At 39.7% G+C, this 60,948-nt stretch overlaps 1 protein-coding gene across 3 annotated transcripts; it reads right to left on the reverse strand.

Moving 5' to 3' along the window:
- Positions 1–22,989: 22,989 nt before the first annotated feature.
- Positions 22,990–58,167, reverse strand: LOC124271148 (gelsolin-like protein 2). 3 transcript variants are annotated; one of them, XM_046706214.1, is made up of 15 exons: positions 57,938–58,167; positions 39,210–39,263; positions 36,099–36,179; positions 34,496–34,569; positions 34,022–34,096; positions 33,486–33,557; positions 32,313–32,440; positions 32,073–32,181; positions 31,540–31,650; positions 31,198–31,287; positions 30,447–30,461; positions 28,274–28,362; positions 27,362–27,440; positions 26,124–26,219; positions 22,990–25,418 (listed from the first exon to the last, which is right to left on the reverse strand). In XM_046706214.1, exons 2-15 carry the CDS (start codon positions 39,214–39,216, stop codon positions 25,323–25,325), a joined length of 1,122 nt encoding a protein of 373 aa, XP_046562170.1. In that variant the 5' UTR covers positions 39,217–39,263; positions 57,938–58,167; the 3' UTR covers positions 22,990–25,322. The 3 variants fall into 3 exon arrangements, with proteins under 3 accessions (XP_046562170.1, XP_046562172.1, XP_046562173.1); XM_046706216.1 differs by lacking the exon at positions 57,938–58,167 and adding an exon at positions 39,440–39,509; XM_046706217.1 differs by lacking the exon at positions 30,447–30,461 and having other exon boundaries at positions 57,938–58,164.
- Between the last annotated feature and the right edge of the window lie 2,781 nt (positions 58,168–60,948).

The following is a 60,948-nucleotide window of genomic DNA, read 5'->3' on the forward strand; positions in this document are numbered from 1 at the left end:
CCCACTGTCCCCATTGACTTTGTTTGCTGGCGATCTAAAACCCTGAGTTACATTGTGTGGCTGATTAATGACTAAGTATTTTATAATGATCTCAAACTGGTTTCAAATATCATCTGTGATAATCTAATTGTTATACTCTCCATCGATGGCAGCTGTTTATAGCGTATGAATATATTTATTCTTAGTGTATGACTTTCTGCCATATTGCTGAAATATTGCCAATGTAACGTACAAAATGAACTCAATCACTTTGGCATTTGAAAATGCACTTATAGCCTTTTGTTGATGCCACAGAAGACGATCCCCCAGCTGACGTGAATTCCACTCGTTCGGACAATGGTACAGCTAAATTGAATGGTAGTGTGACGGTTAAGGCAAAAGGCAGTGTTACAGAAGTAATAAGAGACAGTACTACAGTAAACCCAAACAACAGTGTTACAGCAAAACCAAGCGACAGTGTTACAGTGAAAGGAAAAGACAATGCTACAGTAAAACCCAACGACAGTGTAACAGCAAAACCCAACGACAGTGTTACAGCAAAACCAAGCGACAGTGTTACAGTGAAAGGAAAAGACAATACTACAGTAAAAGGAAAAGACAGTGTTACAGTAAAACCCAACGACAGTGTAACAGTAAAACCCAACGACAGTGTTACAGCAAAACCAAAACAGATTGTTACAACAAAATCAAACGACAATGTAGCAACAAAACCAAAACTGAGTGTTACAACAAAACCAAAAGACAGTGTTACAGTGAAAGGGAAAAAACGTGTTACAGTAAAACCAAAAGACAGTGTTACAGCAAAACCAAAAGACAGTGTGAAAGCAAAACGAAAAGGCAATCGAACAGCGAAACGGAAAGGCAATCAAACAGCGAAAAGAAAAGGCAATCGAACAACAAAACGAAAAGACAGTGTGAAACCAAAAAGAAAAGACAGTGTGAAAGTAAAACGAAAAGACAGTGTGAAAACAAAACGAAAAGGCAGTGTAACAGCGAAAAAAAGTTATACAAGAAGAAAAGGCAGTGTTGTAAACTGTCAGAGAGGGCAGTTTCTGTGCGGCTCTGAATCAATCCCACATTGTGGCCACTTCTGGAAATGGAGCAAAAGTGGAAAAACGTGTATCAAGACGACTTGGAAAATAACAGTAATACTGCTTCATTTTTCTTTCTAAATGTTGACAAAGATTTATTTAATGGACGAGGCATGATAAAGGTCTTGTTAACCTGCACGAAATGGCTAATTCGACAGCTTAAAAACACAAAGAACAAACAAATCCATCGTTGAAATTTACACTATACCTTTTATATATTCATATTAGTTTAGGCATAAGCCTTGAACAGGTCCAAGTATGCACCCATTTATTTACCAGTTTAAGTAGATGAATGCATCAAGGAGGGTTCGGGTGATGCTGGCACAGCGAGGCTGGCTAAGCTCGTCATCAGCTCAGGGCCCTTGCTTCTTCTACACGCACCCCAGACAGCTAATGGGAACTCTCTCAGGAAGCGCTGCCTAGTCAAGACATACTTTGATACCAGTCGTTTTGACGTATGTTTAAAAACAACTCAAATTGTACGTTGTTATTGACATAAAACATACAGTTGTAAATAAATAATGACAATAATTGTCGGTTGCACTAAATGATAACGAAATCGTTATGAATTATTTTGTAATTGTTTTGTGAATGTTTATGACATAGCATTCAGGAAATACATTTCATTACTTGCAACGTTATTATCTAAAATAACTGGAAAGGTATCTTGCCACACATTGTTTTCAATAAGTGTTATATTTAGAGACCTGTATGTTCAAACAGGAAGGGATCTTCTCATCTATATCTATAACAAAACATATACCACTCACACTATGCTAAGGATCAGAAAATTTCACAACTTTACTTAAACATAGATTAATAATTTGAAATTGTATCCATTTAAAACTGGATAAATAATAATATGGTAACCCCCCCTTTAGGCAAACAGCCACTTTACTCTAACCTTATGCACTTGATACATGAGTAATCATAAAAATGGTTTTCATGGCACCAATCAACCATTTTGCAAATCATGGAACGAGTCACTGACAAATAAACAACACCTGTCAATAGCAGGTATGGGATCCACAAGATGCAATGACATACTGAAACTTAGGATCCATGCTTACACTAAGCTTAGATGTTTAAAGCAAATTTGACCCCAAATAATAGATATCTGTTGAATCCATGATTGATCCTTAGCAAAGTATGAATAGTATATGTTGTGCAACGCATTTGAGTTATTCAAAGGCAAGGCAAAATCTTTCGTTCTCTGGGGAAAATGGATAGCTTAGAAATATCCAAGTTTAACCGAACATGAGCCTTATCAATGTTTAATTGCAGTGACAATATTATTACAAATTTTCTGTCCCTTTTAACAGTCATGTGATTGACAAGATTCAGCAAAAACATGGCAAATATGCGGACCTCGTTTACTAGATGTCACTCTAACCCCCATTGTGGACTGTTTAAGGCGCCAAGCTAGTGATCCAGCAAGCTTAAGGTGCCTGGATCGAGTCCACCTATGACCGGATGTAAAAAAAGTCAACTTTGTGTGCAGACTCCTTCAGTGTTGTTACAACCCCTAGTGTGCAGTACACAACCCTGTGCATTTAAAAGAACCCACGAATCCGTTGGTAAATGCGGAGATGGTGGCCACATGAATACGTGCGAACAACAAGGCACAGCAAAGTGCTGGACAAAGTACTGTGACTATGTGTCCCAGTCCACCCAGCTGTGAATGTGTCCTCGTACGGATGGGAAAGCCACATTAACTTGATCAGGATCAGGAGAGTACCCGGAGCACAATCGTTATGACACTCTGGGTAATGCAGACGGCTGTAGTGTTTGGGAGCCTTCATATTCGCTGCCTGAGCTACGAGTAGAAGGAGCTAGTGCTGGAGACGAGCTTAGCCACCCCACTGTGCCAGAATCACCCGAACTACTCCTTGTTGCATTCATCTACTTAAATCTGTAAAACATGATAAATGATTACATTCAATCACATTCTTCAGGAATAACAATTGGCAAGTTTTATTAATGCCCTCTCCATATTTATAATTTGATAGATTTTGTATATCCTCACTGTGTTAACATTGATTCATGTATTTCATTTTGCCGATAGGATGAGGACATTAATCAACAACAATATGGAAACGATGAAGAATTCCGAGTATCCGTCACCGCTACGTATGTTGGGAATAGGGGCAGGTATAGTATGACCAGATATTATTGAGCCCTTTAGGAATATGTTTAATTGGATTTCTAGTATAAACAACCTTGACAAGCTATGAAGTGCTTGGTTTCATTCAAGAGAGACAATCCGTTAATCCTTTTCATTAGTTTGTGAAGAGTTATCCCCCTTTGTTTACTTGCTAGCAGACGACGTTTTCAGTCATCCTCAGTATGGATGATTTAGAGAAGAGGAAGTTGGTTTTAGAGTATTATAACAAGGACATCAGATCAGCTAAAGTGATTTCAAGTAGAACAGGCATCCTTTTGTCCACTGTCTATCATGTTTTGAAACATATTGCAAATGGATATGACATTGAGCACCAGGGAGGCGCAGGTAGGCCCAGAAAATTGACTGTCGGTTACAGGATGCGGCTTGGTATTCTTGTTTCTAAAAAAACCCGAAGGAGTTTAGAGACCTTAAGGCTGAATATGATTGATAGAGGAACTGTGGCTGTCTGTAAGGAGACAATTAGAACCTAGCTGCATGCAATGGGTTGGCAGAAAATTCGAGGAATTCCATCACCGATCATGAAACCTGAATAAAAGGAGCGAAGGTTGAACTGGTGCTTACAGCATAGAAATTTTAACTGGGACAATGTGATTTTCTCAGATGAAAGTTCTGTGTGGCTGTTTCCTAATACACTGAAATTCTTGACCAAACAAACTGAAAAACCTTTGTATCAGCGCCCAAAGTACAGTCCGAAATTTAACGTGTGGGGTGGCATATCTGTGTTAGGGACAACGCCCCTCTGTGTATTTGAAGGGAATATGAACAGTGAGCGGTACACAGATACTCTCGAGGGATATTTACTTCCATCTGCTCATGTGTTCTATGGAAATGTTTGGATTTTCCAGCAGGACAACGACCCAAAACATCGTTCAAAGCATTCACAGGCCTGGTTTCGGGCCAAAATATGACATTATTAGATTGGCCAAGCTATAGCCCTGACCTAAATCCAATAGAAAATGTTTGGGGAAAGTGTCAATAAGAAAAATCTGACAAATATTGCTGAAATGAAAGAAGAGGTGGTCCGATATTGGGACAGCATGGACAACGACTTTCTAACTTCTTTGATCAGTAGTATGCCCCGCCGCATTGAAGCCTAAATTGCTGCCCATGGTGACTTGACAAAATACTAAATGTTCTTTGAGTCTGGAGTTATGTTCTGCTAATATTCACATTAATACGTGAGTAATGAGTGAAAAAAAATATAAAAATTACAATCTTTAAATTCTCAATAATTTCTGGTTGAACTGTAAATTCTGTGATGATCTCGGGTACATCTTACGCATTACATTCCTCCATTACGCGTTAAGACATGGGTCGATGCATGGTGCAGTACAGGTTCCAACCAACGAATTAGGTCTTTCTCTGCGTCAAGCGAAGCCGGTGCTGCGAGCTACGTATCATCGAGTAAACGAGAGGGAAACATAGACACCGTCCTTTCGACTATCTCGTTCCTTTAAAGATCACATATTCTCTAGGGGGGGTACAAATACATAAATCATTTATTGACATCGTTATAAATGAATCCCAGTCATTAAAACTACTCATATCGACACATAATTAACTTAAATCGACCTTTTTGACAACAGTGCACAATTCTCCTGCGAACGAAATTTCAACCAATCAGAGGGGAGCATCTCCGTGACGTAATGTGAGGTATGCCTGTGAGGGGCGCTGTAGAATTTATGTACATTTCCGGGGGGTAAATTATCTTGTTTACGGGTTTGTCTCATCCTGAAATCGTGACAATTGTTGTGAAAAATGAAAGCTTTATGTTTTCACAATCTACATTGTCATTTCATCTTGTCACCTGCTTTGCCAGGCTTCCGAGTTACAATTTGTTTTCATAGAAGATTCTCTCAAAATCGCTTGTTGTCATAACCGTTACTTGTTGGCTAGGTCTGGCTTTTGTTACCCAATTTACTCAGGTGTTAAACCATTTATGTCAAGTGATTTATATATGGTTAATTCAGTAGTAATTCAAACAGTGACAATCTTTCCATTTCCGTGGATTGCCAGTCCGCAAGCAGTGACTGTTTCTCGGATACCAATAAAGAAACAATCGCTAATAGCCCACACTATCTTATACAGCTCAAAATAAAATAAACAAAGAACCCCATTTACCAATGCTTTAAAACAGTACCTCAACAATGCTAATTCTTCTATCTCAAGCACATTCGAACAAACCTTAAATTAATTAAACCACTCACTAAATATCTCATTCATACAAAATTCTACCAAACAAATTAGCAACAATAACACAATAATTCCATTCCTTTTTACCATTTTAAAAATTGTTATAAATATGAATATATGTTCTTTTAACTTTTTAAATTAGTTGTCTCTTTTTATCAACTTCATTTTCTTAACCTTTTATATGTTCATCATTATTCACTTAATAAATATGTTTTTAAACATGGGTTGGTTGTAGGCATATTTTATACTATATCTATCATAAATTCCAAATCTCTATTACTCTTTACCTATTTCAATTTTTTAACTTTCTAATTCGGCCTCCCATTTAAAATTCCCTTAATACACAGTTGTTTTGGTTTTTGGGTAGTAACACCACTCTTTCAAAATTTCCATTTTTCTTCCCCCTCATTTCTCAATAAGTTTACTACCCCGTCGCCGAAATACCTTAGTTGTCCGTGCGACGCTAAATAAAGCAAATAACTCACTAACCTTATTTGTTCGAGCCAGACGCTAGTGATAGTGAAAACGATGATCAACCTCGCTTATCACGTTTACAGGAAGATCTACTAGCATCTAAATACTGGTGAGTGGACGTTAACCACGTGAATGTAGCAAGGAATTTATCGCGCAATATTGTCACTTCGACCCCCACCTCGCTTCTGTGGAAGAAATCGTTATGTTACAAGTGGTGTCATGCAAAATCCTTTTGGTCATGAGTCAAATACATATTTATCTACAAATAGAAAGTAGTTTTGATTTTCTAACTTGATGAAAACAAACCATAATCTCATTGATTCTCGAACTTACTTTAGCCCGTGACGTCACGATTTATTTAAATGGCGACGCCCTGTCGCGATCATTGGCCAGTCTGAGAATAAATGCTATTAAGGTTTGTTTTCACCAAGTTACAAAATCAAAACTACTTTCTACTGGTAGAAAAATATGAAGTTGATTGATGGTCAATAGGATTTTGCATGACGTAGCTTATAACATAACAATTTCTCTCTTGGAAGCGAGGTGGATGTCAATATAATACTACTTGCAATATTATTAACCACGTGACGTTAACCACGTGAATGTAGCAAGAAATTTATCGCGCAATATTGTCACTTCGACCCCCACCTCGCTTCTGTGGAAGAAATCGTTATGTTACAAGTTGTGTCATGCAAAATTCTTTTAGTCATCAATCATTTACTACAACTAGTAAGTAGTTTTGATTTTGTAACTGGCTGAAAACAAATCTAAATAGCATTTTCTATCTTGGAAGCTTGGGTCGAGCCATCCTATTTATTCCACAAAGCTCGCTTCGCACTCACAAACATAACCCATTAAGCACGTACTGCGGGGTCCGGTGGAAATCTGTGCATGGTAACACCATCACCCGATCCCTGGGAGTAACTGACGACAACGCAACGACTCGGCATGTCTTCTGTCGTCGAGAAATCAGCAAAATGACGAGATTGTTACCACAGGGGCGTGTCATGCTTAGAAACAGCGTCAGAAATACATATAGGTATATAGACCCTACCCTAGTACTATATAAAAGGAAAGGGCTATAATGAGCTATAAATGATCACAATCGGATCATTATTTCTAAAGTTATACGCCACGACTCACCGAAAACAGCTACCTCCACAATTCCAAGCCAAAATCATGGATCACCCAAGACAGCGAAAACTCACCTTTTAAATTCGTTTATTAATTCCAGCTACGTTGACAGCACCTACGTAGGGCTAGATTCGATCGGCGGCGCCATTCCATGGGTCTAAAAACTTATTGCAACATCTACAAAGCATTTCCTCGACAGTAAGCAGACATTTTCTCCACAACCATCGGCAACCATACTCACTTGTCGGCCATAGATGCTTGGAATTGCGGAGGTAGCTGTTTTCGGTGAGTCGTGGCGTATAACTTTAGAAATAATGATCCGATTGTGACCATTTATAGCTCATTTTGTAGGGAAATCATCTCGCTTTTGATCCGTAGGCCTCGACGGGGCCTTAAAAATAGTTTACGTGGTGAAATCTAACTTAGATTGAGGAGGGGGTGGTTACGTCGTTACATCCCTTTCCTTTTATATAGTACTAGGGTAGGGTCTATATACCTATATGTCTTTCCAACGCTGTTTCTAAGCGTGACACGCCCCTGTGATTGTTACACACTTTATATCCACCCAACTGAAAATCCTTCCTCACATGACGTCACTTCCGGTTCAATGCAGTTCTCTAGCGACAGAGTTACGTAACATGTCGTTTCGTTGGCGGGCGAGAGTGAAGCAGGCAACTTTTTGGCAACTTTTAATCACTCGGTATTAATTAACCACAAGTTTTTAAAATATGAATTTGGTGTTCCTCTTAAGAGTAACCACAAGTCTGAGCTTCGGCCATTATGCATATTCCGCTGGAACTCACGAGACCTTCCCGCTCGTGACGTCATATGTTACTAGAGTCCGCCATATTGCCAAAGAACAAGCGCTACAAATCGTATTGTTTCTCTCGTTTTTGTATAAGAACGATGGTGTATTCCGGTGCGTGGGGATACATGGAATCATCGAACAATGGAAACAGCCAAAATTTCTTAAAGAGACGGATTAGGCAGGAGAAATGTTCCGATCATTCCGAATTGGGCGCATATGAAAGAGACATGCACACATGGGGTATGAAAATCCAAAAGCTAGGCTGAAGAAGAAAGAAGTATCCACGAGGTTCATTTAGACTCCTTCAGTGCCTGTTACAACGTACTGTCAGTGGCTATATTTAACAGAAATTTAATCAAGTCCGATTGCCAGTCGAATTGCCCCAGCTACAAAATGCCACAGCAAATATGGTCAAATGGCCACAGGGGGTAGTAAAAATGCCCCAATTTATTTAAGATAATTAAATATAAGCCATAAATGCATAGTTTTTTTGTCAATTTTGATATTATGTCTTCATATAAAAGTATATACATAGTTATGGGTTTACTAATGGAACATTTATCAGAAATATTACTTCTAATAACTTTTATATGAAGAACATAATATCAAAGTTGACAAAAACTATGCATTTACGGCATATATTTAATCAGCAAAAGATTTTATATGAGCTTGAAAATGTTTCGCTATAACGTTCTTTTCGGTTTGGAGCCCTAAATGCTGCAGTCTACCCGAAACATTGCCGAATACAACGGCAAATCATGAAGTACTTGTTGCTTTCATTGTTTTCCATTTTGTCCAAGTACGCACGTCGGCATCAGACTCGCTATTTGTCATGAAGTGTGTGCCGTGTAAGTTGTTCTGTATTCTCTTTGGCTGACAAGATGTAATTCTAAGGCTATGACCGAGTACCATAACTATTTACATTAGCAAAAACTGGGGAAATATGCATTGTCCTGCCTAGTATTTTATAATTCACCAGTTGTCGGGGAATAACTTATCTGCGTCGCGTATATTATCTCTGCTCGACCAGGCTGGGATCTTGGATGGAGACTTGCTATGTTTTTTTGTGAGAACTAGGATCCTAATTGTTTTCAACAAAATAATTCCAGTGTAATTTTTGTAGCAGATAATTTCTTTATCCCCCGTCTGAAGCATAAATGTTGTTGTTTTTTAAAATCCCAGACACCCTACAGTCACCCATTTGACACAAAAGCAACTGCAATCACATTTCAAAAAAATATTTTCTTAGGAACTGGTCATTTATCTATAGGGATGGGCTTGCTGGCTGGAACTGTATCGCATTTTACTGACAAATAGTAGTCTTGTTAAATGAGGCACCCGAGAAGAGCCACCTCCTCATTGTGGGTGCTGGGTAACGCTAAGAGCTCTTCAACCCAATGTGTGGATCCGGGGGCATATTTGGCCCACCACCCTGTTTGCCGTGGCTTGCGTCCCTCTGTCGGTGGAGGACGGGAGTCTGGTGGTTGAGGGCACTGGAGCTTGGACCAAGTGTTCCTGTCCAACACACCACTTCGCCCCTTACTTCACCTAGACGGGTGGTGGAATTGGCCCGATTCTATCAATTGGCTGGTCACGCCATGCCCTGTGCATAGAAATTATTTTTGCTCACTTACATTATTGGGTTTGGTCATTTTGAGATCTAGTTTACAAACTGTTGATCAATTGGGCCAATCTGGTTCCGTGTTCTTTAGAAAAGTGTCATGGGCCGAACCAGCCTGGCACCTATTCTTTGAGATATCATGACTTTTCAAGTCTGTATTTTCTGGAGTATACCATCCCTGTAACCCTGGTGTTGCAGTCTGGTTTCCACTGGAATACCGTCTTTGTTGACTCGATGGCGGGTGGGGAGCAGGGTTGTTGAATTATGTTATTACACTATGGCTAACAACGCTCAATCTGGTTCATCTAAAACGAGCAAACGTCGTCATATGTCCTTTTCATCCGATGAAGAGATATCTCCTTTTATGAATGAGTCCTGGCCAAGGTTTTTGGTCATTGAAAGTGCTGATTGGAATCCTTTAAAGTTCAATCCTTTTGCCGTCTCCAAGGGTATCCAAGGTATCTGCGGAGAGGTAAAAAATGTCACTTGTCTCCGGAACGGTTCTCTTCTATTTGAATGCTTACGAAGGCGACAGTCTGTTAATCTGGGACTACAGCAGTTTGTAAGCAACAAGGTTGTTGTTTCAGTTCACAAGACTCTCAACACATGTAGAGGTATCATTAGATACAGGGCCCGCTGTTCCTCAGATATGACAGAAGAAGACATTGTAGCAGAGTTGAAAAACCAGGGAGTTACTTCAGTTAAACGTTTTAGCAGGAAACAAGAGTCAACTTTTATCAAAACAAATACTTACCTTTTCACTTTTAGATTGACAACTCTTCCCAAATTCATAAAAGCTGGATACTGTAATATCGGAGTGAAGGTATATGTACCAAATCCACTCCGGTGTTACATATGCCAGAAGTTTGGACATGGTTCAAGGTCTTGTACTGGCAAGTCAGTGTGCTCACGCTGCAGTGGAACTCATGAAAGCGCTGAATCTACTACTGACATAAAGTGTGCCAACTGCAGTGGTAGGCATATTGCATCATCGAAAGCCTGTCCAAAATTTGAGTATGAGAGCAAAATCCTGAAATTGAAATGTACTAATAATATATCATACTTTGAAGCAAAGAAAATGGTTCTGGCTCAATCAAGACCAACTACAGGTCTTACATATTCTGCTACAGTTTCTTCTCCTGCTCCTTCTCTTTTTAATAAAGCTCCAACCGTTTCAACTTCTTGTCAGACAGTAATATCTTGGGTAAATGATGCCCAGGTAACCCTTGATGACACGACTTAATCGTCACAAGATTTTCAGCGCTCATCAGCCTCCCAGACTGAGGAGACCCAACCAGCACAAACTTCAGATATTGCTACCAGTCCAGATACTCAGAGTGCTGCTAAGAAAGGAAAAAAGTTGAGAAGAAAGACAAGAGCTCTTCAACAGTTAGAATAGACTTCTCCTATAACACCTCCTGTGGCGGTTCAGAACCTTTTTGACCCGCTTGACATGGAGATCACTCCTTCACAAACAGGGTGTAGGAGTAGCGCTGCTACGCGCTCACGATCTCCAGTTGAAGCTCCCTACGCAGTTTTATGAAATTAATACAATGGAATTGCAGATGCCTCAGGAACAATTGTAATGATCTACAATTATTATCACAAGAGTTAACACCATCGGCTTTTAGTTTACAGGGCATATCTGAAAAGTACTGATTAATTGTAAATTGCGCCAGTACAATTCATTCCATTCATTCTCACCTCCAGGTGATAGATCCACTGGCGATTCTTCTATTCTCGTGAGGCAGGGTGTAATTCATAGCCCGGTTCCTCTTAAAAGCAATCCGTCTTACTTTACAGTTAACCTTTACGCTTTGAACCGCCTCGGTGGTGTAGTGGTTAGAGTGTCCGCCCGGAGAGCGGAAGGTCGTGGGTTCGATCCCCGACCGCATCATACCAAAAGACGTTAACATATGGTACTTGTTGGTCCCTGCCTGGCGGCGGCATTAATAGACACAACAAGGACTGGTCGGCTCTGAGTCAGTATAATGTGTCTGAGTGGGGTATTCATGCTTCACTGCGGCATGGTAACTCAGTGGGCTAGCACTATAAAAACCAGCTTAAATCTGGGCTAATACAAGCAGCCGCACATACACACGCATGCACGTCGTCATATAAGCGAAATATTCTCAAGCACGACGTTAAACCCAATTTCACCTTACCTTTACGCTTTGTTCTTTGTATATCTCTCCTTCTTCAGTTATTCAGCAGTCCGATCTTCAGGATCTATTCGATCAGCTTCCTAAACCATGTATAATCGTGGGTGATCTCAAGGGCCATAATCCTTTGTGGGGAAGTGCCGATACCAACAATAAAGGAAAAATTAAGACTTCTTTAAGACTTCATTGCAAACAATAATTTATGCATATTTAATTATGGATCTGTGACATACTTACACCCTGGTTTTGGAACCTATTCTGCACTTGATCCAAATATATATAACGAATTCGAATGGTCAGTCCACGACAACCTGTGTGGAAGTGACCACTTTCCCACAATACTTACAGCTGTAAACCCAAATGATGATCCACCTGCAACAAGATGGAATTTTAATAAGGCTAACTGGTCATCATTTCAGTCACTGTCAGCTTGAAATCGGACCTTTTTGTCAATGTTCCAGATCCGATTCAGTTGTTCTCTGATAAACTGAAGAATATTGCCGATGAAACTATTCCTAAGGCTTCTGCTAAACCACATATTCGTAAACCATGGTTTACTGCCAATTGTAAACAAGCTAGTAAGTGTAGGAGGAAGGCAGAGAAATTCTTTCGTCGCCACCACCCAATAGTTCAAAACTTAAAAATAATTTAAAATAAACAATACCAAGGCTCGACGTACATTTAAACAAAGTAAACATCAGTCTTTGAAGAACTTTGCATCAAAGATTAATTCCCGTACACCAATGACGAAGGTGTGGAATATGATACAGAGAATCAAGGGCAAAGGTAGAAATTCTACTGTTCATCAATCTTCTAACTGATAAAATTGACATTGCAAACAAGTTGGGTGAAACTTTAGCTACACATTCTTCTTCATCAAACTATAATCCGAAGTTTCAGAAATATAAAGATCATCAAGAAAAACTTAGAATTAAATTTCATTCTGATAATTGTGAAGTTTATAACGAAATATTTTCACTACATGAGCTGAATACTGCCTTAGCGCAACAGGTACTGACAATATTCACTATCAGCTCCTGAAACATTTACCCAATGCATGTCTTAAAACACTTCTGAACATTTTTGATAATATTTGGAAAACAGGGCATTTTCCTCCTTCGTGGCGTCATGCCACTGTTGTACTAATACCTAAGCCCGGCCGGGGTCATACATATCCCTCAAACTAGAGACCTGTTTCACTCACTAGCTGCGTTTGCAAGACCATGGAACGCATGGTCAATAATAGATTAGTATGGTTTCTAGAATCCAATAATCTTATAACTAACATTCAATGTGGTTTTCACAAAAAATAGAAGCACTATTGATCATTTGTTTCTACTAGAATCATTCGTTAAAAAATCCATTGTAAATAACCAGCATGCTGTATCAATATTTTTCGACCTGGACAAAAGCGTACGATACAACATGGAAACATGGTATTTTAAGAGGTTTACATGACTTTGGTTTTATGTCTTAGTGTTTAGCAGACAGACAATTTCAAGTACGTGTTGGATCAACCCTGTCTGACCATTATAATCAGGATCAGGGGGGTCCACAAGGCAGTATTTTATCTGTTACTTTGTTTAGCATAAAAATCAATAGTCTCTCAAAAGTATTAAATGACTCAATAGATGGGTCATTGTTTGTGGGTGATTTTAACGTTTCATGTCGTGGTAAAAATATGGATACCATCGAGAGACAATTACAGATGTGTTTAACTAAAATTCATAAATGGTCACTTGAGAATGGCTTTAAATTTTCACAGATAAAGACCAGATCTTTACATTTCTGTCGGAAGTAAAAGCCTCATAAAGATCCCGACCTGTTTTTAGATGGTTCTCCAATTAATGTTGTGAAGGAAGCCAAGTTTCTGGGGCTGATTTTCGACCAACATTTGACCTTTTTACCACATATTAAGTATTTGAAGACCAAATGCTTGTAGGCATCAGATCTTTTAAAAGCTGTGTCAAATTCAAAATGGGTGAAGATCAAACAACCCTCCTTCATTTATACAGATCACTCATCCGATCAAAACTTGATTACGGTTCCATCGTATATGATGGGTTTGTAAAAGCAACCAAAAACAACTTGATTCTATCCAACACCAAGTGCTAAGACTTTGTCTTAGATCTTTCCGAACTTCTCCTATTGACAGTATTTACGTTGAAGCTGACGAGCCTTCTCTAAACCAACGCCGTATCAAATTATCTTTGCAGTATATTACTAAACTATATTCGAATTAGGCCAACCCTGCATATAACTGTGACTTTATTCCCCACAATGAGGATCAGTACAACAAAACGTCTTCTCTTGTTCCGCCTCTGGGATAAGAATAAAACCTTTCCGTTCTGCTGCTGGCATTGAGCTACAAAATATTTCTCCTTCCCGTCTTCTTTCTTCTCCTCCTTGGCAATTGGTAAGGCCACACGTCGAACTAACATTAACCACCTTTAAAAATTCTAACACTAATGAATTACAATATAAACAAGAATTTAATCAATTAAAAAGTAAATATAATACATACAAATCCTTATTTACGGATGGATCCAAGGATAGTGGCGCGGCGGCTTGTGCCACTGTCACTGGATCCAGAACAATATCTTCTCGATTACCGGATGACAGCTCTATTTTCACAGCAGAAGCTAACACCATATGAACAGTCTTAAAATATATCAGTAAACACCGTAAATATAAAGTATACATCATCTTTTCCGATTCTCTTTCTTGCCTTCAGGCCATTAAATATCTTTCTTGTAAACATCCACTTTTTATAGAAATTATTGAGTTATATAATGATCTTGCTACTGGTCAATGCGACATTGTCCTCTGTTGGTTACCCAGCCACTTCTTATTTCTGGGAACTCAATGGCCGATCATGCTGCTAAGGCAGCACTCAATAAATCTGTGACACCACTTCTGATCCCATATTCTGATTACAAAGTCGTCATTAGATCTTATATCCGTGATCTGATGCAGAAGAAGTGGGACACTCAAGTAGGTATTAATAAATTACATGAAATAAAACCCTATATTGGTTACACCTACTTGGGTTGTCAGTCCAGATTTGAAGAGGTCATTATGCGACGATGTCGTATTGCCCATACTAGATATACTCATGAATACCTGTTAAAAGGTGAGGATCCTCCGTTTTGTATCCCTTTTGATGAAAGTTAACGGTCAAGCATGTCCTGCTTGACTGTGTTGAATATTCCATCACAAGGGATAACTACTTCAAATCACGAACTATGGAGGATCTTTTTAATAATATAAGTTCTCATTTAGTTATTGCATTTTTAAAAGAATTAGATTTGTTGAATGATTTGTAAATAGATGAATATCAAATGATTGGAAGATTAAATTAGTAACTCAGATTGTTAGTGGCTGTATCCTCAAAGGGGGTTAAAGTAATGTAAAATTATTGTCCTCCTGAGAGGGTACATTCGAAGTAAATTTAAACGTTCCACTTTTTTAATCGTAGAATACGTCTTCTTTTAATGTATGGCTAGATTATCTAAATTGCTAACAGCTGAAGGGATTGTGTAAATCCAGCTTAGGTCCATGCCGGAAGCAAATGTACTGTAAGTCCCCATGGTCCCAAGTATGGTGATCTACCTTCAGTCGTTGGCGATCTATAGCCCGTTTTATAGTGTGTTGTCCTCTATAGTTAAAATGTTATAGATTTAATTACTAGCTTTACATTTATATATTTGATATTCTAGTTGTTTTACTGTCCTTCTTTGACAGAATTTTATAACTCACTTTAAATTGTTAATATATTAATAAATTTATATTTCACGATATGGCTGAAATACTGCCGACGTGACTTAAAATTTTAACTCACTCACTCTTGTTTAATGATATGGTCTATTTTTAAAATTACTTTGACAGTAAGCGGTGCCTCCGTTTCGCTTTATACTTCTCATCTTCACTGGGAGATTGTCTTGCAAGATGTAATCTCGGATCGTACTGATACGGTCTAACATCCATATCAGAAATGACATCAGAAACATCTTTTACTGCTTCAGAATCCATGAATACTGTTAAGTTGTGAGGTAAAATCAAAGAGGAAGCCATCAGCAACAGGCACATATGGCGTCATGTTACGTGATACCCCTCTGCTCATTAACTGTCGGGTGTTTCCGTAATAGGCGGAAATACAAGTGGGTTTTTTTGCGATTTTACGAACTTCTTGTTCAGTTTTAATCACGGAAGATCACTTTTAGAATGCCTTTACCCCTATCAAAAGTTTTGTTTTCGTTCGTATTCTCCATTAATGTCAATGGGGCGTTACACATGATCAGTTCATTAGAGCGATGAGCTTCACAGCAGCGCAAAGAGGACAAATCTTTAAAGAATGATAGTAAATCTACTACATTCACAAACATTCTACAAGTTGATGGCTTGCAGAGCACGCTTTTATTTTCAGACAGTCGATTGATCTAGACTTCATAAACGAACCATGTTTACACTTTGGTGTCGACATGAGAAGCGGATACATGGCGGTGGCTTTGAGGACTTTCAACGACTACGGACGACCACTACAAACAACAATATTGACACAAAGAAGGTGTTCGTTTAGGATGAACGAGGAGTATACCATTGATATCGTTGAACAGGATGGTTTATACAAGGTATGTAATTGTGTATTGACAACGTTGACTTGGGATTCACGTTCAACGCTACTATTTGTTTTGGTTATGTTTAACACTTTGAAGTACCATGAAATCGTGATTATCTTCATGCAATGGATGAGAGAATAAAAACTGGACCTCGTAGCTAAATGCTCGAAAGAAGGTCAAAGCCCCGTTCGCTGTCTGGGCTGGGCTGGGTGTAGACTGCCTACCAGTCTGACGTTCGCTTTCTGGGCTGGGCTGGGTGTAGACTGCCTACCAGTCTGACGTTCGCTGTCTGGGCTGGGCTGGGTGTAGACTGCCTACCAGTCTGACGTTCGCTGTCTGGGCTGGGCTGGGTGTAGACTGCCTACCAGTCTGACGTTCGCTGTCTGGGCTGGGCTGGGTGTAGACTGATTACCAGTCTGACCTCCAGATCTTTCTGCTGCATTATATTTTAATGTTTAATACATTATAATAATGTGTAATGAATTAACCAAGTGCAGAATACTTTGCCAGTGGACGCCCAGTTTTGCACAAATACAGTATGGCGAGGCCCATTGCTTTTAATCTCGTCGATCATGCTGGAGAACCGTGCAGGAAACAGGAGTATTGAAAGTCCCCACGGCCCCCCATTATGGTGGTTTAACCTTAGTAGCTGGCGGTCCTTTAGGCCCTTTTTATAGTGACTTTTTTTTGACTGGTAATTTATGTGTTTAAATGATCTAGTTTTAATTATAATCTATGATAGTCTAGACCTTATAGTTATATTTTTTTTATTTATTCTCAGTATAAACCCGTGAAGATCCGGGTTAGAATTGATCTTCAGTAACCACTGCTTGTCGTATGAGGCGACTAACGGGATCGGGTGGTCAAGGCTCGCTGATTTGGTTGACACATGTCATCCTATCCCAAATGCGTAGATCGATGCTCATTCTGTTGATCACTGGTTTAGCTTGAATAATGCTGAGTGCGGCGTAAAACTAAATTCACTCACTATTCTCAGTATATGACTTTTTGTCATCACGATATGACTGAAGTATTGCCGATGTGACGTAAAATTGTAACTATTAATCTATTCGCCATGTTTGTGGTTTTGAAAGGCGTATCCAAGCCGCAACGCCTGATCTTGTTTTAGACAGAACCAATTAAATTATTTCAAGAAATTATTTTTTCTGTTACTTTTGACACTAATATGACTGCCACGGGTACCGGTTAGAATTACGAGAATATTCGAAAAATACCAAATTTAACACCCCTGTTCATAAAATAGACTTGACTTGAGATCTTATTGTATTCAAAGAGTCCTCTTTATTAACTAGTGAAAATAATTGAAAGCTTTTGAATTTCATTAGTATCCATAAAGACACTGTAAGCAATGTTGCTAACTCTTAAGAGAAATAGACAACTCCCCATCTTTGTATATTTCTGAAATAAACATAATGTGGATGAAGTACGTACAATGACACTGAACAGTTTGATGTTTCTAGCTCAATCAAAACTGACTTCCATACAGAAATATATACGTAAGAGAGACCGGTAGATCTGAAGAAAACCCAGTCAGTTTTATGAGTGGTAGATTTCGAGGGACTTTCCAATCTACATGAAAGTCGTTTATTAAATCAAATGTCTTAAATCATGCTGACATAATCTAAAACGAAAGCATATCTCGAACTAAAACTGTTAACTCAACATTAAGACTGTATTATCTCCAGGCTACTAATAAACTGTATTTCCAATGTGTTTTTTCAGGTTTTCGTTAATGGGGAGATATCCTTATCGGTCAGAGACACATTTCCAAGGTCTGGTCCACTCAGGCTCCGCGTTGACACAATGAACGTTAATCTGATTCCTTGGGAAATAACGATGAGAAAACGTGCTCCAAAGCCCATTTTCACTAACAAATTGTGGTCATAGTTCGACATATACGGCGTTTGACTGTATATAGTTTTGGTATATGGGAAGCCAACGCAATATAACATCTAACGTGATTACGTTGTAATGTGACCTGTTTTGCCGGAAAGCAAACTTCGACACACTGTGTGTTGTCTCTGTAAGATCAGTGTGTAGTAGGAAATGTGCCAGGCTGTAATATTGCTTGAACTGTAGTTCTATGTTCAAGTTAATAAAAGTTTTATGTTTTTGCTTCAAGTGAATGTGTTGATATTTCTAATGTGAGATTAATGTTGATTGTGTGCCGCTGCATTACGTTCTCGACACTACCGACATGGATCGAAACTTGATTCAATATTAAGTTAGTTATTCAACATCAAAAACCGCTGGAAGGTTGTCAAAAGTGTCCTAAAACAATGATAATTATCACTTCTAACCTGGTTATACCCCAGAAGATCCGGGTTAGAATTGGTCTTCAGCAACCCATGCTTGTCGTAAGAGGCGACTAACGGGTGGTCAGGCTCGCTGTCTTGGTAGGCACAATTTCTGCCTATTGCAATGTGAATTAAGTGCTAACATGAGTGCATCAGCTCATTTTGTGTCATCGTATAGTAACGGCAAGGATATTGTCATCACTATTTTGTCCAGCCCAGAATCAATTATTTGCAGTCGACCGTAAATTCAAATCGTCAACGCCAGCGATTAATCTTTAGCGGACATTTGCGGAAACAGATACCAGAAGTATAAAAAACAAAAAACAAACAAAAACAAAGTAAAAAATGTATGAAAGGATCACTAAATGTCAGTGATGACGTCATAAGTTTGCCATATTGTTCTTTACTTGTCACTTCAAGAACATTCATTTCGGCATAAGTGCCCATTGAAAGGGATGGTTGTAGTATAGGATAGAACTGCGCATTGTACTGACAAACAGCTTGCAATTTTAAACAAATTCCCCAGAATGTCTACTGTGACATAAACAGAGACCGGTAAATCTGAAAGACGACGAAACCTTGACTGAAGAGGCACGTTTCAGCACAATATATCTTTCCTTGAAATTTCAATAAAATGTACATAACTCTAAGTACGAGCATTCCCTAAATGAGAGATCTGCTAATATCCGGGTTGATCTTCAGCCACTGATGCTTGTCGTAAAGGGTAATGTGATCCGTTTCTTTTGCTAGGCTGCAAAGAATATATATCAACATGGGTCCTCAAATGCCAACATGTACTTATTGCAAGCACATCGTTTCTTAAGACATTGAGTTCAGATTCCATCAAAGAAAATAATCAGCTCCAACTGATTAATTATTAAATATAATTTGTTTTTACTGAACATGATATGATAACAATTAGTTTTCCTCTCAGACTTTTTCCATCGTATTGTTCAGTTTCAAGTACCTTTTCGTACTCAATAATATAATTTTCACCCAAAAAATCATGGCATCATGTTTTAAGCACACTGAATAAAACATCGCACATCCAGAAAATGATTTAGTATTGAGTTCGATATTGAAAACTGCGATCATATCATTAATGGCGAGTCATTAAGGGGTGAATGATGACGTTAAGATGGGACTGTACTTGTAAATGAATATTATTTCAAATAGAGATAAATTCGTTTAAGTACCAGGAAAAAACATGGACCTCGCCTTTGAAATATCTCGCTTGCATTGCAAGAACACTGTTGTCCTTTGTTTAGTATCTCCTGGTCGCTTGACGCAGATCAGGAGAGTGACCTGGTTCTCTAGCCGTTCCGAAACTCTGGGTAATGCAGCAGGCTGCAGCGTTGGGGAGTTTCCATATTCTCCTGGACGATCTGGTGGGTTCGACTAAGCAGCGCTTCCTTGGAGAATCCCATTCGTTGCCTATACTAATTCAAATGTTGTTAAAATATGATTATTGAAAGGGAAATGCTATTAAACATTGCATGCAAAATGAGGTAACTTGTGGATCTGAGTTTTAGGAAAGAATGCAACACAATTGCGCTCCCCTTCTTGCTAATCTGTATATTTAAGTATAGGAGTCAAACGATTTGTTGAGATTGGCAAGATCCAAACAAGGGGAACTGGCAAACAAGTTTGAGGTATTTGGCTAATTTGATATTGTTCAGACTCCAATTTCTCGAAGCAATCTTAATGTTTTAGTCAGATTTTAAACTGAGTGTTCAATTGATTTGAAACTGTCGAGTGTCTCACCCAGACCAAAACCAGCCTGTCCACCTCCCCAAAACAAAATGAAAAAGAATCAACAAAACAACCTAAGTAACCTATCTCAAATTTGTTTATTATGTTTAAAAAATGTTTAGTGTGTTTTGAAATATCGGGGGACAGTGATGGTAAAATAACTATTTCCCTTGAGCAGATTGAGGCACCAGACCTAGAGACTTGAGACTCACTTCATTGGAAATACTTGTGAGGGGTGATTCCTTTTCATGGCAATGACTTATTTAGGGCTGTTACAACATAATCTTGGTGACCAACGTGAAGAGTTTGGTCAGGAAGCGTGAAACACAACAGCCACGAGCAGCTGGCATATTAATGCAAACACACAGGCTTTGCTAAACAGTATCAAAAACACGATCAAATTTCAAGTGCCCTGACTCAGAAATCAGCAACGTGAGTTGCCATCGATAGACCTAGTCCTGGACACTCGGTATCCTCCCACTTGTCAGACATCCCAATAGGCAGACAGGTTAAAACAGCAAACCATCTGTCTGAGTGCACAGCTAATCCCCTGCCTGTTACCTCAGTATGAAATAGGAATGGCCCATAAAGCAAATAACAGATATCTCAGAAATCAGGGAAGACGTTTTAATAATAATAATAAACTTGGAGAAAATAACTGTCGACAAAGGACAGTAAACTAACAAGATTATCACAGTTAGAGAATTAAAACCGGCAAGTAACTATTAAAGTTAGACTAACCAATGGGAGTGAATCTGTCAATCTGTTGCATCAGTTGCACAAGCCGTGTGCTGCCATTCGTCAGACAATTACCGTGTGCTGCAGACAGGCTCCGTTTAAGACAACACACACACACACACACACACACACACACACACACACACACACACACGCACACACACGCACACACACACGCACACACACACACACACGCACGCGCACACACAAACACCGGGGTGACCCGTAGAAATCAGGTCATGTCATGAAGGTCCGGGCTAGAATATTGATCTTTAGTAACCCATGCTTGTCGTAAGAGGCGACTAACGGGATCGGGTGGTCAGGCTCGCTGACTTGGTAAACACATGTCATCGGTTCCAAATTGCGTCGATCGATGCTCATGCTGTTGATCACTGGATTGCCTGGTCCAGACTCGATTATTTATATATGGCTCGAATATTGTTGAGTGCGGCGTAAAACTAAACTCACTCACTCACTCCGCAACAGTTTTGAGACTGCAACTTCCACCAGCAGACAGTTGTTCAGAAGTAGAATGTCAACACAGACCATCGTGAATCGACTGCGTACCGAGCTCAACGTTCACGTGTTCAACGTATACGGTGGATCCACAGACATGTCAGATTCAACCCGAAGCAGCGCCGAGGTTGACTGATTTGGATGGGCCAGTGGAATGATTTTGGATCATTTGTGCCAACGGTCGATCTCTATTGATTGGCGTCCAGAGGAATCTTATCAGGACCCCAGTCTTTCTGCCAGTCAACTAAATGGTCCTGGACTGAGTTAAAATTAGTTGGGGTTTACGTCACATCGGCATTATTCCAGACATTTCAACATGACAACACTACTCTCCATACTGCAGTTCTCACGTGAAGCGTTTGACGTAACCCCGGCGTTGATGTCATCGACTGTTGCCCGTCCCCTGGAGGAACCCGATAGAACCAAGTTCTTATGAGCTGGGAAGATTAGTGCGACACAGATACATGAACGTCAGACCTTCCAAGAACTTGGACAAGTACTCGTTGACTAATGAGGACGACTTTCGGTTAGGGTGTTCTAACATGTTCCCCAGTCCATGCGTTGCCCCCAGGTGAACATACTCGTTTCTCATTTCTTCTGATCCAACAGTTTTGTCAGTGTTATGTTCGAGTTGGCGGTCGTGCTACGTCACGACATATGTTTACATCCATCCATCCATCCATCCATCCATTCATTCATAATGTTACATATATTTTTATAGCATTTCACATACCACATCCATTGAGAGATTCAGTTGGATAAGTGATTTGAGTACATAAGAGTAAGTAGATCGATGTACAAATATAGAGTGGGAGTGACAATAAAGTATCCACACAACTGTATGACAGGCCAGATTACTTATATTTTCCGACAGTCAGCTATTCAAGCCTTTGGTGTCAATTCTGTGCAATCAAGCACGATCAACGAACAATGGCTTCCAAAAGCGCTTACTAGCAATGGCTTCCAAAAGCGCTTACTAGCAATGGCTTCCAAAAGCGCTTACGACTCTTGTACAAACGGTTTTTACTCAGGTTTACATCTTTCAAGGCTTAAGTAAAGTTACGATCAGTGCGACAATCAGTATTACGATCAGTGCGACAATCAGTATTACGATCAGGGTAACAATCAGAATGACAATCAGTCAGAGCCCTGTTGTTACACTTGCCGAACCAATCCTTTCAGGGTGAGGTAGCCTCGTGGTTAAAGCGTTCGATCGTCATGCCGAAGACCCGGGTTCGATACCCCACATGGGTACAACGTGTGAAGCCCATTCTTGGTGTCCGCCGCCGTGATATTGCTGGAATATTTCTAAAAGCGACGTAAACTTCACTGACTCACCTTTCATGGTTATATCCTCAAAACACACAAAAAGGTGCACTTGACTTCGACGCTTTATTTTCCAAATTCTGATTAAAGGTTATTTTTTACATACACATCTTTGAGATAACTGAACTGAACGAAACATATAATACATAATTATAGTATATGTGAATTAAAAACTTAGGTGTATTAATCAATCGACAAGTTGTCTAGTCTTTTGAGACTTACAGTTTGTATGGATGAGGAGAAAACATACCAACCGATGTCTCAACAGATGACAGGGTACTAATAAGCCAGGGAGTTAAAAGAAAAATATGTAATGTTTTCACCACTGGATTAACTTAAATGTATCGCCATAAGGAATACTTCTTAATAGAATAGTGGCATGTACGTCTTTGTTTGTAGCAAACAATGAAATTGTGACTGTCTTTGATGGTATTACGTGTTTTATCAATTTGGAGACGAGAAGATAAAACACAGGCAGATGTGAGTCATTTGCTGTTTCGATAATACATATGGCAGCCATGGTTACGGTTTATCTCTCTCGTTAAACCAGTGTCATTACACGTTCATTCTGATGTGCATATTGGGTCTTCTTGTAATCGATTTAACCGGAGATAAATCGTGGCAAATCAATATAATGTATCAACATTTTGACACAAGACCATTAAAACTTAATAATTTGTCAAAAAAGGATAAGCCCGGTTTTTATAACAACATTATCGATTTTGCAGCTTCTAACTTTTTGACTTTTAGCTTTTAACCAACCACAAAATTATTCATAAAAGTAGTATCACATAGTACACCACATAGCGTTGGTAAACTAAACACTTTTAATTTCAAAACGTTAATTTGCTCAGGAACGGATGATTCCAAAAGAACTTAAGTTACTTACATAAATACATGTAAAACATGCATTTTCACCTTTTGTAATTGGCCAAACCTTGTGTTTTAAGAAGGGGTACAAGAAAATATTGAAAATAAACCCAGTGTTTTGCAGACTGTTCAATCCTGATTACATGTAAAGGGAAGACTACAGTTGGAATGAATCTGTGTTGATGGGAAGCAAATGATGCGTCTGATGCTCGAAGCTACATTGTGAAGTTACATCCATATTAAATATTAGATTTTGTATTATTCAGTATATTGTGTATGGATCCGATATGATATGACTAAACTGTCAGATCTGTTACTTGAAATAGACGTTTAATAAAACCGTTAATAAAATCTTATCGGAGACAGTATCCACAAAATAACCACGGGTATACTCGCAATTTGTAATAGTGTACATGGGTATATCGTTTGACATCTTCGGAAATATACCTATCAATCGTTCTTACTATTGCCTATTTCATGATGTGATGCTGCGCCATATTAACGTTCCTCAAGTAGTACACAAACTGATATATACATGTACATCAATTCGGTATGAATACATTGAGAATTGTGGTGTATGTATTTGAAAGGCAATCGACTATGATAGCTATCATAACAATTCGCATTCAAAACTATTTCTACAAACACTTTTAGTACTAATCACAAACAGTTTTAACAACTTTACACAACTTATAGAAAATGATAAAATGTTGATGCTGTATGCATGTATGAAAAAATGAAAGATGAACAATAAAAATTATCTATTAAACTACCAAAGGTTTAAAACTTAACAACGACGAACATTAGAGGTCCATCTAATTATGTCGGAAACGAAACAACACATTGCAATCATGTTCACTTTGGTCCATCATTTTACATGAATTTGATTTACAAGAGAACTTTCGAAAAATTCGTGACTATTTGCAATACGTACAATATAGAGTAGAAAGCACGACCGAGGAGACGTATAGGGGAATTTGTGGACGTACACAAAATAAAATTGCAATCCAATCCGCTATTCCAGAAGAAATCATCCAAACAATTGCAGTAAGTGATGCAAGGTTTATACGTGAAATTTGCAGTATGTGAGTTCAATCTCCACAGGAATCAGTATGGAAATGACTTCGTGAATAATGACAATTTGATTTCTTGTTGTTTGATATCGTCTATTACACAGGTATACTGTCTGCTATTCTATTCATGCACATAGATGAATTGTAACACGTTATATTTGTGAAGCCGTGGTTTCTGAGTGGGTTAGGCGGCTGACCCTGTGTGCTGGCGATTAGGTGCCTGACTCTGAGGGTGTGGGTTCGAATTTCGGATGGGACTCAACCCAAGAAAATACTAGAATCTGTACTTTACTGAGAAAGTGGAATCCTTAATCTAACATGTGTTACATTTGACCGCTTTCGATATGACATTGTGTATCCATAGATGAAATGGTTTATATATCACTGTTCGATTGACAAGATGAAATAAACATTTGAAGTAAGATGTAATATACACTCTGGCTTATGCAGCAATGGCCGATCTGAAGCCTTTGGTCGGTTTGTCCTCCTTGAAACAGCTGACGGGGATGAGGGGGTGGTCGCTGCGCATCAGGTACGTCTGGAAGATGATGATGATGATGATTATAATTGTGATGTTTCAACTGGTCATAATCAGTTCCCTATCCGCACATCACTCTACAGAGGAATGACACAATATCATACATACTTACCTTTACATACGAATGTGAAGTACAACATGTCAAGAGATGATATTCGTTATTGGTTTATTCGCCTTAATCTCGAAATGTGTAAATTCAACACTATATTGACATGCAAAAGAGGTCAATGCCCCACAATCGACTGTGAGCTACGTCTCTGACGTAGGTTACGAAACTTTGGTCGTAGATTCGAAACCCAGAACTGATGCTGCAGTTTCAGCACAAGAAGTCTGTTATTGGGCCACACGATAAATATACACACAAGTATACTGCATCACGGGCGTCAAACCAGGTGAAGTAACACTATCAACTTGGCTAAAGTTGACCTATCATACTGACACCCTTAGCACTGAATATTAGCATTTTAGCAAATTATTGAAACATAACTAATAAGCATATCTGAATGATATAATAATTTCTATATGAATCTATGTATGATTCTATGCACATGCATGCAAACATGCATATATACACATACATAACACACATAAATACATCCATACGTGTATGTGTCTATGTCTGTGAGCGAGTACGTATGCGAGTGCATCTGTGTCATACACATCTTATGAAATAAAAAGATTGGAATGCTTTTAGTTTAAACCTACGTGAGCATATGTCATGGCGTTCTTCTTCTCCGCTGTTGTAGTGTTTCTCCCAATCCACACAAACAGTTCTGCCTTCGTGTCCAGAATAAACACATCCTGAAATGCGATGAATTTACAATGAAATGACACCTGTACAAACAAACCACTGCATCAAAACTAACTTACAGCTTGTGTCGGAGAGGGGTCATTCCGTGGTTCGATGCCATTGTCGCCTCGTACCAAAATACATCAAATAATGGTGCTTGATGTTACGATTACACAATGCCATTTAGAAAGTGGTGAATGTAACATATGTTATATTTGGGATTACACCTTCTTAGTAAAGTACAAATTCTATTACCTTTTGAGTAGAGACCAATCCGGGATTCGAACTCACACCCTCAGCACTTTCTAAATGGCATTGTGTAATCATAGCTTTCGGCCGTGGGAGCCGTGCCAATTAACACTCATCAGAGGGGTACACAAAGTCCGCAGTCTAGACTACCAGTTGTCCGACTTCCATTTTTGTGGAAGTCGCGGTAGCTGAGCCGGTTAGGCGGCTTACTTTGTGTGCTGGCGATTTGGTACTCTGAGGGTGTGAGTTCGAATCCCGGATGGGGCTCTACTCACAAAGTACTAGTATTTGTACTTTACTAAGAAAGTGTAATCCCAAATATAACATATGTTATGCTTGATGTTACCCTGCCTGCCTAAGTTAAAGAGTATTAAACAAGGACTCCTCGGCTCGCAGTATAATGTGTCTGAAACAATATCCACGCGGCTGACCTGTGATGGTCCGTGTTAGATTTGATCTTTAGTAACCCATGCTTGTCGTAAGAAGCGACTAGCAGGGTCGGATGGTCATGCCCTTTGACTTGGTTGACCCATGTCATCGTACCCCAATAGCGTAGATCAATGCTCATGATGTTGATCACTGCATTGTCTGGTTCAGACTGTATTATTTACAGACCGCCGCCATATAGCTGGAATATTGCTGAGTGCGGCGTTAAACAACAACATCTACAACAAAAACATCACTATAGCACGACACAATTGCCACACGTACAAGCAATCATATTTAAGTAAAACATCTTGGACCCCGGGGTAAAACCTTATTTTTAATCATGGTTATAGCCAACGGGATGTCCCTCCTGACTCACTCCTTCTAATTTCTCTTCTCAGCCCTATCATCCGCATGCATTATATAACTGATTCCGTTTTCTTTTTTTTAAAAACCTACCCGATTCTGGAGAACTTACTTTGCTGTCAAAGTCGCCTTGTGAAACGTTTCCAGATTTTTCCTTGGTGAAGGACATTGAGCCAGTGGCGTCGGACAACCTAGAGGTGACAGTTCAAATAGTAAATAGTTAATAGCCATCGTTCAATGTCTGTATCATGGTTGGATTTTATGTCGACATTGGGTTGACTTTACAAACCCATAGCAAGAGTACAAGAGTTTCTCGCCTATATGGTTGGAACGTTAACATGGATTATGCTGTCGTTATTCAATGCATATAGTATACATAAATAAAATGTTTGTTGTATGAAAGGCTATAGGCCTATATACACGACGTGGGTACAGTGCAGTGCAGGATCTTATTTAAAATAGATTCACATCTCATTTCAGTACATCTGTACACTTAGAGGCATATTTTAATCTCACAAAACAGATTTTGACACAAAGTCAAAGAAAACTAATCACTTCACGTAGTATACATAAATGAAAAAATAATAAGCCATAGGCCTATGTACAGGACGTACATACAGCACAGTACAGGATCTGTTTCAAAATTTCGCGTAGAGGCATATTTTAACCTCACAAAACAAAGTCAAGGAAAACTGGTGTGTTCATGTATAGCAGAGGGTATTCATACAGACAGACTGGGTCATCTACAGACGTGCACATATACAGTTCGAATGAGTATATATACCTTCAGTCAAAATCCAAGATGGCTGTTACTGACGGTATACGGTCGTATGTTTTACGTTTTATTGAAGGCATGTGTAGTCATACGGGGTCGGTAGTTCTAGTTTCTGATTGGTTAGTCTTACTTAGTGGCACAATAGATATCGGTAGACTGTGTCATATAAGTCCATATAAGCCCGTCTATTGACAGTAAAAATCAAAGATGGCGCTTACTAACGATAGATAGTGTGTGTGATATACAGACCTGTACAGCTCCGTGGTGCAGTCGCCAGCCTCGTACTGTGAGTCTGTGTCTTCTTCATCATCTTCGTTCAGAAGACCATAAAACTCGTGCTGCAAAAACCGTGATTGTGTAAGTATCAAAATGTCAATTGACTTGGCGTTGCATGTATCGCACCGTTGGTGCAGAGCGAACACTATTACGGTACCATATTTTTTACCCACAATTAGATAATGATTCCTAAAACACATGCCCGTGCATGACATACTCGGAATCGTGAATCCTTCTCTGGTTTTGAGTTTTATTATCATTGAGGAAAATATGCTATTTGTTATTAATTGTGTAAACAAGCAAATCATTTAATAGGAATATGTCACACACAAACATCCGTTTCCAGCTGCGGCGCGCATGACTCGCCTGGACCCTGTTCAACAAAGCCATCCTAACGCTGCGACTGTCGTAAGTGTATGTTAAAGTATGGGAGTTACGATCACTTTAGAGCTACGACCGCTTTGAGGAACGGGACCCTAAACGGTAAGTGAGTTGTGGGAGACAGCACTTTGCATCGGTATCGCAGATCTGACAGCCTGAGTGAACAGTTTTAATACATTTCACGTAGATCAGGGAGCTTGGAGAACACAACTGTATTATACAGTGGAAGCTGGCTCTGTTTTTATGGTACGCTTCAAATCATGTCTGAGCATGATTGCATGATCGATAACTCCATCGCGGTGTCATATTTGTGTCCTTCCCTGAAGAACACAACCGTTACATGCTTAAATCGGCATTTACAGCCAGCGTCATCGCCAATACCTCATGGGTCTGTAAACCGAAGGTTCCTCCATCACAATATTTGAATTCGACCGGAGAGTAAAATGTTAGAGGGTGCTTAGACAAATGAACAACCAACTTTCATCGAACAAACAGCACCTCATTTGACAACGGATCATTAAGATCCGGGTTAGAATTGGTCTTTAGCAACCCATGCTTGTAAGAAATTACTAACGAGATCGGGTGGTCAGGTTCTTGACGTATTTGACACATGTCATCGTATCCCAATTGCTTAGATCAGTGCACATGAAGTCTGTCACTGGACTGCTTGGTCCAGACCGCCGTTATGTAACTGGAATGTGTGTGGCGTTAAACAACAAGCAAACAAATCATTTGACAACGTGTCCTTCATGTCATGGTCCTGGGGTTTCAAAAACGGTTGTGGAAGGGTTGGCACAAAGTTGAGCTCATTTGATGTCTACAAGCTATTCACAAGCTCTAGTTCAATGGCTTAAGGAAGATCTACACGCATCAGTACTACTAAACCGCATAGTGTGTTCCCTGATGATGGAGGAACAAAATGTATACAAACTCAGTAAAGTATATATTGACTATGAATAAGCATTGTCCTGGTGGTTAGTACATCGTGGAGGCCACGATAAACAGTACAGCGCTACTATGTAGACAATGCAACTTCATGAGGCTGAATTAATTTAAACAGACTAAAACCAATTTGAGGCACATGTACTCAGATATCGTATATTTATACATTTTCTTCTTGCTAATTATCTCAATTGCAGATATAAGAATAATGTTTTAAAAAAAGAGGATAAAAGTATACATTACTCTTTCCCACAAGAAAACGGAAATAATATATAATGAAAACTATATGCAGCTCATCTGGCCAAAATCAAATGAACATTGATGAAAATCAGTTGAGAAATCCTATCGTGATCGATACTGCATATGGTGGTTTCCGCATGATGGCATTGATTTGTATCACGTTAAAAAAATACAACCAAATTCGAAATTCTTTATGAAATTACTCATAGCTACATAGGCAATTAGTTACAATTATTATATTACTACTATCATTATAAATAACAAACATAAATGTATATATCTACATCAGGCTCAAAGGAGGCCACTTTATAATTGTGTTGGGGATTGGGTAGTGCCCATTACAGAAATACGTCAGAAAATACCGCAGTATCATCGAAATGTCAAATTCAAGTTCCTTATTCGGATACCCAATTAGATATGAAAAGTTCAACCGTAGGGACGGAAGTCTGGTACAATTGGCTAGATGAGCTGAAAACACCCACAAAATCAAAAATACATTATAAATTAACAGCTAGCTCAAAACAAACAAAAGCATGATAGGTGTACAGCCTTCTTCAGTTCCGTAACCTTGACCAACACTTACCCTAATTTTCCATGGCTGTGAAGGTCAAATATAGTTAAAATAGTTACTAGATGTTGGACAAATGTTAAGTGAATATAGTGATGACGCTTTAAAACGAAAGGAACAGAATGAAACCGTAAAGGTCGAAGTTTTTTTCCTTCGGCCAAATCAGACTCACACACACACACACACACACACACACACACACACACACACACACACACACACACACACACACACACACACACACACACACACACACACACACACACACACACACACACACACACACACACACACACACACACACACACACACACACACACACACACACACATGTTGAATGTTGTTTCATGTTTCAGTTACCACTAGCACAGCTTCAGCTAAAGCCGTCCTTGTCACAACTGAGCTGTACTAATCGCCTATAGTTTCACGCCGTTCTGTTCTCAATCGGGTTCTACCAATCCGCTGTGGACGGCAATAGTTGACGTCGTTGTGTTCACAACGGGGTTCTACTAATTCTTTGTAGAGAGCTTAGGCAACGGCCTACGACGTCGGATTGCACGATGGCGTACCATGATACTTTCGACCATCATTAAGGTCCATTTAGAAATGTTATAAGGTACTCAGCTTCGGCCTTTTATATTTTAGTTTTTAGTTTCCTTAGATGTGTGCGTGGGAATTATTTGCTATTGAAACCCTTCACCGTGGGGACTATGGTGACGAAACGATCGTAATTCAAATCGGACCCAATTAAACTATTGACGCTTACCGTCTGGTCCATACTGTGTTCATCCAGCACCTCCTTATTGATGGCCTTCCCTGACCTCTCTTCCGCTAAGGTCTGCACATACTGCATGGCCTACAACAACGAAGATGACAATGCTCAAAGTACATCGTCCTACTAAAAGCTCTTCTTTCAGTCATTCAGCGTTGCTCTGTAAGAAATCCCTTCCCCTCCCATAGCAAACCATAAAAAGCAATTTACTTAGCTCATATAAAAAAGGTAATGTATTATTAAATATATTATTGAACTGACAACCATTTAATATTCTCCGAACAGCTCCTTTCTTTGGTCAGACAAGGTTCCTTGCACCAGCCTAGGTCGACATACCTTTGTCTTCTCAGTGACGTTGGCTCCATTGCCGTTCCACTGGTAGATGGTCAGCCCAAGGTCCAGTATGTACACGTCAGTAGAGTCCAGGCGACTTCTGCACCGGGGAATCTGCAGGTCAACAGAGATCATTTACTCATTGCCCATTACTCTATGGCATGTGAATTTATCAACAACTCCAATTGTCCCGAGACTAACGGGATCGGCTGGTCACACTCGCTGACTTAGTTGACACATGTAATTGTATCCCAGTTGCGTAGAATGATGCTCATCGTGCTGATCACTGGATTAAGACTCGATTATTTACAGCCCATCGCCATATAGCTGGAATATTGCTGAGTGGTGCGTAAAACAACAAAACAAGAAAATGATTTTTTTTTAATAATAACGGAACAAATCGTCCCTTATGAACTTCAGCATTTATAGAGGCAATCAACTTAGTTGAAGGAACTTGACTTTTGTACAAATTTACTACGTGTTTTGTTTAAGAAGTTGTAGTTTACTTTGTATCAATAAAGAAATACAGCCCCTACCTGCTTAACCTCTACGTGCTTCCTGTCTCCATGAAAATGGAAGAGTCTTGGTTTGTATGCTTCAGGTTTGACGGTTCTAAAGCCGCTATCAGCGCCCCCTTCCAGGATTCTGAAAACAAATAATTTGTGCATATTCTTTCATTGATGTTTTTTTGTTTCATCAATACCACTATCAGTTGACATTAATCTGCTTTGGCGAGTTCAATCGTTCAATCAGAGAAGGCAAAAGAGCAGACTCACGTGATGGCCTTGAAATAGCTTTTGAACAACGCCGACTCATGGCCCTGGACTTCTCTGTGCTGGACGGGAACATCGTCAAGGAAGGTGTCCAGCTCCACTGTTTTGTAGGCGGCGGTACCGTACTCATCCTAAAATTAGTGCAACAAATATTAATGACAACTGCAATAGAATTTTCAAATAGGCCCAAGGGTGAATACAGTTATGCCTACACAATTCTGTTCTCAGTCATAATAACTGTCCTTCATCGGCAGGTTTTTATAATATCTGTATATATATTCTATTTAAATGTCAAATGTTCTCGTCACGATATGGCTGAAATATTGCCGATGTGACGTTAAATATTAACTCACTCACTCACTCAGTCATAATAACCCCAAAATATATTTTGTAGTTCATGTCTGAACTTGGGTTCTGAAAACTCTTTCAGTCAAAGCAACTGATTCCAACGGTAGGGGATGGATTTGTATTGTTTTATTTGGAGGGACTAATATATTTATAATATATTTCTAGAATACAATGTACTGTAACAGTTATATTAATGGCACTGTCGTCCCAGGAAACGCGGAAGGTAAAAACAATAAATAATACATGATGACATGGTTTAATGTTACACTCATGCCATTGTTTTTGTTTGATTGTTGTAAACGCTCCCCCCAGGTGGGGTGAGGTGAAATTGGGTTTAACGTCGTGCTTGAGAATATTTCGCTCATATCACGGCGTGCATGAGTGTGTATGTGTAAGTGCGGCTGCTCTAACCGGGCGGACGCTCTAACCACTACACCACGAAGGCGGTAACGCTCCACCCAGCAACATTGTAGCTGTATGACGGCAGTCTGTAAATAATTGAGTCTGAACCACACAATCCAGTGAAAAACAGAATGAGCATCGATCTACGTGGGATACGATGACATGCATCAACAAAGTCAGCGAGCCTGACCACCCGATCCCGTTAGTCACTTCATACGACAAGCATGGGTTGCTGAAGATCAGTTCTAACCCGGATCTTATGCAAGCAGTCAGTATGTTGGTTGGTTGGTTTGTTGTTTAACGCCACGCTGAACAATATTCCAGCTATATGGCGGCGGTCTGTAAATAATCGAGTCTGGACCAGGCAATCCAGTGATCAGCAGTCAGTATGTGTCCGGTAAATATAAAGTTGGTCGGGCGACTCACCTGCGTGCTGTACTTTCCGATCCAGAAGTGGACGTCAAATAGAAGCTGGTCTGCCCCGTCTTCTGTATAGGTCTGGTAAATGTAAATATAAGCTGGAAATACTTATTATAACCAAACCCTGACTTGAAAATGAATCCTGTCCATTTAACTTATTATAAAATTATTGGTTGAAATCTTACTAAAAAACTTTTAATTATTCGTTTGCAATTACTGAAAGCATGTTCAAATGAATCCATTACACGAAGTATATCATTCTCGTGTTTTGCAATGTACAAAAAGGGAGACACGTTTCGCAAACATTTAACAACTTCTATGGAAGTTGAAGGATTTTACCGCAGATTGTCTCCCTTTAATAAAACTACGTCTGTTTCAATGTTAGTTCAGCAACGAAATTTTACTTCCGATAAGGTGAACAAGTAGAACGCTTACGGCAATATTACACACTCTTTGTCAATGTGACTGCCATAAAGAAATGTGAACACACTTCAGGACAACATAACTTATACCGAGGAGACATTAAGGATTGGAAATCGTACGTTTAGGACAATATAAGAATCGCCATTGTAGAATTTGCCATAATCTTCTTTAGGCCAGTCTGTCACTTGAAATTTCTGAAAAAGATAAGAAATCATTTTTTCTATTACGGTAATCACAAATACACTAACAAACATCAGTTCTTGTTCCTTGTATGTGTCCTGGTTCGATTCCCCATATGGGTACAATGTGTGAAACCCATTCCTGGTGTCCCCCGCCGTGATATTGCTGGGATATTGCTAGAAGCGGCGTAAAACCATACTCATTTACTTACATACTTATAGGTATGTGTGGGCGATGCAGTTTTTAAGTCCAGACGTTTGTCTTAGTCAAAGGAGGCCTTCGGCCCATTACATACAATGACTGTAAACATGTGATATTTGAATGATAGTGTTATACATGTCATGGTTATTTTAAAGTCGTACATTAGACAAGGAATAAAGGTTTCGTTTTATGGTTTGGTGGGATGTACCTACCACAATTCTCCAAATCTGGACGCCGACTTTCTGTCCCGCTTTTGCCCATGCTTTTTCTCCTTGGGCGGACTCCTCTACAGAGACAAAATGATATTAATTAAGTTAATTAACGAACAATATGCAAGTAGTTTACTGTATAAAAGTGACTACTGAATTGTTTGTGTTGTGTTGTATCAGACTTATGTTCATCATGAGGGGGTTCAATAATTAACATACATAGAAATCAGCCAAAATTATGGCACTTATCTGGATAATGAAACGTATGTCTACATATTAGTTCATGGTTTGCTACTCGAGACAATTATACTATTTCAACCTTCAAGCACTTCTACAGTCTTGCGGGACCGCCTCCGTGGTGTAGTGGTTACAGCGTCCGCCCCGAGGGCGGAATGTCGCGAGTTCGATCCCCGACCGCATCATACCAAAAGACGTTAAAATAAGGTACTTGTTGGTCCCTGCCTGGCGCTAGGCATTAGTGGGTACACCAAGGACTGGTCGGCTCGGAGTCAGTATAATGTGTCTGAGTGGGGTATTCATGCTTCACTGCGGTATGCTATCTCAGTGGGCTAGCACTATAAAACCAGCTTAAGTCTGGGCTAGTACAAGCAGCCGCACATACACATACACACGCATGCACGTCGTCATATGAGCGAAATATTCTCAAGCACGACATTAAACCCAATTTCACCTCACCTCTACAGTCTTGCTGATAAAATATGATCAGTATATATGCCTAAGCGTAGACTGATAATATGAGACCAAGTATTTATTAGTTTGGGGAGCTGGAATAATGGCTTGGAAACAGATCACATTTATGTCATCGTTTCAAAATACACAATTATTGTCTATGCCAAATAATAATACTTTTACCCGCGACATACTTTTTTTTCTAATTATCCAGCACATCTATTTTTAGACGTAAGTATTTTCCATGCGTGGGGAACACATTACTGTGTGGTTCTTTTTAAAGACACTCATGAAACCCCGTGTTTTCCAGACAATCAAATGATTGACCACCAGAAAACGTCCAAAAATCAACGGGACATGTTCTTATATTCTTGTTTAGGTTGTCGACAACACAACGGAGGTATTTATAGAATCGCAGTTTTATGCGCAGTGAAATTTATTACTTTATTGAGCACTCAACCTGAGAGGATTAATTTATCACATGCAACATGCTGTGCATCATGTAGACATCTCGGAATGCAGGACCGAGTGGATCTGCTAAGGGTTAGAATAACGGTGAAATACAAACCAATAGCTTTGATAGGAATGTTGATAAAGTAACAGCCATGAAAGACAAATTCAATTACATCTCCACACAAAGGGACAATAATTAGGTGCATGGGGGAGAGGGGGTGGACATAAGGAAGGCTAGAGGATGAATGGAATCAGAGTGTCTGGATTCTTAAGTATATTACAGTGAAACCTGCCAACACCGGCACCTGTTTAATCCGGCACACTGTAAAAACCGGCATAATATTTTGATCCCGCCATTTTACAACGGAAAATGATTGTCATGTCTAATCCGGCATCCTGTCTAAACAGGCATTTTATTTCGGTCCCGTGGGGTGCCGGTTTAGACAGGTTTCACTGTACTTACTTTTGACTTGGCGTTCCAGATCCGAGCCGAACAGGGCAAGATTGGAATCCTTCCAGTCATACTGCTTCTGTTTGATCAGTCCTGCAACAACAGAACAGATAGGGAGTGAGTGACACAGGATTAATTTTTTAACAATATTTAAATTAGAATAACACAACATTTCACCTTCATGTAACAGTAAATCCCGAATTATTGCAGGTGTTAGACATGAGTTGACTTACATCCTGGATCATGAGTTTAAGCTAATGAAGCAAGAACCCAATTAGGGATAATGTGGGATGCGAACTCAAACTCATGATTCTGGCGCAACAAAGGGACGCAACTCTAAAACACTAAACGACAGGGCATAAACAGCCCAAATGATTAAAAACTAACAGTTATAAAAACTAAACAGGTGAACCGCAACAGTGAAATGGCTCTGAAATCGTTGACCGTATTCATTCAGTTTCTCGTTGAGTAATAAGGAAATTATTCACATAATGAGTTTAGCAAACAGGAAACATTTAAATATTCCCAGGAGGAAAAGCCAAGTGAAAATAAGATGAAATTTGTGGTGCAGGTTATTAGTCATTTATCACCCGTGAAGATCCGGGTTAGAATTGATCTTCAGTAACCCATGCTTGTCGTAAGAGGCGACTAACCGGATCGGGTGGTCAGGCTCATTAACTTGGTTGACACATGCCATCGTATCCCAATTGCGTAGATCGATGCTCATGATGTTGATCACTGGATTTTCTAGTCCAGACTCGATTATTTACAGAGCGCCGCCATATAGCTGGACTATTGGTGAGTGCGGCGTAAAACTAAACTCACTCACCATTAACCATTTATCACTTGATATTACAAAATTAAACCTCCTTCGACCATATGTTAGCATATGCTACCTCCCCCAAAAGTATTGGTATCATTTTGTCTCATATTTCCTTGTCTCCTGAAGACCGTCACACAAGATGAATGACTGCCAAAGCAGTACCTCATGAAAAGTCACATACAATATTCATTTTGTACACCTTTGATGTTTGTGTAACCTTATGCTGATCACGTTCTACACAACAAGCATTACTTCATTGGAGAGATTAATTTGCGTAAAATTTATATAAGGTTACTGAATTCAGGAGAGAGTATTGTTTTACACATTTCTCTTGAAACTGAACCCATGTTAAAGTCGATGTGTGTTCGACATGGCTTCAACACGCTTTAACCAGTGATCTAGCCTTCTGGGTCAAGGAAGTACTATAGCCGAAGATTCATCATCATGTTTTTGGGTCTTTTTACAGAAGGTTATTTACGATCAAAGCAAGTAGATATGCGCGACCAAGATCCTGACTCAGACAAGGAAGAAGGTATATTTATAAATATATGGATAGTGTCAACTAATAAATAATCTATGTTGTGTAACTAAAGTGATGACTCGGAGCCCTACAACATAAACTACATGTCGTAATCCATCAAGTGCGACATTTCCCAGATTGAGCGGTCTACCGATATAGGGTTTACAGCATGGCTAACGTTATTATATTTCAATGCACATCATAAACAGTATATACGTATTCGATTTAGCCTGGATAATATATATTTAGAGCCAGGCTAGATCGAATCCCTTCCTCCTAAAACCTGCAGACGGAAAACTTTTCCAGATTGTGTCTGGAAACACTTTGCCTGTGTAAGGTTGAATCAGCGAATATGGATTTATGATGTCCGTGGCAGTCTTTCCGTGTTTGCGTATAATCTATCCGTGTCCGATAAATTCGATTTGGTTAAATAATGCGCATTGCGTTTGAGTGTTCAGGAATACGAGCCATTTTAGGCACGCGCATATTCTCGACTGGCAATCAGATGATTACACTGATGACTCTTTGAAAAGATCAGCAACCCATGCTTGTCGTACAAGAGGCAGCAAACGAGGTAGTCAGGCTCGCTGACTTGTTTGCCACGTGTCATCGTATCCCTATGGCGCAGATCGATGCCTTTGATGTCAACCCGTGGATCGTCTGGTCCAGACTCGATTATTCATAGACCGCCGCCATACAGCTTGAATATTGCTGAGTGTGGCGTAAACAACAAACACGGATGTCTATGGTTATCACTGATATAGGCAGGGAAGGATGTTACTTTGTGTGCTGGCGATTAGATGTCAATCCCTGGATCGTCTGGTCCAGACTCGATTATTCATAGACCGCCGCCATACAGCTGGGATATTGCTGCGTGTGGCGTAAACAACAAACAAGGATGTCTATGGTTATCACTGATATTGGCAGGGAAGGATGTTACTTTGTGTGCTGGCGATTAGATGCCTGACTCTGAGGGTGTGGGTTCGAATCCCGGATGGGACTCAACCCCCAAAAGTACTAGAATCTGTACTTTACTGAGAAAGTGTAATCCCAAATAAAACATATGTTACAATTGACCACTTTCTGAAATGGCATTGTGTATTTAAAGGATGTTACAGACTGCCTCAATGTGGGGAAACCGAAGCCGGAACTTTCGCATGACGAGCCAACTACAGGAAGCCTCAATGTTTCTAGTAGACCCAAGGGAAGCTTGATTAGAATATTTCTCCAGAAAACAACGTATGTTGTACGAGGAAGGAAAATAGATCGGGTGGGGCTCAGACTTCGTGTTAACGTATTCGAACGTTTATAATCGCTCATAGTATCACTCATTAGTTTTGCTGGTCCCGATTTGATGACGGCCGCCTACAGTCTCTGTAGCACGGCATTAAACAACAAACCATATCTGAGATAACGAAAGAAAAAGCACTGGTGAAGTAATAGTGTAATCACCACATGTCAGCATTTTGTAATTGATATGTGTACATAACACTACTTAAACACGACTACCGACAATGACGAAGCTAGAGGTAGTTACTGCGATTTGAAACCTTTCATTTATCAGAGTCGAGTAACTGCAATTTTCTGCTGGACCGTTGGCTTGCAAATTTAGATAGCGGCGACAGTAAAATACTCGAGTCTGGGAAAAAACAAACCAGTGATATATCTCATGAGTAACCAGTCAATTATAGGTGTATGATACCAAATGAATACTGCCACACACTGTAAATATATTACACAGCTCAATCAATTATATGAAAACAATTGGTATGATACGTACCCGTCATACTTGTGCTTTGTTCTTTCTGTGTGGTTTTGTTGAGCTACTTGGAATCTGAAAAAGGAAAAGCTGAATAAATGTCCTGCTACACGACAAAAGTGGAAAGATAGGGTAACAACGTCCGTGTCAGGCCCTCATGCGACGTCGCCTACAACAATTATCATGATCATGTCTGGATACCCTGTAAGCTATTGTCAGATATTATTTGCTGAGAAGCTTATTTCCTCAACCTGTTTGCGCTTGCGGTGCAGTCAGTCGAATATTCAGTATAAATGATATGCTATCGACAACGTCCCATCATAATAGATGAGACCGCAATCGCTTCAACCAATGAAATATACATGAAGGATTTTCGGGTCACGTGTCTCTGTGTTGTTCATAAATCACAACCATTGTGTACCTTATTCAGACACGTCTTGTACATCCCAGCAGTGTAAACCAGTTTTATATCTCGCTTATTGTATGTTTACACGGAAACAGTTCATGAAATCTTATTAGAAATTGGAGAAACAGTCACCATGAGGTAGCTCAAGACAAAATCGTGACTTCCGCTTGAATCGTGTCTCTTTAGATATAAGGAAGCTACGGTTATATCGAACTCAAACGGACGACTATAGCTCGTTATAACCGTAGTTCGTTATATGCATGTTGACTATATTATTAAGAAGGTTGTCGGGATAACAACAGTTCGTAATACCCGTCAATTCGATATAACCGTAGTTTATGACGTGTACTGAATCTCTTGACAGTTAACATCTGTTGAAACGACGACCTATCCTACTTGGTTTACCGATATCTCTTACCGGAAATGTGAATTAATGTTGAATACTGAAATGATAAAAATGATATTTGTTGCATATTATTCGTATATGTGATCGTTTATAAATCCACTTTACACAGAAGTGTATCCGATTACACTTATAGGCCTCTGTAACGGTGCCATATGACATAAAAGTGCAGTTACAACAGTGACGTTATAACGAGGGGGTTCGCAATGGCTGTTGACATGCAGATGCTTCCTAACACTGTGGCCTATTGTTCAGATCTTGTCGAGGTACAGATCGATTCCGGACATATTGACTGCGCCATGTGTTGAAATATACACCGTTCCCGCGAAACTGAGTACATTTCCGAGTGATTTAACATCAAAGCAAGTCCTAAAAATTATTTATTACTTATGTATTAACAATGGAATACACACTGAAGCGCGTCGTCATAAATCGAGACCAATATTAAACTCAGGTTACGAAGTGTATCATTTTATAATAACAGCATACATCTGTGTATGCTATATATGATATAGGGCGTGTGTGTGTTTGCGTGCGTGTGTGGGGGTGGGGTGTGAACGGGCGGTCCAGCGATTTGGGGGGAGGGGGCAGGGAGTTTCAGTTCGCTTAATGCACGACTGTTCGAATCCCAGGTGTTTCCCAATGCTCAACATTTGTTTTTTTCTGAAGCGCTCTCCTGTGTCCGGGTTTAACCAAAATCCCTGGGCACCTTTTTTTGTACAACGATGTAACAGCTTGCTTGTAATCTGTAATGAATTTTGAACAGCAGCGCACAAGCTGCCCACTTGCTCTATTCATCAAAAACATGAATTATCGCGACAGTTCATCGTAACTATCATCGCATGACTTACATACCAGCATATCCCATAACCACGAAGGAAAAAACACCTTATCACTGTGTCACTGTGTATTTAAACATCATTTGCTTCTGCAACAAGCAGCGCATGGGTAACCGGTAGGAACAACGTTTAATTCGAACCTTCAAGCCCCGAAGGCAGCTTATGCTGGGTATACGATTAGTATTGATATGCACCCAAAGGCTCAAGCAATGGCTTTAATTATGACTCAGTCGTACCATCCGTCGAGGAAGATAAGTTTTCCCGAAGTGACTAACATATTACTAATTCTGTACAGTCGTTAAAACTGTGATATCATCAATGACTAAACCAAAATCAGTGCATGTTATTTTTGTTCCATTTGTCAGTTATAGATTAAATACCCAAAATCTATAATGAACATGACATAAATGTTCTATAGCGCTAAATTCCATACACCAAGTGCATGCTCAAAGCGCATACAAATAGGCAGTTCATTATTACCCCGGCTAACCCAAGCTGTCTGTGAGGCGCTAGAAGGTTATAGTCACATGATTTCTCCTACCGGGTACCCATATTCTGCTTGGTGAACAGAGGCAATTTTGAACAACTCACTTGTTTAAAGTGAGTATACAAGAATCACATGTGTTTCGTTGTGGGGCAGGACAGAAATCCTAGAAACTCTAAAGATACAAGCTGCCGAACACGACCCCTGCGCCCAACGTTGCTAAACTTCACCTTAGCTTTATGCACAGGACCACACACCGCCACATATAAAAGTATTACTCGTCGATAATTGACATTTTATGCATCACCAATGTTTCGTAACAGTGCATCATACGAGCACTAGTGCAAGTACCGATGAATATTTAATGAATTGTCTGGCCAGGGAATATTGATGCATTGTTGGCACCATGGGACTGTCATTCACATCCACACACAGCGTATACAGATGCTGTTAGATAGACATACAGCCAAGTACATAGCGACACTACAGAGCGACAGTTGGCGTGTGTTACACATTGTTTTAGGACTGACTAACCTCTAAAATCGAATATCGTATTGCGTGTACATATGTAACATACAAACAGCTGGGTTTGTATTACAGGGATGTCCTATCTGTATATTATCTAAATAGAATTAATGAATTATCCAGGCCCGGGCTGGATAGCCCTTATGGTATATGTGGTGGTGGTGGAATTGGGTTTAACGTTGTGCTTGAGAATATTTCGCTCATATGACGACGTGCATGCGTGTGTATGTGTATGTGTGGCTGCTTGTACTAGCCCAAACTTAAGCTGGTTTTATAGTGCTAGCCCACTGAGATACCATGCCGCAGTGAAGCATGAATACCCCACTCAGACACATTATACTGACTCCGAGCCGACCAGTCCTTGTTGTACCCATTAATGCCGAGTGCCAGGCAGGGACCAACAAGTACCATATTTTAACGTCTTTTGGTATGACGCGGTCGGGGATCGAACCCGCGACCTTCCGCACTCCGGGCGGACGCTCTAACCACTACACCACGGAGGCGGTCTTATGGTATATGTAACCGCGCTGCTACTTACAGATATACTCGAATAATTGATTGGTTTGGTTGGTTACTAAAATATGATTGCTTGTATGTTTGACAATTGTGTAGTGCTGTAGTGATGTTTTGTTGTAGTTGTTGAACGCCGCACTCAGCAATATTCCAGCTATATGACGGCGGTCTGTTAATAATCTAGTCTGAACCAGACAATCCACTGATCAACAGCTTGAGCATCCACGCAATTGAGATACGATGACATGTGTCAACAAAGCCAGCGAGCCTGAACACCCAATCTCGTTAGTCGCCTTTTACGACAGGCATGGGTTTCTGAAGACCAATTCTTACCCGGATCTTCAGGGGTCGAATAAATCATTTTCGAGACGGGATGAATGTATCGAATTATGATCCAATAATGAAAAACGACATGACACTGAGTAAAACTCAAACCAGTTTGGACAGGACATCAATATGTATATAACAGTTGCGATTTCATGTAACATATCAATTTAACAGTAAAATGTACGCTATCTATGCCATACATCTGCTGTTTTGATTGAATTTCGCTTTCAAGCGATTTCCGATGAGTCAGCACAGAAACTGATCCATGGAAACGGAGTTTTTTATTGGATGAAATGTAGCAATTATAACTACTTGCATTGATCATTTGAAGATTAATCTCCCAGAGGGACCGCATCCTCTGAAGGGATGAGCTACTGTATAGTCCGAATTAGGATGGGTGAGCCACACATGCTGCTTAGGATAGTTACTATTTCGAACGATGATCGTCATTTTCATCACTTACTAATATAATGTTGTGGTTTAATGCTCAAGTCATCAGTCGCTGTTATGTCTGTGCCTCACATCAATGGAACATAATAGTCATACCTGTGGCTGCCGTATAAAATCTCGTTCACTTATTTACTCATTCCTGCAACCCGCGATTTCAATCAGTGCCTTGGGGCCTTCGACCAATATTAGGTCCGTGGGTAGCTTAGTGCTTAAAGTGTTTGCTCGTCACGCTGAAGATCCGGGTTCGATTCCACATGAGTACAAAATGTGAAGCCAATTTCTGGTGTCCCCCGCGGGAATATTGCTAAAAGCGGCGAAAAACCATACTCACTCACTCACACGACCAATATTAAGCTGGCACGTTTCTGTTTCAGATTCAGCAGAGGACCGTGGTGTGACAGTGATGTTTAGATACCTTTGTAGTCAAGAGTCATCATGAATGTTGTATAACAGCATAGGCCTATCCAGAGCAGTATGGAAGTTTCGGGAAGTTCTTTTAAAGCCAATGTAAGAAAGCAAGCGCATGCTTCTGTGATTTCACATTACATCAAGTCCAGAGGATGTGTGAAGATCATATTTTTATCCCGAATATCCACCCTGGGCCTTCAGTCCTGCCCACAACGAAACACATGTGATACATGTGGTCTCACCCAAGGCAAGTGAGTTTGTTCAAAATTTCCTCTGTTCATCCAGCAGAAAATGGGTACCCGGTGGGATAAGTAATGTGACTATAACCTTCTGGCGCCTCACATGCAGATTGGGTTATCCGGGGTAATTCCCTCCTAAACTTTGATGCGCCGTTGAACAGCTTCGAGTTGAATACCATCCGCCATAGAAATCCATTAACATTATTATTATATTATATTTCTATTTTGGAAGCTTGACTGCTGATACTTCTGGGTTGATATCATTAGCACTGAGATTATTCCCACTGTTATGTTATTCTGTAATGCCATTGAATATGTACCGCAACTCTGTTAGTCATGTCATTGTCTACTGATTCGTAAATCTAGTCAGTTGTATAATGCAACAGTTACAGTTATTTGTTCAACTATTTACGTTGTTTGTAGGTTTCGCACTGAATTAGTTTACGTACAGATTCCAGGGTTAACTATTGGGAAATCTATACGACACAACGTGGTCAGATCTGAATATGACTTAGGTGTGTTTAGATTAAAAACACTTACGCGTTATATACCACGAAGGACAACACAACTAGTGCACTTGGTAAGGGCGTTACCTAAACAGATCGCATTGGTGTACATTTGTTACGTTGTTAGTAGCCTATTGTAGTTACTGTATAACGCTTCTGACAAGCCGGGATAGTAATGGAAAGCACAAATTCAAAATCATGCTTTATAGTGTGGCCATATAATGGCGTCAGTATAATGTCTCTGAGTGGGGTATCCATGCTTAACTGCGGCATAGTATCTCAGTGAGCTAGCACTATAAAACCAGCTTCAGTCTGGGCTAGTACAAGCAGCCGCACATACACATACACACGCGTGCACGTCGTCATATGAGCGAAATATTCTTAAGTACACCATTAAACCCCATTTCACCTCACCTACTAATGGAGCTTGTTTTAAACATACTTTATTGTCCAAAAGACAAAGTGCGCCACGTATGGTCGCCTTCTCCCTAAATACAGTTAAACATAATGTTACATAATGGGAATGTCCTATTTACAGTGGAAGCCTGACATTGTGGAAACATAAACAGTGTTGATATATAGTGTTCTGTACAGGATATATGCAATGTGCTGGAAAGTGAAAAGTGTGCACCTTATACATTAACTGTTTATTATTTATATAGAGATTGAACTATGATTAACAGGCTGGAGATAATATCATATTGCTGGTGAATCTGTTTGTAGTTTCTATACTTGAGCACAGACAAGAATATATATTTATTCGTCAACTCGTTTAGGAAAGCTTTAAAAAGAACAATTTGGTAAAACCAATGAGTGACGTTTTGGCGCTGACAAAATGATGGTCATAATCGTAGCGGAACTATATTGTATTTTGTATTTTGATCTCAGGTCAGGTCGTTTCTGAACTGTTAGTTGTGGCTTATGTTGAAGTATAACGATAACAACCATTGCCAGAGGTTTAAATGACCGGTAAATATCAAACTTTACACTAAAGATAACTTATTTTATCAACATTTAGGTTGATGATTAAGACAGAATTGTTCCAAGGCGTCGCATTTATGTGTAATAAAACTATAACCACAGGCCTAACTGCCTTGATGTGGGGGTAGCCTAGTGGTTACAGTAGCATGTCACCGAAGACACGGGTTCGATCCCTACTTGGGTACAATGTGTGAGGGCCCATTCTTGGTGTACCACACTGTGATATTACTGGAATAGTGATAAATAGGAGTAAAACCCTAATCACTCACGCACAGAAATAAATCAAGACAGGAAATAGAAAGAATGGGTGTAATGGATACTACGTATTAGAGAAGTCGAATATGGGTCATCACCGAGCGAACGCTTTTCCTTCTAACTCATATATCTAACACTTGTAACGCTCAAGAAGCTGTTCAAAAGGAGTAAGGCGATAAATCATCAACAAGCAGGAAGAAAGTATTCGTAGGACGTGTGGCTACAGTTAGATAATGTGAGATCCTGGTATGAGAGGAAGACACAGAAGTGTCATTGATACTATGTTATGACGTTCATTTTCAGAGGCAGAACTGTCTGTTAAGGATTATATATTTTACTTCTGCATGGATGAGAATAACAGCTGTGGGGTTTTAGTCTAAAATATATCCTGTTAAATATTTTCACAATGTACACACGAGAGTTTGCCAACAGTATGATGAAAGACTGTAACAAAGTCTTACTTCCCAATGCACATAAAACCGTAATAAAAAATAATGGATTTTCAACCTGCCCGCCGATGTCTTCGCATAAAAAGTACTGTTTCCATACACGTAATTTGATGTTCAGTGACTGCAATCTGTCAACCCTCATTTATTCATATTCATTCATTTGTATTTGTTTATTTAAACAGTGCATCTATAAAATTAGATTCATTTTATTCTTCGCTTTCTGGGATAAGAACATGCACGTACCTGGCCATACATGAGAGGTGGTAGTCTACATTAAGTACTTTCTGTCTCCCTCTGATAAGTGTAATTGGCAGGGCCCCTATAGCCGAAGCCATGAAAACGTTTTGCCTTTTAGAAAGAGGTAAAATGTAACAGATGCTATATTTAGGGTTACAATTTCTCATTAAAGTACGATAAGAAAATTACTCTCCGAGGGAATACACAAAGTACGTAAGCTACACCACCAGATTATCAGGATAGGGATCTGACCGCATAGGGAATTGAAAGCCTGGTGTGGCTAGGACACCACTTGGCATGGCTTAATAATGACAGATAAACTGCTTTACACAGCAAATCTTGTTCTTTTGAAGGCTGTAATTAACAGTTAGATCGATATTCATCAGTTGGTGTATTTGGCTACTCACACGGCACGCACGTCCTTAGCGTAAACAGGGTTACTACAGGGATCTTTTTTACATCCGCTACGATTTGAAATATTAATGCATGCATTCAACTGTAGTATTTGATAAAACAGATTTAACATGTCAGATTAATTTGGATCTCTTTCTATAAGGCAATATGTAACTACATAATGTGGAATGCTCGCCATGGGAGTGAAACCATCCGCCTCACTACGAAACACTCAGACTCAAATCGTTTCGTTGTACCCCAATACGTACAGACGAAAGCAATAGTTATTGGAGTGCCTTTCTATCGTGACTTTAAAAAACACTATCCACGTCGTATCACCAAACAGTCATAGTTCAAGGGGAGCATTAGTCCAGTCCCTAAAGCGCCAAAAGGGATACGAAAGGGATAAGCAAGTGATCGCAATGTTTTACAATGATTATGTTTCAACGTTTCTCAGCACCATACCCGTTGTCTTGGCTACCTGTACGGCAGGGCATGCTTACCCTTTTCCCGAAGACCTGGTGTCATCACTGGTGGTATGTTCACATGATTTTACAGCTATTTTCATTTACTTCAAACGGAATATATTTTAAAGTATAGCCGAAATTCTTTTGCATTGACGTTCTATATTCACCACAGGGTGACCGCCTGTGACCTGAATTTTCCTGGACAGTTTACCAATTACATTTATGCGACCTAAAAGTAGGTTCATGCACAAACACTGGCCACTTGGGATCTGTTCGGCGATGGAATTCCAGCTTGAAGTCAATACTGATTAAATGGCCTATTACAAGACTTAACGAAGAGACAATGGTAGGCTTTGTTACAATCGTTAGGCACAAGTAGCTTATATGCCAGTATAAGTACACAGTACCAAGGCCGGTGTAACGCGAGCGAATGAGCTACAAGCAGCTTTCAAGCTACGGTCAACACCGCTTGTGCCAAAGTTGAAGGGCTTCGAATTATCAGACGTTCGATACAACCAGAAAATGATGTCCAAATAAGGAATACGCAGAGACCAAGCTTTCACTTCGAGATATCTGTTAGTTCAACTCATAAAGTTCGATACAACGTGGTTGGACTGTATATCACACAAGCATTACATGCCGTAGGCAAACCAGTGATCAGGGGTGTGAATGCCAATCCGATATGTCGGGGTAAAGTTGAATGTATTGATGACCTTATTGGCGTAACCTAGTTGGTGCATCACTGCCTGGTTTGTCTATGTAGTAGACACTAATATATTACAGTTAACTATCTAACTATTTAGTAAACCAATGTTATAACGGACCGATTAAGGTTTACGTCGCTCACGCTCAGATAACTGGTTTGTCTTTAACCGTTACCATTTCGGAAGCGAACTCGGAACGACAAGTCAACGTCTTAACGAGTAGGCTACGCCATACAGTAGATACACGTTATCATATACCTACATGTATATAAACTATAAAAGAAGAAATAAAACGGAGGAAAGGTTTTTTCCTTTACAACGGGGTAAGCATAGGGCCGACAATCACACAGTCGGTGGGGTTTGTGGAATTTAAATTCTCTTGTCGCTACACACATGTGATACCAGTGACATTTAGAGCTCGATGTTATGTACACATGTGAGTTCTTGTGAGATAGGTCAGTTATAATCAAGTTAACACTGACATTAACTTGTACAAAAAATCTCGACGCTTCAGTGATGTGGGGTAAGAAAGAGGACGCACTCTTGGACTCGGGTGTAGTACTGAGAATGTTAGGGACAAAGCCACGGTGAATCTGGGATTCACATGACAATGATGTACATAGGTCGTCGATGTTTACAGTTTTGGTGAAACTGACAAACATGGGTATGCTTATGACAAACCTAGAAACAAACGCTCTGGGATTCGAACCAAGGAACATAGGACCCTGGCGCAATTCCGCCTCAGACAATTGGACCAGCAATAGGTATGACTTGACAATGACACACAAACTGCCTTATAAGTACATCCATGTTCGTCGGAACATCCCATCAGTGTTTGGTCGATATTCATCAGTTGGTGTATTTGGTTCAGTGAAATGGATCAGAATTTGATCCTTTCTAGGCTACTGACACGGCACGCACGTCCCTAGCGTAAACAGGATTACTACAGGGATCGTTTTTACGTCCACTACGTTTGGAAATATTATAGCAAGTAGTCCTTGACCTTTCACAAAAAGACAAGTGGATTGTTGGAATCTCGTATGTGCTTTGTCTAACAAATATAAATAAGGACAAACTCTTGTTCAATAAGGAACCATTATACACCGTAGAATATTCTCTGAAGCAATTTCAGTATAACGTAATTGTTCTGTGAAACTCAATCACAAAATATTGTCAATATTCCACGTGTTTATACAGCGCGTGGGGAAAGATGCGACCACTTGGTGACACTTTGATCACACCTGCGTGTAGAATATAACAAGTAGATCCACCAATCGATGGATCATCTTCCGTTCACTTAATTGCCAGTCACGTTTACATCGACCGCTGACTAACATAAGAAAGAGATCCGGGCTGTTTGGAGAACTAAGATATCGAACACAGTCAGTGACGACAGGCAATACATGCACAGATAGCAAGTCGTGCGCTGAGCCCAGTGTGTGCGTACGTGCGTGTGTGAGTGCGTGGTTATATGGGTGTGAGGGTTGGGGGTCACGTTGTCTGAACTGATTCCAGTTATACCACTTGCCTTTGGGACGGTGGAGCCGAACACTTTTCTGCTTTACAAAACAGACATGCAGCTTCCTCAATTGCTATCAGTATCCTATATACATTTTTTTTAAACAGATTTTTAAAAAAAGTATATTTGACAACATGGGATGAATTCACCAGGACACGCTTGATAAAAAAACACGTGTCAATATTGACAGATTCGTAATGTAACCTACACAACGTAGTTGCGATCAGTGAATTAAAACCTTTACGTAATAAACGGCGAAAAGATCAATAATCATATTCTGGAGATATCTAAAACTATCAAGTCCAACTGTTCATTAGCTTTATCTATACGGCACTGTACTCATCTCTAATACAATCAACGTCATGTGTATCCCATATTCGACCGTCGTGGCAAACGCTCACCGGCAGCAGAACAAACAGTGTCACGATTAATCACCGAGTCGTGATATTGGAGTATATTTCCCGAGAGAGAGAGAAAATGAGAATAGGAGCAAATATAATCCTATTATCATCATGGAACCATCTAAGCGCAGGATTAATTATTGTTGGGTATTTCTGAAACACATTACCTTAAGATTAAATTGCATTTGAATTTAGTTCCGAGGCAGGAACCATTGCAGTGTATGGGTTCTCTGACTTACAAAGGTACTAAGTACAACAATACAAAGAAGACATTTCATTTTACAGTCTTTGACACGGAATACTTCCTCAGGATAATGTTATACACTAATATAGATTTCGTTTATCCATTACGGAAAAGGGGCGGTGGAGTAGCCTAGTGGTTAAAGCTGTCGCTCGTTACGCCGAAGACCCGAGTTCGATTCCCCACATGGGTACAGTGTGTGAAGCCCATTTCTGGTGTCCCCGGTCGTATAATTCCTGGAATATTGTTAAAAGCGGCGTAAAACCAAACTCACTCACTCACCCATTACGGAAGCAGACGTAGGGTTTTTGAGCTGGTCGTAAAAGCATAGAAAGTAGGAAGTTTAAAGATTACTCGAATTAAAACTGGTAGAATGGGCTGTACATATATCATAAAGTCCAAAGGTTAGGGGGAAATGTTCCTCAGGGATTTATTTTCGGGGAAGAGGGGGATCCGCCCCTGCATTTATTGCCTTCTCTTATTGTTTTGGCTTTTTGTAATAACGGATTGTTGTAACGTTAAAGTCAGACTGACCCGTTGCCTTTTTGTGTGTGTGAAAATTCTTATCATTACCTATTTGACTGTCAATTATATACAGTACAGAGAACTACCATGATGACTAAATTACGCAGTATTACAAATGTGGATATAACCTATGAGTTACTATTACATGGCAATGCAGATCTGACTGTTCACATAAATCAAAACATATTTAAAATTGTTCAAACATATATTTGTCATTCAAAACGATTTTCTTAATTGTTGCAATTGTTCCTCTTTCTCCCATATTTCTGTTCTGTTCTTCTCTGTCCATCTTGTAGAATGAATGTAAATAATACTATGTAAATACTACGGAGAGGGTGTTCTAAGTTGTATAACTTGTACCCAATCCTTTTCTCATGAATAAAATATGTTTAAAACAAACCCATTGCCATCCGCCCTTCTTCTGTACAGTTCTGGTTGTTTGTGTATTGTTTAACGATGCACAGACCCAGCTGTATGTCGGTGTTCTGAAAATAATCGGGTCTACACCAGACAAACCAGTGATCGACATCATGAGCATCGATCTAGGCAACGGGGATACGATGACATGCATCAACCAAGTCAGCTAGTCTGACCATCCGATCCCTTAGTAGCCTCGTACGATAATCATGGGTTGTTGATGACCAAACAATATCATCCTCGGACTTTCACAGAGTAGAACAGGTCATAACCTCTAACCTCTGTGACTGAGTTCTAACCCGGATCTTCACGGGTCCCCAGTTTTGGGCACTGTATGTTCGTCATGCTGTAGGGAAACTGGGCCAGTGACTTTGTGTAATTAGAGTGAGTAACATTGATTTGAAACATATCTCATAATCACAAATTTGACTCAAATATTTGCTCTTCAAATATCCCAATATTTCCATAGCAGTACACAGTATGTTACTATTGTAACACTACGAGAATAGATTAACATCTAGTCTTTGGAATGAACGTATTTTACAGAAAAATAATGATCATAACAAATAATCATAAAATATAATGAAAAGGAGCCCGGAGACTTTCTTCATTTTCAGAAACCGTAGAAATCTAGACTTGTAACATATTCACTTGCATGGGTTTCTTGGTTATATTTGTTTCAGGGTCTGTATGAGAAGACTAATTATGAGATATGAGCCCACCGCTCACACACCTTTGTGCGTAAGTCCAAGTATTTTAATACGATACACTTTATTAATCAACAACACAAATAGTGTTACAAGTCCGAAGAACAACAACGTATTAAAGTCTGCACAAAGTAAAATCCAAATCACGCTATTCGGAGAACAGATGCTGAGAGATATTAGAGGTCTGTCAAAAAACCACACTGACAGAAACAAAAAAAATCATCTTTATTTAAAATGATTAATTACAGAGCAACCTAAAGCAAGCAAACAAACAACAACTGTAAAGATTTACTTGTTTGAGTGGCATTTAGAAGTTGGTGTGATGAACAACGAGGAGAGTTAAATGGATATATGAACTCATATTATATTAAAGAAGTTGTATATCCATAAAACTCTCCTCGTTGTAAAGATTTAGTCTTTTAACCTATAGTGTTAAGTTGGAATATTGAACAAATCAAAGCGAAACAAATTGATGCACTTCACATTCAGATGTAAAGCAAACACACCAAATGTAAAGTTTATTGTTATAGTCATGGCCTTAAACCCTGGTGATGTTGAGAAGTCCGCTCATACCTAGTCTGCACTCTATCGACAAATGTTATCAATCGTTCAATAGCGTACGGAGAAGATTGGTGTACAACATAAATAACTTGAATTGTGGTTATATTCACACACATAGCCAAGTAGAAATCGAATATATCAATGAGAGATAAGTAGGCATTCTCGTATGTTATGAATTGTTTCTCGTATGGTATGAATTGTTTCTCGCATGGTATGAATTATTCCTCGTAAGGTATGAATTGTTTCTCGTATGGTATGAATTGTTTCTCGCATGGTATGAATTACTCCTCGTATGGTATGAATTGTTTCTCGTAAGGTATGAATTGTTTCTCGTATGGTATGAATTGTTTCTCGCATGGTATGAATTATTCCTCGTAAGGTATGAATTGTTTCTCGTATGGTATGAATTGTTTCTCGCATGGTATGAATTATTCCTCGTAAGGTATGAATTGTTTCTCGTATGGTATGAATTGTTCCTCGTAAGGTAAGAATTGTTTACAACGGAATAAAGTGAAGTCACGATTCGACAAATATTGATGTATGACAGTAACGATTTATGACAGTATAAGAATAGTTAGAATCTATCCTCTGGATATCACTGGAATAACCTGGCTGTCACCTATAGAGGAACATATCCAGCGCTATCATACTCTAATATCATTTCCTTCTTAAGAGATAGTTGAATCACGCCTGTAGTCATCGAATTGGCGCACGGATGGGTCAGTCAATCAGTCTTTATTTCAGTACTGAGGAGGCCACAAGCCTATAGTACATTTCATATATACAGTTTTCTTATCAACATGGCTTGATAAATGAAAACCGCGCCAATTGGAATTGCAAATTCATTTGAAGAATTGGGTCAGTCATGTAAGTAGCAAAAATTAACTGCACAGAGTTGTGTCCCTTAGGCATCTCAGGATCCTATAAACGTGGGATAAAATTAGAGAGTCGCCCTAATGGTACTCCCTTGTCGTCACACTTGTGTATGTTGGTATTTAGTTCTGCTGTCGGGCATTCCTCTTACATCAAGCTGACGTATAACTGAAATACTCCGCTTGTTTCGAACAGTTAACCACGGCTTCGTTAAACTACCTGTGACTTCGACTTAGCAAGATTCTCATTTATTAATGCTGCGACAACGGTACTACGTTTCATATTTAAATATGTATTAAAATATGACATGGTAAGATGGACCTAGACATTATTGAGTATTTGTTTTCAAACTCTAGGTCCCCAGTGCAATACAGCATAGGGAATTGATGAAACTCAGACAGCTGGACCAACTAGGTATGACATGACAAAACACATAAACTGCCCTATATAGTGAGTCTGAAGGTTATAATTACCAATTAGTGTCAGATCGATATGTATCAGTTGGCCAGTTTGGTTCAGTCAGATAGATCAGTATCAGATCTCTTCTTGGCTACCGACACGACACGCACGAGGGAGATTGTCACGGAAAATATGAAACTGGTTGAAGGAGAGAAAAAACAGGGATGAGTGGAAAACAAGAGGAGAAAAGCGGGAAGACAGAGAGAAGAAGGGAGATGTTACGTGAAGATCAAGACTTTTGCATAGGCTGACATATTGGAATAGTTGTTTCGTATTTCGAAATAGACTGCTTTCTTGCTGCGTGATTACGTTGTTCATCATTGTGTAGCCTCGACCAGCAAATCGCGTTTTCCCCAGGCGTACTTTTGAGACATGGGTTTAAAAAGTTCACAAATTACAGCTATTAAGTAATAATTTTGTTTGTGACAGGCTCGACGCGTGGTTTGTGCCCGAGGGACTACCCGCCAGGGAAGACATAGCTTCGTCTACAGGAAGACCATAAAAAACACTACGCTTCATAAATAAATTTATGTTAAAAAATGACCTGGTAAAATTGGGCCCCGACATTGTTGAGTATGTTGCTTCATACTCTTCCTGGTCTGAAATATTTTAACTATCATTGCTTCACTTATGTACAACCCAGTTATTGCGCAATATATTTTGCATCTAGCTATAGGGTCATAACTTGGATCACGTTGCTACACGGTTAAACAGTTTAAGGGCTCCGGTAAGAACACAATACGACTAGTGTCTTGGGCAACTATAAATAGATGTTTCGAAACAGGGTAGGATTGATTTACTCCCATTATAACTTCAAACTAAAGAAGGGAGTAAAATGAGTCAACCTGCAGAATCTGGTATGTGCTGAGAGACAGAAGGCGAGAGGTGTGTGTCTGTATGTGTGTGGGGGTGGGGTGGGAGGGATGTAGGAAGGGAGAATATTTATTCTGTAAATCTGGTGTTTAAGATATGAAATGTGAGCCGTTTCTTATTTGAAGCGGACATATTTAAAATGAACATTAGAATAAATAAGACGGATTTAAATTACAATATCACATTTGACATCAGGATTCAACTTTAAATTAAACAAGTCAGTATACAGGGAAGTCGAGGAGTGATGTTGACTCAAGCCTTCCTTTCAACCCACAAGGGAAGTCAGCAGGCGTGACCTTGGAGAGAAGAACTTACGAGCGGTCGAAACAAGGCTGTACTGAATGCTGAGCCCATGCATGTATAGTAAGTCTATCCAATAACAAGGCAGGCCAAGGTAAGAGGACAATACTCTAAAGACCCCAGTCTGTTATTTATATTTTTTAATGAAATTATCATTTACAGTATTAATTATTACCTCAGAGACTTGTGCAAGTCTATCCTAACAACTGAAGCGGCAAAAATCATTATGCAGTATTTCATGCGGTAATTTTACCTTGCAACGCCAGTCGTAGCGCACCCGACGTCGCCGCACACTTTGTTTGCAATCCTAACAAAGAGTAATAAACGTATTCCTCAGGAAATGTTTGGCAGGTTGACAAAAAAGATTTAAGATATACGTAATGGATCTGGGCTTAATACAACGTTGAGTTGATAACCTAATGTACCAGCATGTTGACATGTGAGGGGGATATCATGCTCGAGACGGCCAATGTGTGAGTGAGTCCCTAGGTGAGAGGGCTGGTGAATAAATGGTGAGTTTGGTGTAACGCGCCATGCCGTAAACATAAACAACTTTACTGTAAAAATAAATGCATTCTGTAAGATAGCCAGCTTTCGTTCGTCACGTTGAAGACCAGGCTCGATTGCCCAGATTTATACAATGTGTGATGCCCATTTCTGGTGTCCCCCCGCCGTCATGTTGCTGGAATATTGCTAAAAGCGACCTAAAACAAAACTCACTCACTCGTTGTCATGCATAACGGTCGAGTCTGAACTATTAAGCCGGTCGGTCTGACACTTGGGCTGAGTGAGTTACAATATTACATATAGCATCGGCAATATTGCAGCCATATCGCGATACTGACCCCTCAAGGTTACATTAATGATATCAGATAACAGATATCACTCGACAAATTTGCGAGTGAGTTAGTGACTTTAGTTTTACGTCGCAATTAGCAATATTCCAGCTATATGGCGGCAACGGTCTGTAAATAATCGTGTCTGGACCAGATAATCCAATGATCAACAGTACGAGCATCGATCTGCGAATTTGGGAACCGATGACATGTGTCAACAAAGTCAGAGAGCCTGTCTACCCGATCCCGTTAGTAGCCTCTTACGACAAGCATGGGTTACTGAAGGTTCATTCTAACCCGGACCTTCACGGGTCCTCGACAAGACTGTAGTGAGAGCGAGTTGGTTTTACGCCTCTTTGAACAGTGTTCCAGTTTATGCGTTTCTGCTTCATTGAGGAGGAAAACCCGAAGTGAGGCCTGTATCATGTATTAGACGTTCACCACCTGGTGAAACCAGAACCCATACACCGACACAGTCTCTAGTGACCTAGGAGCCTGGGGACCTGGGCCCAGATTTTCGAAGCTCTCTTAGCGCTAAGATAGTCGTAAGTTAATGTTAATGAATGGCACTTACGACTATCTTAGCGCTAAGAGAGCTTCGAAAATCTAGGCCCTGGCTGACAAACACAGATATATGATCCTAGCAAACCCAATAGCGAGTAGGCTACACATGATTCGTGATGCAATCGACACGTTAGGTCATATCGTTGTGTCCCAGGGAAGTACTTGAGACTGGCGGTATCGACATCGCACAGAGGCAGTAGATTTCAGTTGTCATACATAAAGAACAGATATGAATCAGTTATGAGCGACAGGAGATCAATGTAAAGGTCATGCTCAGTCAGACAGCGGTCAGATTCCGCTGGACAGTTGTAACACGACACGTCAAAACCATACCAAAGGCTGACTTTAAACGTTAAAGGTTCAAATATGGATTATTTCCTTGTATCTGTGATATTTGAAATATAGACCTCACAACAGGTATTCATGTACTTGATCACGAAGCAGAATGCGATGTTATCTCAAGCAAAATACATCTGATATCTCACGACGTTTATATTTGATTGTCACATTTGCATAACCACCTTTTAACACTTTAACGTTTGTAGACTCGTTTTCGCGATACATTATTCTTGTATTATAATATGCAATTAAGTAATGTGTGAGTGAGTATGGTTTTACGCCGCCTTCAGCAATATTCCAGCAATATTACGGCAAGGGACACCAGAAATGGGCTTCACACAGTGTGTCCATGCAGGAATCGAACCCGGGTCTTCGGCGTGAAGAACGGACGCTTTAACCACCAGGCTTCCCCACCGTCCCTGTAATTAAGTAACAGAGACGCGAAGCCAAGCTAATTCCCGATTCGGTCCAATGAGTTCTGCGTCTATGCTTGTCGTTGAATGACAACGCCCTGTTTCTGACAATCGCCGATTTCGAACGTTTTAATGCCAATCAATAGACTGAGTGAATGTTGGACCAGTTACTCTTTCATTTGTTCAGTGTTCAAGCCCGTGTTATACCAAACACATTTATTAAGTGACACTGGCGTGATTGAATCGATAGACCGCTGTATGCAAAGCACGCATACGTCATGGTACTTGAATATGAACGGATGAACATCAAGCTTTGTAGGCTACATTCAGTCTCGGAAAGCGTTTAGGTTCATATCCTTAGCCTAAAACAACAACAAATGATTCGCCCTTACATTATTGGAATATATCTAAATATTTAAAATGTTCATTGTTCCCGCTGTAACACTGTAAGCCTGAATGAGTATCGTAACCCTGAATGACTATCAAACCGTGAAATAAAGACATGAAACTGACGCTAGATAAACAAGTCTTGACCCGAAGAGCAACATCGATATGTGTGTGTGTTTGTTTGTGATCTGCGTGTGTATGTGTGTGTATGTTTGTTTGTGTGTATGTTTGTGCGTGCGTGTGTATGTGTGTGTGTGTGTTTGTGTGTGTTTGTGTGTGTGTGTGTGTGTGTGTGTGTGTGTGTGTGTGTGTGTGTGTGTGTGTGTGTGTGTGTGTGTGAGAGTTTGTGTGTGTGACACATACCTGTCATGAAATTAGCACGAAAATGACAAACGATATTTAGTCGAAGAAACTTAGAATCCAACAATTCCACAAACCATTCAAGAACATTAGATTGTATATTTATCCCTGATTATCAATAATAAATTAACAGGTTTATGTATGTGTTCATATACACATTACTAGACAATATATCAGTGATAATGTAAAACTGGGACACAATATATTGTTAGAATTCACTCCTAACAAGCTCACTCACATTTCAGGTATATATGAGTTTGACAATGGCCTTTCTAAGCTCACAGTCAAACACAGATTTAATGTGTACAACTCAAGGTTGATACGGTGTAGAGTGGATGATAAAACGATCATACTATCAGTTGATAGAGAGGATGTAAAAACAACCTACCTGTCGTCTGCGATACTGCTCCTGAACTGAGCTGTCCCGTGCGTGTGTCGTCTGCTACAGATGCTTGAATGTGGACACAGCTTATCCGGTTAAAATCCCCTGTCACTATTTCCTAACATGCGCTACTCACGATTCACGTGGAGTTGTGTCACGTACATTTCACCGTGTCTGACCGCATGAATAATCATTTATTTATTACGAAGTTACTGTATTACGATATTTATTGCCTATGATTTGGTTCGGGAGTATTTCAAAGTCGGAAACATCTTGCAGCGACACCTGGATGCACGGGCGCGTTGTTTCGAGGAATGCAAACACTCACCTGACGCTGTAGTGATATGTCAATATAGGTCAGGCGTTGTTATAGCGAGGTGGTGTTGAAATAGCCGAGAAATCCAGCAGAAAACTGTTGAAATAGCCAACTTTTCCACTCCCGCCTCTCGCCAAAATGACGTCTGGTTAAAAGACGTCACAGTTCGTGATTAAGGGGCATGAGACCGATATTGTGAAATAGACCAGCGTCAATAGTTCTCAATTAACAATCCCTGGACAGCGTTCGGGCTTTCAAATGCAACCAACCAGAAACATTCTTTTAACATAGCTCGGGATCTTTGCTCATCAGACTGTTGGTATGATTGAAGCGCCTATGTTTAAAAAACTGCCTTTCATGTTTCTCACCCTCGGTGATTATCTATGTGGACGCGACTAATTTACCAGGTCAAATGCTCAGATTGGCCTATCAGTACACAGTCCACAGGTACGGCTTTCTTTGGTATCGGATTTGCCGAAACAAAGAACTGACCTGATTTGTACGTTGTATTGTATTTCACGTCAGTTGACATGTAAGCGACATGTGAGAGTTACAAGGTACAAGTAATTATATTTTAAGTGGTGACATGCTTGTTTGAACCAGGGAGCCTAGCTGTGGACTGGACTGGGTCTCACCATCCTCGTTTCTCCAGTGTATCATACTGAGAATAGTGAGTGAGTTGAGTTTTACGCCGCTTTTAGCAATATTCCACCAATATCACGACGTGGCATACCAGAAATGAGTGAGTTTGGTTTTACGCCACATTTAGCAATATTACAGCGAGTGGGGGACACCAGAAATAGGCTTCACACATTGTACCCATGTGGGGAATCGAACCCGGACCTTCAGCGTGACGAGCGAACGCTTTAACCACTTGGCTACCCCACCGCCCAATACCAGAAATGGGCTTCACACATTGTACCCATGTTTGCAATCGAACCCGGGTCTCCGGCGTGACGAGCGAATGCTTTAACCACTTGGCTACCCAACCGCCCCGTACTAAAGAGAGAATAGCCTACCAGCTACAAGGCATGCCAGCTAAAAGACATATATCCTCAGACATTACAATGCTCTAGTAAAATTGCTAAAAATAACTGTATTGATAATAGGGGCACGAGAACAGGTAAACCTATTTCAGTAACTGTTTCTGAGTAATACATAATTATTTATTCTTCGTTCGGATTGACCTGTTCTTTCCAGTCGTTCCTTTGTTTTCATTGTTTCCACAGCAACGTGATCGTCATCATCATATGTCATTGTTCCCTAGCAACATGACCGTCACCATGATCTGGCATTGTTCCCTAGCAACATGACCGTCGCCATGATCTGGCATTGTTCCCTAGCAATATGACCGTCGCCATGATCTGGCATTGTTCACTAGCAACATGACCGTCATCGTTTTTTCTCAAATACTGTCATAGGTTTACTGAAAAAATAAATGTATCATTTAAATTTGTACAAAATGGGAACGGGGATAAATTTTACAAAAACAGATAGATGCATGCTTTCCGTAAAGGGGTATAATGAACAATACTGAAAAATGGATATTTAATGGTGAAAGTTTATCAACTTCAACCTTGTATAGCTATTTAGGTGTCGTATTTTTAAATGGAGTTAAAATCAGTACAAACTCTTTTTCATAAAGCTAGTAGAGCTCTTCTTCTATTCAAACAACTTCATTATAAATTACAGGATCTTTCCCTTCTGGTTTCTTTCAAATGTTTGACACACAAATAAAAGCAGTTATTCTTTACTGCTCTTTACTGATGTGTGGCTACCAGTAATGTGTAACACTAGAAAGGTTTCATTTACAGTTTTGTAAATACGTTCTTCTGTTCAGTCTAAAATTACTTACAAACATATATGGATATGTAAATAACGATTGCCTAATAAATCTTCTTCAAAATGCCACTTCTAAATCCATATCCCGGTATGCAAATGTTATCGAAGATTTAATGTTACGTGGCCAAATTTACGTGACTTACATTATTATATACGTATATGTTATACTTATTTATTGTGAATATATGTTATAAATATGTTGTGAAATTAACCTTGTATGAATATATTTATACAGTCATATTGTACGTGGGCCTGTGGTTTTTTATTGAAATTCTTCCCACCACTCTATATGGATCCAGGCACTCAAGCAAAGTTGGCAGAAATGTGAGCACCTCAGAGAAGTGAAATGTTTCAAAATTATTCTCAACCATGTAAACTCCATCACAGAGTCCATGAAAGACTCGTCACATTTCAGCCACCCTTCCCATATCACCTCTCGAGCTGTCATTTCAAAAGCAGGTCGAACCAGAAGTCATCCTCGATAATCTCCAGGGTATACGTTCCGATAAATCTCCGTAAGTACTTGTGGGGATTTATCGGAACGTTTACCCTGGAGATTATCGAGGATGACCAGAAGCAAGATATCATAATAATTGGCTCAAATGAAACTCTTATTCATCTGTTTCAGTGTTCATTTCCGTCAGACAAAATCAATGCGTTCAAACAATATTAGTTACTCTGGTTCCAAATGGATCGATATGGTCTTGTGTACTTCTCCGGGATCTAAACAACAGAGCAAGTGCCCGATTCACGACATTAGACCGACATTTACTGCACCAAGCTGTGTATTTGCTCTCTAATTTATTGCAAATATAAACAAATTGCATTTTATTAATTCTGAACCTAATACTGTTTTTTC

The sequence above is a fragment of the Haliotis rubra genome, unplaced genomic scaffold (genome assembly GCF_003918875.1).
Source record: "Haliotis rubra isolate DU_JTF1 unplaced genomic scaffold, ASM391887v1 Scf158, whole genome shotgun sequence".
NCBI classification, from domain to species: Eukaryota; Metazoa; Mollusca; class Gastropoda; order Lepetellida; family Haliotidae; genus Haliotis; species Haliotis rubra.

Coding starts and splice junctions, on each gene's coding strand:
- LOC124271148 (XM_046706214.1), bottom strand. Junction 34,097..34,495: donor TCCAGATTTGGAGAATTGTG/GTAGGTACATCC, acceptor TATCTTTTTCAG/AAATTTCAAGTGACAGACTG. Junction 32,182..32,312: donor AGCTATTTCAAGGCCATCAC/GTGAGTCTGCTC, acceptor ATTTGTTTTCAG/AATCCTGGAAGGGGGCGCTG.